Here is a 63,033-nt window from a genome sequence, read left to right as displayed (position 1 = left end):
TAGCTCATGGCAACCTCAAACTCCTGGGCTCAAGCAATCCTCCTACCTCAGCCTCCCAAGCAGCTGGGACTACAGGCTCTTGCTACCATGCCTGGCTATTTTTTTCTATTTTTAGTCACCCAGCAAATTTTTTCTATTTTTAGTGGAGACACGGTCTCACTCTTACTCAGGCTGATCTTGAACTCTTGATCTCAAGCTATCTTTCCGCCTCGGCCTCCCAGAGTGCTAGGATTACAGACGTGAGCTATCGCGCCCCACCCCTGATGGCACCTTGATCTTGAATGTCTAGCCTCCAGAACTGTGAGAAACTAAATTTCTGTTTAAGCCATCCAGTCTGCAGTGTATTTTTTATGGCAGTTCTGGCAAACTAGTAGAGGTTGAGAACTTTCAAGCTTTACCCCTGACCTCTGGAAAAGAGGGAGAATGGAGACTGAGGTCTATGAAAACTCCTTAATGAGATGCAGGGAGTTTCCAAGTTGGTGAACACATAGAGGTGCTGGGAAGGTGGTATGCTAGGAGAGGGCATGGAAGCTCTGCACCTGCCCGCTCCCTGCATACCTTGCCCTGTGCATGTCTTCCATTGGCTGTTCTTGAATTGTCGCCTTTAAAGTAAACAGGTACTAATTTGCAGTCCCACCAACAGTGTATAAGCGGTCCTTTCTCTCTGCATCTGCGCCAGTATCTATTGTTTTTGGACTTTTTAATAAAAGCCATTCTAGGCCGGGCGCGGTGGCTCACGCCTGTAATCCTAGCACTCTGGGAGGCCGAGGTGGGCGGATCATTTGAGCTCAGGAGTTCGAGACCAGCCTGAGCAAGAGCGAGACCCCACCTCTACTAAAAAATAGAAAGAAATTATATGGACAGCTAAAAATATATATAGAAAAAATTAGCCGGGCATGGTGGCGCATGCCTGTAGTCCCAGCTACTCGGGAGGCTGAGACAGGAGGATCGCTTGAGCTCAGGAGTTTGAGGTTGCTGTGAGCTAGGCTGACGCCACGGCACTCACTCTAGCCTGGGCAACAGAGTGAGACTCTGTCTCAAAAAAGAAAAAAAAAAAAAAAAAAAAAAAAGCCATTCTAACAGGAGTAAGGTGATATCTTATTGTGATTTTAATTTGCATTTTCCTGATGATTGGTGATGTTGAGCACTTTTCATGTTTGTTGGCTATTATCTATCTTCTTTTGAAAAATTTCTGTTCATGTGTTTGCCCACTTTTTAATGGGGTTGTTAATATTTTTCTTGCTGATTTGAGTTCTCTGTGGATTTTAGTTGTTAGCATTTTATCGGAAGTGTAGATTGCAAATATTTTCTCCCATTCTGTAGGTGGTTTGCTCTGTTGATTATTTCCTTAGTTGTGCAGAAGCTTTTTAATTTAATCAAATCCCATTTTTAAATTTTTGTTGCTGCTATGATTGCCATTGGGGTCTTAGTCATAAATTCTTTGCCTAGACTGATGTCTAGAGGAGTTTTTCCCTATATTTTCTTCTAGAATTCTTATTGTTTGGTGCCTTACATTGGTACAACCCCTATGGAAAACACTATGGAGATTTCTCAAAGACCTAAAAGTATACCTACCATTCGATCCAGAAATCCCACTACTGGGTATCTACCTAAAGGAAAAGAAGTCATTTCATCAAAATGATACCTGTACTCAAATGTTTATTGAAGCACAATTCACAATTGAAAAGATGTAGAATTAACCCCAGTGCCCACCAATTCATGAATAGATTAACAAAATGTGTTATATGTATACCATGGAGTACTACTCAGCCATTAAAAAGGATGAATTAATGCCTTTTGTGGCAATTTGGAAGGAACTGAAAACATTATCCTAAGTGAAGTATCTCAAGAATGGAAAAAACAAACACTACATGTGCTCTCTAATAAACTGGAACCAACCAATGGGCACACAAGTACACAGAGGAAAGTAAGAGTCATTGCAAATCAAGCAAGGGGGGGAGGGTGGGGCAAAAACCCACCTAATGGGTACAATGAACACTATTAGGGTGATGGGCACACTTATAGCCTTGACTCAAGCCATTTATCAAAAACGTCTATACCCACTTAATATTTTGAAATAATATTTTAAAAAATATTAAAAAATAAATAAACAGGTAAATGTAAATAAAGTATTTTCCTGAATTCTGTAAGCTATTTTAGCAAATAATTGAGCCTGACAATGGGATTATGGGAATACTTGAATTTGTAGCCATATTGGACAAAGTATGGGCAGCTTGGGGACCCAGGACTTTTGACTGGCCTCTGAAGTGAGGGCAGGCTTGTGGGATTGAGCCTAACGCTGGGTAGTGTCAGAACAGACTTGAAATGGAGGACACATAGCTGGTATTAGAGAAATGGATAATCAGAAGTGGTGTCAGAAAATAGCCTATTCAGTATAACAGATTTTAGCAGTATTTGATATTTAGAATTACAAAGAAATATTAAATTCACATATTTTGGTTCTTATATTATTTTGTATTTATATTTTCCAAGCCCTCCTCTAGTAATATAATCTAATTAAAATGGATAGCTAACTTTATGCAATTCAGAATCAAAACATGACTCTTTTTTATCATGGTAAATATTAACACATGAAGTATATACTATTACATGAAGTAATAAAACTTGGAAGAATACAAAAAGATATGGTAACAAACCCTTAAAAATCTTAAGTTCCTTTTCAAAATGCATGCACATGAAATGAGATTGTGTACAATAGACCAAAGTCTACCTAGAGACCAACAGAGTCACATAAAAGTAATTTAAGGCAAATTTATTGATTTATTTTAAATAAGGCAAGTGAAATGTGGGCTCAGAATTAAGTAAGATTTTCAAGAAGCTTCTTGTACTTGTATAATAGGTGAATATGAATATCAAAATTTTGACTGTTCCTGTACAAAACTGAAAGAAGATGCTTTCCAAGTTGCAGTAAAATGAACTCTAATAAAAGAATACCATTGAGTCTACACAGTCACTGATAAGTTGTTTGATGGTATCCAAATCCTACAATATTTTCCCAATGTAAATTTGGAACTTCTGAATACTTTATAAGCCTACTTTTCTGTCATGGGAAAAATAATGGAATTCCAAGGAATTTCTGCTACTTTAACTTTAAGACAAAAATATAAAACAAATGTATTTTTCTAGCTTAATGTAATTCATAATACAGTGGTACTAAGGACAACAAATAACTTTAATAAAACCAAATCTATTTCAGAAAAGGGAAATCATATAGAGTTAAACAAAGTACAAACTACTATTAGAATCAGTTACTTAGATTTAGTATAAGAGTACTCATTTTTATTTTCATTTTTACTGGAAAAATGTTAAAGCCCTTTCTCTTTTCTGGAGCTTACACAGTGGATCATGTTCTAGTTACTCAATGATGAATCATGGTTCTATAGCAATCTCTTTAACTTTTGTACTTGCCGATGTGTTCACGGGCTATAATAAGCCTTTGAATTTGTGAAGTACCTTCATAAATCTGCAAGAAAAATGAAAGTGTAGGTTAAATATCTTCAGTACATAAATATCTTGATTTATTCAATATTCTGGACAGTAGTATAAGCTGCATTGTAATACTAAATTGAATCAAGTCATCTATAGGGTCAGTAGCCTATAGAGATTCTGCAACCTGACTTCGTGAAACTGTGAGACTAGACAGTTCTCTAAAGATCAGTTCAAATTACTATAAAAAGCCATTTACCAAAATTTGGGAGAAGAATCTTCAAAACATCAAAGAAAAGGATATTTACATTTCAGAAAGTTTGGGAAAACTTAAGTTTAATGTTGCCAAAATACTTATGCAACTTTTCTGAACTATTCTTAGCTTTGTCACCTTCAGTCATTTCCTATTTTTACTCTTAAACCTAAGAACAGTTGCTAAAGAAAAAAATGCTGGAAGGATTTTAGTAGTCATCCCTCATTTCCATTCCAAACTTTCCTAGCCATCTTCTCCAATGGCAGAGAAAAGTGAAATCATTGATAATAGTAATAATTAAAATCACAGGTTCTAGGAGAGAGAGTATCACCATATAAACCTGTGACTTTAAATAAGACACAAATTCTAGTCCTCAGTTTCTTCATGTCTAAATAGAGAGGTTGTACTATGTCTAACATTCCTTCTCATGATAGCATTCTGATTCTACTTCAAGATTTCAAATGACTGGTTTTGTCAAATAATTTGCTGGGGTTGGGGGAAGCAAAGGAAGAGATATTGAGGAGCATAGGTTATAATTATTTAAGCCACATGTGGAGAATACACATATTTATATCTTATTTACTAAATTACTCCAAAGTTTTTCTAACCACCAATTTAATTTAGAAGTCATCTGTATCACTGTTTCCACATGCTGGTTTTTGACTTCAAGTAATGGTTTCAATTAATTCAAGAGTTGTCAGGCAAGATTCAAAACAAAATAATTTAATTAATTTTAGATGACATGCATACTTTTGGGAGAGAAAAGTGTGGGTTACAATTAGCTAGAACGTTAAAACTCAAAGCAGACTGATTCAAACATACTGTACATGTCTGTACCATTTACTTTGTTAGCCTATTCTCTCTTAAGACCTATGCTTAATCAAAAATAACATTCTTCTTTCTACTAATTAGTTCCAAAAACCAACTAACAGCCATCTATGATAGTCATTTATTATTGCTAGTAACATAAAAATCCCTAATCAGAAATTTACTCTGTCATTTATGAATATTCTATGCTTTCACAAACCACAAAATTCATTTTTAACCTTACCTGATAGATCTTGGCATCCCTCATTAGTTTTTCTACCGGATATTCTGTATTAAATCCATTGCCTCCAAAAATCTGCACAGCATCAGTAGCTAACTGATTTGCAATATCTCCAGCAAACGCCTTTGCAATAGAAGCATAATAGGTATTTCGGCGACCAGAGTCAACCTCCCAGGCTGCTCTCTGGTAACTCAATCTAGCTAGTTCAACTTTCATTGCCATTTCAGCCAGCAAAAATGATATCCCTTGGTGCTAGAATTAAAAAGAAAAAAATTTAAGGATATCTATTGACAAAACTTAAAAGTTTTTTTCCTAGGGCATTTTGTTCTTTTAACTTTTTATCAACTAACTATAGGCTTACAATGAAGTTATACCCAGCTTCTTCTAATGTTAACATATTATAAAACGACAGTACAATGATCAAGGATAGGACATTAATATCAGTACAATATTATCAACTAAATTATAGACTATACACCTTACTCAAATTTGGCCAAGTTTTCCACCAATGTTCTTTCCCTGTTCCAGGATCACACACTTAATTTACTTATTTCTTCTTAGTCTTGCCCAGGCTGATACAATAATTCCTCAATCTTGCCTTGTCTTTTATAACTTTGCACTTTTAAAGAATTTGATTGGTTATTTTTTGTAAAAATTCCCTCAATTTCAGTTTGATATCATTTTCTCAAGACTGTATGAGGTTATGCATTTTGAGCACGATTACCACAAAAATTTTAAGTGTCCTTGTAAGTGTCTGCTGGGAATTTTTAAAGAAAATTGTTACAGATAGTGAAAAATAATGAGTCATTGCATCAAATACTGACAGAAGAAAGAACACATAAAAGATGCTTCTTATCCTCTAGAGGCTCATAATCAAATAGGAGACACAAAATAAATACTTTCAATAAAGGGTACTAAGTGCTCTATGAATTATATGGCCAAGATAACATTGTAGGATAGAAATATGCTCACCATATATTGTTATGTGAAATTTTCAAATACACAGTATGGCTGCAACTTTGGAAAAAGATGTTCATGGAAAAAAGAATAGAGAACAAGACGTTTACTGTATTATCCCTTAGTCCAGTGTATCCACACTGTATATGCTACCTGCCCATTAGTTACTTTGTAGCCATCTTGGTTATCAGATCAACTGTTGTGGTTATCTCGGTGCTAGTGTTCAGGTAACCCTTATTTTACTTAATGGCTCCAAACACAAGAGTGGTGATGCTGGCATACTGTTACAATTGTTCTATTATTAGTTATTCCTAATCTCTTTCTGTGCTTAATTTATAAATTAAATTTTATCATAGGTATGTATGTATAGGAAAAAACAGTATATATAGGGTTTGATATTATCCATGGTTTCAGGCATCCACTGGGGGTCTTAGAACACGTGCCCTAAGGATAAGGGACTACTGTAACTCCTATGTGGAACAAGGAAAATAATATCCTTCCCTACTTCTACCTGCCTGAATTGGGTCCATTCTTCTAAGCCAATATGTCTTTCAATTTTTTTTTTTATTTTTCACTTTGTTAATAGGTAACACCTCTACCAGTTCAAAGTTCAAAAGGAATAAATGGATATATAGGAAAGAAGTTTTCCTTCTACTTCTATTGTCCCTACCCTTGTCCCCCTCCATTTAGTTCCCCTTCTGGGAGGTAACCAATGTTATCAGTTTGTTTTTTATCCTCCCAGAGTTATTTTATACACACAAGCAAATATATCGATAGTCTCCTCCTTTTTACATATATACTAACTTAGCATGTTGATGGTTCTTCATTTTGCTTTTCTTCCTTATCAGCAAATCTCAGAGAGCTTTCTGTAACAATACATAAAGCACTTCTTTGTATGATTTATAGCTGTATAATATTCCATCCATTCTGTGGATGATCAATATTTTGGTTTTTTCTGTATTGGTTGTTTCTACACAATACTAAAATGAAGGGTAGATATCACATGGAATATAGCCGTAAGATTACCATTGTCTTGTGGGTCCAAAGTTACTTTGATGTCTGTCACCAAATGTGGTTCATAAAAGTTGTACTAATTTATATTCCCATTGACAATATATATAGAAGTGCTATATATATTTACCACAGCCTTGGCAACCTGGTATGTAATAAAAAGTTTTTTTAAGATGCCCATATTCCTCCTGAGAGATTTTGATTAAAAATATGTGGGGTAATGCTCATTTTTAAATGTTTTTAATGAACACTCTCAATGAGATTCATTCAGTTGGCTTTCAGTTACACCTTGAGAAACTCTGTTCTAAACCCAGTTCAGATTCCCTGTAATGCATCCAGCCCATCATAATCTCTCTCTTGGTTTCTGTAACCCTGCCTGTAACTCTTATTTTGGGACTTAAATCATATACTGCTCTGTATTATTTCTGAATATTTGTTTCATGATATGTATGTTATCTTCAAAGTAAGGTTTAAGATTTCTGAGGGTAGAAACTATGTCAAATCTCTTTTCTATACCTGGGAATAGCACATGTAGAGTGTAAAGAAGACAGGCACCTGAGTGACTACTTGGGTTCAAATCTTGGTGTCATCATTATTAGATGGGCCTAATGTTTTTATTAATACATATGATAATTTGAAATAAGAGTACCTACTCCACAGTATCGTGAGGATTAAATGAGTTAATATATGTAAAACACTTAGAATAGTGCATGGAATAGAGGAAGCATCCAATTATTTGTATTTTAATATAGTAAGTGTTCAATCACTATTTGTTGAATGAATGAAATAGAATTTCACAGCAGAAGACTTATCCTAAATGCTAGGAATATAAAAGTTTCTAAAAACAGAAATTTCCTCCTTGTATGGAACTTACATCTTAGAATGTAAGGGGAGACAATAAATAAACACTTATATATTATTGAGCAGTGACAATAGCTTTGAAGAAAAAAATGCAGATTAGTATATAGTGTTGGAGCTGTTATTTTACACAGAGTGAACAGAGGTGGATTCTTTAGTGAAATGAATGAGGAAGTGAGGAAGTGAAGAGCTATTCTTGAGGATATTTGGGGGAAGAGTGACAGTAAAGAGGACAGCAAAAAGGCCAGTGTGGTTGATAGAAGACCACTGTAAGGAGTTAAGACTTAAGTGTGATGAGAAGATACGGGAAGAATTTTGAGCATAAAATGGTTAAGAGAGAAGGACCAGGAATAAGAGTCTAAGATTCCTTTTAGACATCAGGTGGAGATATTGAGGAAGCATTTGAAAATCCAAGAGTGATGCTCAGAGAAGAGGTCAGGGCTGGAGATAAAACTTACAGTCATCAACACTTGTTTTGTCATTAAAGCCGTAGAATAATATGAGATCACATAGAGAACAATCTTTCATAGTTCTCACTTTACAGATGAAGAAACTGAAGCTCAGAGAAGTTAAACGAATTGCTCAAGGTCTCATAGCTAATAATTTATGGAAGTAAGATTCAAATTTCATCCTGACTTTCAGCCTAAGATCTTTCCACTAAGTCACACTGTTTCCCAAAAAGAATACCAGCAGCCCTATGTTTCATTACTTTTCCACTCATCCTAACTGATCTGCCATTGACTAGCACTCATAGAGGAGAATGCAAAATAGAGAAACAAAGAAAGCAAAAGATGTAAATATTTTTCTTACTAAATATATCATATTTGAATCACAAATCTCATCGTGTTTTCCCCCTTATCCATTCTCCTATCAAGAAATGGTCATAATGGGAAAAAGTTATTGCTAATTAGCAATAATCAATACAAATGGGAGTTATTCTTAATGTGATTCTTTCATACCATCCCAGACCATTTCAACTTCATCCAGTGGGCTATGACTAGACAAAGAAGTAGGCAATTTTTGCCATTAAGGGATTTTTACCAGCCAGTAATGTTATCAGTGTTCCCAGTTTTAATCACCAGTAAAATAAAATACCATCTTCTGTTTTTAGCAGCTTTCTTTAGCTGCATCAGGTTAAGCAAGACGAGGATAAGTAGCAGACATAGCTATTCACTTACAGTGAGAAGTAATAACAATAATAAACACTGTAGTGAATGAGAGAGTTCTGATTAGAGTACCATTCTATACTGTCCCTTAAAAAAAAAACAAAAAATAAAAACAACTCTGTTCTCCTCCTTTTGGAGATAATGGACCCAATCTCTATATAAATCAGCTCCTTAGAAAGTAAGAATAAGAGGCAGAGAAATGGCAAAAATAGAATGAGAAATAACTAAGTACAATGCAAAAGCTGGCTATACTGAATTGACAAAAAAAGGTCATGTATACTGCAACACAGTTTCTTTTAGAAAGTAATAAATAAGTCCTAATGTGTTAGCTTAATATTTTAATTTTAAATAAAATAAAGCAGACTACATACACTGTCATGAAGAAGTCTGGAATGATATGGACAGAAAAACAATGTAGATGAGACCAATAAGCTTTATCATAAATAAATGAACACATACTATATACTTACCGTTTTACCTCGACGCTCATATTCATACACACACACACACACACACACACACACAGGACTAACATATTTTACATTTCTTATCTCCAAATTTATATATGAAAACAGAATAGTATGTGGTATATATTATTGTATATTTCCCAATATCAGATATGAAATGGCTCAGTAATTAAGTGTGGATTCCAAGTATAAAGTGACCCTTCTTATTCATAATGCTATATACAGCATACACAGACGCTGGCAATTGGAGTTGCAAAGAGCACACAGATCGGGGTGGGGGACACCTGGCATTACATTATTATACCTATTAATTAAAAATGCAAGCAGTCAGCATTTTGCAGAGTACTTAAGAGGGAAACAAATCTTCAGAAGAAATCAAATGATATAAGACTATATTTTAAGTAATAAGCTAAGACTTTTCTATACCTAATAAGAAAAAAATCTTCAGAATCCATAAGAAAGGGAACATAAAAGAAGATTCCATATTGAGCTGAAGCACAGCCAAAATAAGTTATCATCAGATACTTGGTAAGGAGGACCTGGAAGATGATGGTAGATCTTTATTAAATAGTATTTATAGTTGTTATCTGTTTATAAATAAGCTAAAATAACTTTTAGTAAAATGTACATATTTAGTTCTTGCAACATGAATGAGCTAACAAAGAAATACTTGATTAAAAAAAAAAAAAAAAGAGCTTATAAGACAGAGAAACCTCCAAGTGCCTCCAAAAAGGAATTGAAGTCCTGAGGAGAAGAGATGACATGGAGAAAGAAAAAAATCATACTCAGATTTGGGTCCAATGGGACAAAGAGCTGGAGTTTTTTTTTTTTTTTTTTTTTTTTTTGAGACAGAGTGTCGCTTTGTTGCCCAGGCTAGAGTGAGTGCCGTGGCATCAGCCTAGCTCACAGCAACCTCAAACGCCTGGGCTTAAGCAATCCTACTGCCTCAGCCTCCCGAGTAGCTGGGACTACAAGCATGCGCCACCATGCCCAGCTGATTTTTTTTTTCTATATATATTTTAGTTGGCCAGATAATTTCTTTCTATTTTTAGTAGAGATAAGGTCTTGCTCATTGCTCAGGCTGGTCTTGAACTCCTGACCTTGAGCGATCCACCCGCCTCGGCCTCTCAGAGTGCTAGGATTACAGGCGGGAGCCACCGCGCCCGGCCTTGGGCTGGAGTTTTAACACACACAAGAGGCCAAGTGGCACATGCCCATAGTCCTAGCTTTGTGGGAGGATGAAGCAGGAGGATCATTTGAGCCCAGGAGTTCAAGACCAGCATAGGCAACACAGTGAAACCCCTGTCTCTACAAAAAATAAAAAAATTAACTGGGCATGGTGGTGCACGCCTGTAGTCCCCACTACTCAGGAGGCTGAGGCAGGAGAATCACTTGAGCACAGGAGTTTGAAGATGCAGTAAGCTATGATGATGCCACTGCACTCTACCCTGGGGCAAAAGAATGAAACCTTATCTCAAAAAAAAAAAAAAAAAAAAAAAAAAAAAAACACATGGGCGGTAACATAGATTAGGAGCATTAAATAGAATTCTGGGTCTGTGACTTACAATCTGTGTGACCTTTTATAAATTATTTAATGTCTCTGAACCTCAGTTTCCTGATACTTAACAGAGATGATAACACTAGACAAAAAAAGCGTTACTGAGAGAATTAGAAAACATATTTAGAATGTATAGCACAGTGTCAGGTACCAGTGACCAATAGTTAGCGGCAAAGTCTAAAGAAAAATCTAGTCTTGAAACCCATCTTGTTAAAACCACATTATCTTCTTGCTACCAAAGTAGAAATAGATTAGTTTGTACTTTAAAAATAATTTCTAAATATTTAGATGAAAACAAATGTCTTTACATTGTAACAATGCAAGCACAGTATTAAAATTACCTCTACAAGTGGCTTTCCAAAAGTTTTCCTTTCCAGGGCATACTTGGTAGCTTCATCCAAAGCTCTCTGTGCTAAGCCAACTGCACCGGCTGCTACCTAGTATTTTAACATTATATAAAGTAAAAGTTCATGTTGTCTTTAAAACACACAGTATATGGCTATCTGCCTAAGATTCTAAATTAAGGATTACACAAAGAGAAGATGACCTGTGGGGAGCGTAGCTAACTCCCCCCACAATGACCTATAGCAACAAGTGAATGGGGGTGGGAAGACAGGCACTTAAATTTATATTATTTATGAGTTAAAGGTAATGGAGAGGCATTCATTAGGCAAAGGATCATAGGCTAGAGAAAAGTCATTCCTTCTGTTTAACAAGGAAAACCTCCCTAGGGGAAATATTTTTAATGAGTGAAGAAGAAACAGGAAATGAGTACACATCAACAGGAATGATCTAATTAAGTGTGGACTGCCTCTCTCTAAATCTAGCAGCAATTACAATAACTTTGCATTTGCTAAAATAATTTCTATAATGTGCAAGAAAGTTGAAGAATTCTAAAAAATAAAGTAACAGTTTTCTCTTCCACCCTTAATAAGCACAGCAATTTTAATAGATTTAAAAAACAAAGCACACCAAGCATACAATGTTAAAACTACTTATTTAATGTAATAAATAAAAGGTCCTATAAGGATTATCAACTCATGCTACTTACTGGAGGTCTGGTTTTATCAAAAGCTCCCATTGCAATTTTGAAACCAGCTCCCTCACCAATTAAAACATTTTCTTTAGGCACTTTCACATCTTCAAAGACAATTCCTCTAGTATCTGAACATCGCTGGCCCATGTTTAATTCCTAACAAAAAAATTGGTATATTTTAAGGAACATATTTTGAGCTAGCACCAATTTTTGCTGTTAACTATTATTTTATGACTTTCTGCAATTATTAGTATCTAAAACAGAGTGTCAACAAACTATGGCCTGCAATACCTGTTTTGTAAATGTAGCTTTAATGGAATACAGTCACACCTATTTGTTTACATACCATCTATGGCTACTTTCTTGCTACAATGGCAGAAGTGAGTAGCTGTGACAAAGATCATATGGGCCCAAAGCCTAAAATATTTACAATTTTGGTCTTTACAAAAAAAGTTTGCTAACCCCCAATGTTTCACAAACTTTGAAACCAACACTAGTCTAAACATTTCTACAAGTACATAATATCAAGAAAGTACTTTGCAGTGAGTCTGGGAAACAAGTTAACAGTATCATTATATCTGAGTGGTGGTCTAGGGCAGTGGTCCCCAACCTTTTTGGCACCAGGGACCAGTTTCATGGAAAACAATTTTTCCACAGACTAGGGGGTGGGGGGGATGGTTTCAGGCACATTACATTTATTGGGCAGTCTAACCTCTCTGTTAATGATAATCTGTATTTGCAGCCACTCCCCAGTGCTAAGCACCACAACCTCAGCTCCACCTCAGACCATCAGGCATTACATTCTCATAAGAAGCACGCAACCTGTATCTCTCACGTGCTGTTTACAGTAGGGTTCGAGTTCCTATGAGAATCTAATGCCGCTATTGATCCGATAGAAGGTGGAGTTTATGTGGTGATGCCAGCAATGAGGAGTAGCAGTAAATATAGATGAAGCTTTGCTCACTCGCCCGACGTTCACCTCCTGCTGTGTGGCCTGGTTCCTAATAGGCCACAAACTGGTACCAGTACCGGTCTGTGGCCCCAGGAGTTGAGGACCACACGTCTAAGTTACCAGAGTTTATTAACTTATAAAGACAAAGCAGACCTAACGTGGTGGCTCACCCCTGTAATCTCAGCGCTTTAGGAGGCTGAGGCGGGAGGACTGCTTGAGCCCAGGAGTTCAAGGTTGCAGTGAGCTACGATGACACCACTGTACTCCAGCCTGGGAGACAGAGTAAGAGCCTATCTCTTAAAAAAATAAAAAAAAAAGACAAAGGGATGTTGGCGTTTTTCTGGGTCAAACTCATTATAGTTTGAAAACTATCTTTTTTTACCATGAATGTCAGGAAAAACATTCAGCATATTAATCTCAGTTTTACTAATAGAGCTAATAATCTACTGAATAAAAATTGTTTTTGTTTTCCTCTAACTGTTCCTTAAAATTAGGTTTATTGAGGTATAATTTACATACCAAAAAACTCATCCTTTTTACATATACATTTCTAATAGTTTTGACAAATATATTTACCACCACCATAAACAAGATGCAAAATATATGAGTACCCCCAAAAGTTACCTTTATAGTCAATTCCCTTATCTGCCCCATCCTCTGGCAACCATTGATCTGATTTCTCTCTAAAAAGTTTTTCCCTTTCCAGAATGTCATGTAACTGAAATAAGGTCAGCTTTCTGTGTCTGACTTGTCACTTAGCATAGTGTTGCTGAGATTCATCCATTTTGCTGCATGATCAATAATTCATTTATTTTAGTGCTGACCAGTATTCCACTATATGGATGTACCATTTATATTATCCATTCACTAGCTGATAGATATACCCTGCCACCTCCCTTTTTAGCAATTATTAATAAAGCTATAGGCCTTATCATATATATAATATGTAACATTTATTTTATATATATTATATATATATATATACCCTTTGCCTAGATTCACCAATTGTTAACATTTTGACAAATTTGCTTTATTCATGCTGTGTATGTGTGAATGTATAACTATTAGCATTATGCTGAATCATTTGAGAGAAAGCTGCAGACATTGTGACTCTAAGGAAAAAGCTATAGGCTTTATTAATAATTGCCCACCTATAGTCCCAGCTACTCAGGAGGCCGAGGAGAGAGGATCACTTGAGCCCAGGAGTTCAAGGCTGCAGTGAGCTACGATCATGCCACTACACTCCAGTCTGGGTGACACAGTGAGACACAATCTCTAAAAAAATTGTTTTAAAAATAAGCTGGGCGTGGTGGCTCACGTCTGTAATCCTAGCACTTTGGGAGGTCAAGGAGGGAGGATTGCTTGAGGCCAGGAGTTTAAGACTAGCATGGGCAACACAGTGAGACCCTCTCTACAAAAAAATTTAAAAATTAGCCAGAAGTGGTGGCAGGCACCTGCAGTCCTAGCTACTTGGGAGGCTGAGGCAGGACTATTGCTTGAGCCCAGGAATTAGAAGTTGCAGTGAGCTATGATCATGCCACTGTACTCCAGCCTGGGTAACACAGTGAGACCTTGGCTCTAAAAAAAAGTAAAAAAAAAAAAAAAAAAAACAGAGCTGCTATCAACATTTATGTGTAGGTCTTTGTTTTCATTTCTCTTGGGTAAAATACCTAGGAGTACTGGGTATGTGTAAGTATATGTTTGACTTTATAAGAAATTGCTAAATTAGCTATATTCCCTCAACATTTTGTTCTGAAGATTTTCAAACCAACAGAGGAGTTGTAAGAGAAGTATAATGGATACTTATATACCCTGTGCCTAGATTCACCAATTGTTAACATTTTGACACATTTGCTTTATTTCCTGCTCCGTGTGTGTGTGTGTGTGTGTGTGTGTACGCGCGCGCGCGTGTGTATAACTATTAGCATTGTGCTAAATCATTTGAGAGAAAGCTGCAGACATTGTGACTCTAAGGAAAAAAAATTTTTAAATCTCTATTTTAGTAAGCAAGGGCAATGGAAATATAAAGGTATAAATTAATCTTTTAATTTGCTAGCTTTAATAGTAATAGTCTGCTTCCAAGTTTGAAGAAGTGGTAACAATATTTTGACCCACAGAGAAAGCAACATTTCTTTGTCTTTTTTTTTTTTTTTTTTTTTTTGGAGATAGGGTCTTGCTCTGTTACCTGGACTGGAGTGTGATGGCACCATCATAATAACCTTGAACTCCTGGGCTCAAATGATCGTGATCCTCCCGCCTCAGCCTCCCAAAATGCTGTTATTACAGGCATGAGCCACCACATTAGGCCTATTTTGTCTTCATACGTTAATAAGCCCTAGTACCTTAGACCACCACTCAGACATAATGAGAAAACACTGTGATCCATATAGCAGCACTCCCCAACCTTTTTGGTACAAGGGACTGGTTTCATAGAAGACAGTTTTTCACCGGGGTTCGGGGTGGGAGGTGGTGGTGTACAGGTAGAGATTAGGTGGTGATGCTCAGCCCTGTTTTCCTAACAGGCCATGGACCGGTACCAGACTGCAGCCTGCGGGTTGGGGACTGCAGCCATATAGTATCCCCAATACCTAGAATAGTGCCAAGCATATGATATGCACTCAATAATGAAAAAAAAAAACAAAACCTAACTTAATAAATATTTAAGTAAGAAAATTGTGCAAAAAGAGAATGAGACTAGAAATAGCAAGATAAAATCAGTAGTGGGTTTACTACTGAAAAAGTGTTAAGCGTTCTGTCCTTTAAACTTTCTAGAGATTGGCCATACATTTGGCCCTGAGTTTGCTGCAACAACCATTCCTAAGGAAAATGATCTCTTACACAAATAAAGACCAATTTCTTAAGAGAAGCACAACTATTCTTAGTACTTACATTTTGATATACAATAATACCATTAGTTTTATTTCTAAAGCACAGCCAACCTTTAATATCTATTCTCCAGAGAAAACATAGCACAATATAGCATCAGAAACTGCACTGGGCAAGTGCCTAGGAGACCTTAGTACTGATCTCAACTTGTCTTTAAGTTTGTGACCTTGGGTAAATCATTTTACTTGGATCTCGGTCTCAATGCTCAGTGAATAGACTGAAGTAAATAATATGTAGGATGTCTTCTCCCTTTAAAATTCTGTGACCTAAAAAATAAGTTACCCCTTTTATACTTTAGCAACATGCTTCCATTTTAAAGAGGCTAGTATAAAACAGAGAGATCCTGATGGCTTTAAATAAAACAGGATTTTACAAATACACATGACTGGTTTAGAAATTTGCTTAACTTGATCAATTCAAAGTAGTTTTTCCAGTTCAGGCTATGCCACCCTACTCTAATATTTTGCCAGATTAATATATTCATGTGACTTTCAGTAACTTTTAGTTAACTCTCAAAATTCTTCCTTTGCCCTAGATACAGACACCATTTCATCATTAACAGCTTTTTATTTTAAAAACTCATTTGTCAAAAAAGAGTTTTACAGTGTAAAATTGTATCTGTTCCTATTCTCAGAGTTATAATCTTAAAGCATGCTTTGTTAGGTCTTATTAGGACTACTTTAATGACTTCATTTCTTTCCTCTTTTGATTGTCAAGTTTTAAACTCCTTTCTCTTTAGTCTACTTTAAATGCTACATTATCTCCACATATGCAGATTACAACCCTTTCAAATATGGTAAATTACCTTTTCTTATTTAAATGAAATTGTCTTGCCTTTCCACATTCATGGCTCTCTGACATTCTCTTACATTGTTCTGAGGCATAGACTTTTCTTAGTGTTGTATGACCTTGGGTAATCCATTTATGTCACATTGTTTTAATCCATAAAATGGGCATAATGCCACTTATCCTACCAAAAGGTTGCTGTGAAGATCCAACGGAAAAAAGGGTGAGGAAGTCCTCTGAAATATCTAAAACTCTTATTATCAGGCAGGAAATATAAATGACCATTTAATTTCTAATACATTGTCCCTAACAACTGTCATTAGCATTTTCCATAGGTTGGCACCACAAATGGCCACTGTTTCAAAATGACTTGAAATAACTATTCTTAAATCTTCAGCAATATATAGACTATTTGACCCTATATCATCAAAATACAGCTTTATTTTTATTCCAACTTAATACAAACAAAATGTTTTCATTAAATGAAAGTGAAGTAATTTTGAAATTTGTAGGCAAAATATTAATATTTGAGGCCTTAATCACTGATATACACTTTACCTTTCTTCCAATCTGCACTCCTGGGGTATCTGCTTCCACAATAAATCCAGTAAAGGCTTTACCAGCAGAAGCCTTAGGATCTGGATCAGAACGTGCCAATAAAAAATACCTAATATAGATATACACATGAAGATGGTGATAATGATATCAGCAAAAAATACACGGTGATTGTTATCTCAGTTGATCTTCCCAAAAAACCCAATTACTATCACCCTCATTTTACAAGTGAGTAAAGGAAGAATCAGACAGGTTTAAAAACTTTCACAAGTCACATACCTAGTATATGAAAGAGCTAGTATTTCAACCCAGGTCTACTTCTTAACTAATCCAGTAGTTGCCCCCACCCCTTATCCGTGGGATTTCACTGTTTCAGTTACCCGCAGTACAGTATAATAAGTTATTTTGAGAAAGAGAGAGAGAACATGTTTATGTAACTTTTATTACAGTATACTGTTATTCTATTTATTATTAGTTATTGTTCATCTCTTACTGGGCCTCATTTATAAATTAAACTTTATCATAGGTATATATACATAGGAGAAAATGTAGTATATAAAAAGTTCAGTACTAGCTGAGGTTTCAGGCATCTACTGGGGGTCTTGGAACATATACCCCCGGATAAGGCAGGACTACTGTATGGTATTTAACGTTTTTTAATAATATGGTTTGTAAGTAAAAACTCCTTGTATAAAGATAATGTAATGTAACAAGACAGTATGTGCATGTTGAAATTGGTACTTTTTCTTCCCCCAAACTAATTTTCTTCTTTAAGGGACAAGCTATTTTTAAAAGGAGGGCAAACACGGCTGCCTGTGAAAAGGAATAATAAGGGACAGACTCCTAAGTTCTGAGTCCTATTCCCTTTATGCAGCAAAGTCAGTGTTTTGGTACAGCTGAGTTATTATGAATATTTGCTGGTTTTTCCCTTCAGAAGGATTTTTCTCAGAAAGATTTATAATGAAACATAAGGAAAAAAAATGCAAAATATCCAAACATCATGTTCTATGTACCTTGGTACAGGAAATTTTTTTTAAAGGTATATTCTTCCTTAAACAATAAATTTATTTTCTATGCTTAAAACCATTATCATTCACTCTATAGTTTTATTTAATAATAGTCACAAAATAACAAAAATTGTTTTCTAGTTTCATACATTACCTGATTTGTCTTACCACATGAAGAGTTGTAATCAGTTCTTAAAATTAAGAAAACTTCTAATTGCATTGTCAGATTCCTCTCAACTTATTAAATTTTAATAGTTTCTTCACTTTTTTTATTAATTCCTGATATTATGATGAATTGCTTAAAAGTAATGATATAGTGCTCCATAACACTGAAAATATTTAGGATATTCATAAGGGATTGATAGATATGTTTAAAATAAATCACTTCCTGGTTGGCTTATTCCCAAAAATAATGCTTTACTTGCTAGAAAACTGTACTGTACAGTATACAGATATATTGAATCATAATTTCTGCAGATGAAGAGAGACAGGCTATTTAGTACATTATTCCAATCAACAAAAAGTTCTTCTGGAAAGTCTCTATTTATATACTTGTAGTGATGGGTAAATATATTATTTCCTATGATAACTTAACAGTGGTTGTTGGAAAGCTTGTCCTTATGTTGAACTAAATTCTACATTTTTCTAACTTTCATCCATTAATTCTAAACTGGCTTCCTGAAGTAAACATAAAAGCCTGCTCTTCTTTATGTATAATATTATTTCAGAAATTTCAGGATTCTTCCAAAATAACCAAACCTAATTTCTTCACTTTTCACATGTTTTGTAGGCTCTTCCTAATGCAAGACATATACCTGCTTCTAGATTTATTCCACTTTTTCAATACATGTCTTAAAATGTGTTGCCCAGAACTATCACCATTTTGATGCTATACTTCTATTACTTTAGCGTAAAATTACACTAGTGTTTTAAAGGTGCATACTGTTGATTCCTATTGAGCTTAGAGTTATTTATTAAAACTCTCTTCATGTTTTTCTTCTTTTAAAAATATTTGTATAGAGGTAAAATATACAATTAACCATGTTTACTGTTTTTTTTTTTTTAAATAGATGACCAAGGTGAATATCTTTACCATTTTTCAAGTATACAGATCAGTGGTAATAAATACATTTATATTCTTTTTTCCTCCCTTCCTAGTGTTTTTAACAGTTTATATTTACATAAATGATTTTTTGATCCTTTGTTGAACTTCATATCATTTTTGAACCATATATTTGGACCTTTTAGATTTTATTAAAGTCAAATTCTGTCTTCTCTAATGGATAACCTGAGTTTTAAGACTGCCTCTGCTTATTTCTAAAAATCAGAGAAATGTGCTATACCAGTGATTTTTCCTTTTTCCTCAGAGTTTTAGGGCTTTCAAGGAGGTGCTGGTGTAGGCAACAGGGAATGGAAATAATAAGCCAGGTAGATGGAGTGCTAGCCTTCCTAATCAGATTCAACCAAAACAGGTATTTTGTTTTATTTTACAAATTAAACTTCTGAGAGTTAATTTGAAGAAATAGTTCAGGAGTTTAAAAATAGTTTTTGAAAATCACTTAACTAATCTCTTATGGACCTTCCATAAATGGTCCTTAATTGTAGTGGTTTAAAAATAAAAGGAAGAAGAGAGGGAAGATTCTGATAAAGTAATTAAGAAGAAATATACAGAGATGTTTTAAACAACATACCAGTTAGCTTTTCCTCCATTGGTTATCCACATCTTCTGACCATTAATAATATACTCATCTCCTTTCTTTTCTGCTTTGGTCTTTATACCAGCTACATCAGAGCCTGCTCCAGGTTCTGTTACACAATAGGCCTTGAATATACAGAAACATAAAAAAAATTAAATGTTAATTATTAAATTTTGAATGTTAGGAACCAGGATTGTGTTTTATTTTTTAAACTAGTATTTTAAATATTTAAAAATACCTAAAATTACGATGTTCTTAGAAAATCAAATAAACCACTCAAATGTAAAAACATTTAATATATAAATTAAAATTAGGCATAGGATACCAATAAACTATATCAAAAATTAAAATGTTAGATAACTTCAGCCAGGTTTTGTGGCTCAAGCTTGTAATCCCAGTGCTTTGAGAGGCCAAGGTGGGAGGACTGCTTGAGGCCAGGACTTCAAGACCAGCCTGGGCACCATAATAAGACCTCATCTCTATAATAAATAATTAAAAATAAGATACTAATTTAAAAATGTTAGATATCTTCAAACAAGTTCATTAAATTCAATTTCACATGTCCACAGTCATGCAAACATTTATCAAGAATCTACTATGTACCACACTAGATTGGTAGATGAGGAAGCCAGGATTGAATGACCTTATGTCCTAGAGATTTTAACCATGTACCTGTCGAGATAAATAACTATATTGTAATTATATGTCTATGCATGAAAGTCATACACAAGGGGCATGAGAAAGCAGAGGAGATGATGCTTAAATTAAGTCTCAAAAAGGAAAAGGGATTCTTTAGGAGGAGAGAAAAAGAGGAGAAATGGTGTATTCCCGGCAGAAATAATAGCACATGCAATCATACTGAGATAAGAGGCAGGGTTACCCAATGTTTATAATGCTGAAAGTATCAGAGTTTCATAATATGTGAACTCTGTGCACATAAGGGAATGGTAGGACATCAGTCTGGAAAGAAAGGAAGGAAACAGATGACAAGAATCCTTTGTATCACATGAAGAATTTAAAATTTTATCTGGTCTAAAATATTTATAGGCAATCTTTCAACAAATACATATTGAGCTCCCATTTTGTGTCAGGTACTTGCTGAGCTATTAATCTGAAAATCATTTGGGTTTCGCTTCATGTTAAAACCATTTTTGAAAAATGTATTTTTCCACTCTCCTACCTTAGAATACAACAAGCATCTTGTGGAAAGGCATCATTTTGCAAATCAATTCTGTATCTAGGAATGTTAGCATAAAAGGGCAGGGTAGTGACCTGATGCATACATTTGGTATTGCTTTTTAAAAACACAATTACCATTGTGACTTGACTTTCCTTGTAAAAGTAAGTTCCTTTTTAAAGGTGACTAATTGAGGTTCCTGGATAAGTTTTTCTTTTCTCTGAGATTGTACAGTAATTTGGGAGCAAGGGATTTGCTATAATCACTACAAAGTTTTTCCTCTGAAGGCCCTAAAAAGCATTTTCTTAGTTTTTGTAAATATGAAAGGCCAGCATCAGCAAATGAACTTTCTAACCTTAAAACCAGTTTCACAGAGGGTTAGCCTAGTGTCTAGATTACAAATAAAATTTTAAGTGATAAAAAAAAAAAATAAATAAAATAAAATAAAATTTTATCTGGTAGAAACAGGGGAGCCTCTTAAGGCTCTTAAATAGAGGAGTGACAAGACCTAAGCAGTAATGGTAAAGGGGGTGGTAGGAGGCAAGCATTAGGTAGTTCAAGTTAATTCAAGTTTATTGACTTGCAGGTACTGTGAATACTAATGATGCAAGTTCCTTGCCCTTACAGTATTATATTCCAAAGAAGAAATAAATCTTAGTAACTAATTTTAATTCAGAGGAGTAAGGGTATATAGGGACATTAGAAATGATTACCTAGACCTCTAGGGGGTTGGAGATGATGGGTGGTAAGGGGGTTGGACAGAAAAGTAAGAAGTAAAACTCACTGGAAGAGAGAAGTCTTAAAGGACAAGTAAGAGTGAGGCAAGCAGATCTAAGGGACAGAAGAATGAAATAGCAGTTGTATGGGAGAAACTACCCCTATATAGTACTAGCATGTAAAGAATGAAACTGCAAGGCACAAAATGAGGCTAAAGAGGCAGCCAGAGATGAGGTCATGGAAGCTGAAGTGCATGACATGCTAATGAGGTTATACTTTTAGGCATTCAACAAAAGTTTACTAAAGCTATTGTGCCATAGAATCTTAAGGAACTAAGTAGATGGGTTTCAGGGGAACACAGAACACCTTCATGTGCAAAAGTGAGGGATATATGCATTTTTCTAAGCAAATCAGATTCTAAAATGTGCTCACAAATTTAAAAATGTATTAAGTACTGCTGCCATTGATGACATGGAACCACTCAATGTTTTTGTAAATGTAGGAGAATGACATGTTAGGATATGCATTTTGTTTTCATTATTTGTTTTTGAAGAAGAGATGGGGTCTCCCTGTATTGCCCAAGCTGGAATGCAGTGGCTGTGCACAGGCACAATCATCGCTCACTGCAGACTCAAACTCCTGGCCTTAGGCAATCCTCCCAGCTTAGCCTCTCGAGTAGCTGAAACTACAGGTGTGTGCCACCATGACCTGCTTTATATTAATAATAAGGCAAAGTTTTTATAGCTTATGAAGTATATGGGCCCATTCTTCCTACACAAAATGACTTATATTTGTATAGTTTACAAAGCAATTTTACATTTATTCTGTTTATTTTTTTTTATTTTGACCTTACATTCTAAAGGGGCTTGAGGTAGTTTATATGTTTCAAAAGAATTCAGGGTAAAGAGAAAATAAATATAAAACCAGAAAGAAAAATAATATACAACAAAGTGTATTATTCGGAGTTCTTCAAAGTTGTTCTTGTCTTCTTATTTGATCATTTCTTAGTAATTAAACTTAATTTTACTAACCCTCTTTCAGTAGAAGGCTTTTTTTCATTATAACTTATTCCTTTATCTTATCATACTATATAGTATTATATAGTATTACATACAGTATTGTAGTTGTTCGTGTGTTTCTCTCTTATGCTATTATCAGAGTTTCTTGAGGGTAGGAATGGTACTTATTCCATTAGTATCATTGGTGCCTAATACTAAGTGTTTAATAAAATAGTAAATGTCCCTAACATTGTTATCCTCACTATTCTAACTAGTTTGACTTACAATAGCTAAATGTTGCTATGCAAACTAGAAAGACAAGCAAAATCAGCAACATTGTTTTATGCACATATACTATTTACTTGTTATGCATAATTTTATGTATTACAAGTTAATAGCTTCTCGGTAAGGATCTAAAGGTCCATAAGATTGTTAATTCCTTGTGGGCAGGGGCCCAGTCTTATTCACTATTTTATTCTTGGTCCTCCTGGCAAATTACTCAAATATTTGAATGAGTGTAGCACTCCCTCTTTCTTTATTAGTGATGATACCACCATCTTATATTTGTATAGTTTACAAAGTAATTTTACATTTATTCTCTGTTTTTTATTTTGACCTTAACATTCTAAAAGGGCTTGAGGTAGTTTATGTTTCAAAAGAATTCAGGGTGAGGAGAAAATAAATATAAAACTAGAAAGAAAAATATATAACACAACATGTGTTGAAGTTCAAATAATTACTAATGGAGGACTATAAAACTGGCTCTAGTCTTCCTACTTACCAGAACAAAAATACAATATTAGTTATAAGTGTGAACTGCCCGTAAGCAAAGTCTGGCATATAGCAGTCAACTCAGAAATTGGGTAAATTAACAAATGAATGACTAGCAATGAAAGACAAACAAAGTTTCCCTTGGTCATTAGGTATGAAAGAAATTTCTCTAATTTATTTTTGCAAAAGGGGAACTAAGTGAAGATATTCCTATAAAAACATAAGTTTCTTATTTTATCTTTGCTATAACCCTTTTGGATAACATATTCCTTGTTTTCAGAAGAGACTTTGAGGTTAAGTGACTATACAAGATCACACTGCTATTATAATATATGGCTGAACCAAGACTTGAAGCCAGGTCTTGGAACCCTGAGTTCAATGTTGTTTCAGTAACATTCCAGCTATTTCCTAGCTCCATGGGAAATGCATGGTTTTATGACAAGTGTTTTCATCATTAGGCTTTTTACACAGACTTCTGAGTTCTAAGACTATGTTTGGACAAATGAGTTCTATTGTGTCCTGTCCATAACAAGCTTGTTTGACTAGTCTAATACTTGATTCTAATTTATCTAATACTACATATATTTTAAGTATATACTACTTAAGATTTAACCCAATCTTCAAAAAAGAAATATGTTTTCTTATTCTAATATTTTATATGTATATAAATGTAATAATTTTGATTAAAAATTTTTTTGCACTAAATAATATTTTAAAAATTACAGTATTGCCCTTATTTATCTCTGTACTCTTCCTCAGGAAGAGTATATCGGACCACATGATCAGGTAAGTCTTATGCACATATAATAACAAATATATCTGTACCATAAAGTTAAATCCAAAAACATGTATAAATTTTTTCTGTATCCGTTTTTACCATGACATTATTTTTAAAAGCAAAAACCTAAAGAGTTTAAATATTCAACAGTACAGAATAGTGAAATAATTTATGATACATCCATTAGATAACAAATTATATAGTAATATAGCATTTAAAAAGAAGTAGGGCATAACAAAATGCTCATGATGTTAAAGGAGGATATAAAATTTTATGTGTAGTATGACCCTAATTGTTAAAAATACACTTATATATTAAAAAATCTGATAAGGGTTGGACGCGGTAGCTCACGCCTGTAATCCTTAGCACTCTGGGAGGCTGAGGCGGGAGGATCGCTTGAGCTCAGGAGTTCGAGACCAGCCCAATCAAGAGTGAGACTCCGTCTCTACTAAAAATAGAAAAATTAGCTGGGTGTGTTGGCACGCACCTGTAGTCCCAGCTACTCAGGAGGCTGAGGCAGAAGGATTGGTTGAGCCCAGGAGTTTGAGGTTGCTGTGAGCTAGGGTGACGCCATGGCACTCTAGCCCCGGCAACAGAGTGAGACTCTGTCTCAAAAAAACAATAAATAAATAAAATCTGATAGGGAGTACAATAAGACAGTAATATCAGTTAACTTCATATCTGAGGGATTATAGATGTATTTGTTCTTCTCTATACATTTCTAAATTTTCTATACTATTTTACAATCGGAAAGGCTATAAAATTTTATTTTTTAAAAGTTTAAATAAAATGCAGTATTTTATGCAGTACAATCTAAAAAATATGTATTGGGATTTAATTAACTGAATCTCAGTGTAAGTTAATCAAAATGTTATAATTAATATACCTATTTACAATTTTCATTTTCACCCTTGACCCTATATATTGAGTACTTCTCTTGCTTTTATGCAGAAGGAAAATGTACAGTAAACTTTTGACTCAGAAGTTATAACTTAAAGACTATAGCAAATATACTTTTAAATATACTGAAGCTATTAATAAAAAACAAACTGTCAAATATTTAATACTTGAATTACTTTTAAAGACTCAAATATTTTAGAAATATTTATATATAGCTAATATAATTACAGATATTCTTATCAACACATTAAGGTAGGTTCTCTTAAGCATCTCCATGCTTCTAATTTTTTAGCCTATTTCTTTCTTTTTTTTTTTTTTTTGAGACAGGGTCTTGCTCCGTCACCCAGGCTAGAGTGCAGTGGCTACATCATAGCTCACTGCAACCTCAAATTCCTGGGTTCAAGCAATTCTCCGGCCTCAGGCTCCTCAGTAGCTGGGACTACAGGTGCCTGCCACCACGCCTGGTTAATTTTTCTATTTTTTGTATAGACAGGGTCTCACTCTTGCTCAGGCCAGTCTCAAACTCCTGGCCTCAAGCACTCCTACCCCCTCGGCCTCCCAGAGTGCTAGAATTATAGCCATGAGCCACTGCGCCCATCCCTATTTCTATTATTATATAGTTGGCCTTGTGCATCCACAGGTTTCGCATCTGGGGATTCAACCAATGGCAGACTGAAACCCACTGACAGGAAGAGTTGACTGTACTAGGCCATTTTATATAAGGGACTTGAGTAACTGCAGATTTTGGTATGGGAGTTGGGGATGTCCTGGAACCAATCCCCTGTGGATATAGAGGGACAACTGAGTATATGCTATGGAATAATAATAATCCATATGTTTCACACGGTTCTTACACAATACTGAGAATGTTTAGTTTAAACTCTTATTTTAGACTAAACGTTACAAATTTAGAAAAAAATTACAAATTACCTAGGAAATATGTATAAATGTCTTTATTGGGCAGTTTGCCTAATATTTAGGTATCTGAAATAAATAAAAAACATTTATTTTCAAATATTAGTTTCTGCTCTTTTCAGATGAATTCTCACAATAAGCTCAAAACTAATAATAATCTACTATATTTCAATATCACAGTCACACCACAGACTCAAATCAGTTTGATTAAACAAGCAAGTAAAAATGTTTAGGTAAACAAGTTTTAGAACAGAACCTCAGTGTGTGTATCTATCTAAATAAAAATATCTTTTTTTAAAATCCAATTTAAAAATTTGTTCAGTTGCTTTCTTAGGGATTTAAATAAAATTTATAACTATTCTCCCCAACTCATTCATTCAACAAATAAGTTGATATCTTCAGTCACAAGTTCACATTAGTTTTTTTACTAGTTCCAAACACTGGTAGTTCAAACACAAATTGTCCCCTACTTTCAATCTGAACTTCCTGATGCAGTCACTCAGTTCTGCAGAATGCTCCATTATGTAGTTCTCTCTCACCTGAATATAAATAAGGGGATTTTTATGACAGTTTTTTGGTACCCCAGAAACATCACAAACAGATCTCTCTCCTGGAAATAAATGGTATGATTATGACACTTTCTTGGCATCTCAGAAACATTGTACCTAACTATGTTGCTAACTTTTGTCTCAATGCCATATCGCCCAATATTTACATAGAGATTAAAAAGGAGAAATAGCACCTTTGTTCTCCCTTAAATGTGAAATATAGCAGCAGCTACACATACTCACACACATCAATGGCTCTTCAGTCAATCTCCCCAAGTACTTCTTTTGTTGTTGATCATTTCCAGCAATAATAACAGGCATTTGCTACCAAAGAAAATTGACATTAAAAAAGCAAGTCATTTTTATTAGATATATAATTCAGAGGTACTATAATTCAAAATAATAGAACTATTTTTTTACCCAAGAGCCAAGTACAAAGAACTTTTAAGTTAGAGAGCTAAAACCATAAGGAAATAAATCTGCTAATCTAAGTATTTTCATGAAATTAAGTTATATGTAGGACTTGTTGATAATATAATATGTGAAAATCTACACATAGTACAATGCACAAATAAGGAATTAAATTTAGGATACATGACATAGTATATACGATCAGGCCTCCTAAGAATTGCTCACTAAATTTCAGTACTGCCAGTGGTGGCAGCAGGCTATCCTGTTCCTGCTCCTGAATGCTGGATTTAGGCCTTGCCCTTGCCTAGGAATTGCCACTGAAGCTAAAGCCAAAGCGTACAGTTTGCTCACAAGGACAGTTAGAATTCCAAGTACTGGAGACAACAGGGCCACAGTGACTAAGCCTTGGAATCAGAACTCCAGACTCCACTGCTAAATCTTGTGCTCCCTTTTAAAGAAAACTATTTCGCCAACTAACCTAACCTAGTAGTAACTGTCTCATTAACAGCTCAGTTAGGCAATTTATTTTTTAAGTAACTTACCCCCAAAGAATTTCCTTCAATAGCAGTCTGAACCCCGGTACATCCATAAGCCAATTCTTCAGTAATTAAACAAGCATCAAAAGTTCCAAGTCCAAGACCTCCTACAGCATCAAAATGTTTTAAGAACACATTATAATATGTAGTGCATCTTGATAGAAATAAAGGTAAACTATTTCAATTATTTCCAATATGACCCAATTTGTTTTAAAAGCAAATTTGCAAAAATAACGTGTAAGTTATTAACACTTACACTTAACATGTGTAAGTGTTGTGACTGGCACAGTAACAAATTATACCTCTCTAAAATAGGTTTTAAAAATTTCAAAAAATTCTCTATTTGTTATTTGAGCCTATGTTCCTGTTCCAACTTCTTTTTGTAAAAACTTGATTCAACTCTGCTAAAACTGGCTCTGAGGAAATGAGTGACATTTCACAAAAAGTCTCAATAAAATATAAAATAGAAGGTAGGATTAAAATGCAACAAATTGACTAACTCTAGAGAGAGAAGTTATCAACGTTTAAAATCAAGTTAAGGTTGGAACCAGTAAGAAGGAAAAAATGTCTCTAAGTGCAGAGAATAAGGCTTCTGAAAACAGGGAAATACTGTAGCCTGACCAGGGAGATAAAAGTAGAAAGCCATTTAATGGCAACAAATATTTGAAAAAAATGACCAAGTGGAGTTTCACAATTTTTCTTGTTCATATGCATTCTAGGATTAAAAATGTGAAGAAAGCTTACCACAACTCTCTGGAATGTGTGTATTCATTAAACCAAGTTCCCAAGCTCTTTTAATTAGGGGGACAGGGTACTAAAAGAAAAAGAAAAAACCTAGTTATATTTAAAAGCTAAACAGTTTGATTATATAATCTCTTTTAAAAAAGTAAAAGCCTTTTCTCTCTTTAAAATGTATATACCTACTTCACCAGTTTTATCATATTCTGCAGCAACCGGTATTATTTCTTCTCTGGCAAATTTACGAGCAGTAGCTTGAAATTCTTTCTGCTGTTCAGTGAACTCTAAGGGAAAGTTATTTAGAAAATATTAAAATAGGACAATGAGTTGAAGAAAAAAGTGCTATGCAGTAATATGTGGAAGTTTATATTAATAATGGGGACTTTAACTCTTGATCATCCAGAAAGTCAAAGACTACAATGCATTTTCTGACTAACCAAGGTTTTACTATACAACATAAATAAATCTATGTCAATAGAAATGCTGAAGGAAGTAAGATTTCCAGCTTTTACAAATGAGTAATAGATATAAACTTGTACAGCTCAAGTTTTTCTTTCTCAATTGGTGAGGTAAAAAATATATTTTTTAAACTTATTACTAGTTCTTAAGCTGATTTATCAAATATTTACTAACACTGATGTGAAATTAATATATAAGTCATGTCCCTAATCTCAAGAATCTATCTAAGGCGATGAGACACACTCAGTGACCATAAAGCAATAAAACTTGTTTCGAAGTGTCATATATCATGGTCATAATTTTAACTTTATTCCTTCTTTAAACTCAGATCAGTTTATAAATTAGCACAAAGCAACTGGTAAAAGTGGTTTCTTAAAAGATAATAACAACATAAAACCCTGATGTAATGCTATTAATTGGTGTCCAAACAATTCATTTACATAAAATAAGGGGTGGTTGTTACAAAATTAGTGAAATGAATACGGCGGCTTGCTGAAGACAGGAGCCGATCACTAATTCCATTTTTTCAAATCCATGCTATTCTAGTATTTTAATGTGGTTGCATCCAACGTCAAAGAATATAGGCTGGGCACAGTGGCTCATGTCTGTAATCCCAGCTACTCAGGAGGCTGAGGTGGAAGGACTGCCTGAGCCTAGGAGTTTGAGGCTGCAGTGAGCTATGACCGCACCATTACACTTCAGCCTGGGCGACACAGTGTGATCCCCACCTTAAAAAAAAAAAATAGGTAACATTTAAAAAAGGTATAGGCTATTTCAGGCAAGAAGAATGAGTGCAAAAGCACAGAGATAAGAATGAGCAAGACTATAACAATCATTTGTATGGGGAAATGACAGCCCTGTAGTCTTACAATGAATTAGCAGTAGAAATATACTTACAGTTTCAGTCCAGTGTTTTTCACTTCACAACTTTACTTCTAAGATTGGGGCCAGTCCATATAAACATTGTGGGTGGATAAAGGGAAGACAGGGCTCTATTATGTTATTATTTATTGAGAAACTACTTTGATCTAGTCAGTATGTGCTAGGGACATTACATACACCATATGATTTCATCTTCAAAGAAATCCTGTGTTACAGATATTATCCCCATTTTATAAAGAACTAGATTGCAACTGGTCATAGGTGTAATCCAATCCCTATTCCTTGGAGCTTCACAATCTCCCTCTCAAACACTTATATCTAATCTTATCCTCTGTCACTCAACAAACCACAATTTTTCCTGCTAGTCTCTTACTACTGAGTATGAATTTGCCTGTGACAAGCTAAAACTAGATACCAAATCAATGCTAATATCTGAATAAGTAAGAAGATCCACTGTCCCAAACTGCTATCCTCACACTGCTTGGAATTTTTCATTTAATTCTGGTAAAAACAAAAACAAAACAAAAAAGACACTTAAAAACCAAAAATGATAACTCTAGAGAGTTTTGAGATTGTCATTTGTACTTGGGTGTGAGTTAATTATCTCAGCTGCCTTTTAAATATTTTCTCAGATCAGGTGAACTGAGTAAACAGGTTTTTAACTAGAGGACAGGTAAAAATTTTGAAGCACAAAGCACTTTAGGAGGCAAGAATACCAAAGACAGAGATTATAATTTCCATTTTTTTTCCCCTGGGGTTTTCATTTTATACAGTAAGGGGAAGAAAATCTTACTCCTTTTCCCTCCACCACCACATGGCTCCCTGGTCCCAGGACTGAGAATTTCATCTAACAGTACCAAAATTGGAGGTCAGATATATTATGGATAAAACAAGCTTTAGCTTATTAGCAGGCACCTAGCATTGTGTATCTAGTAAGTGTTTTAAGTAGTGTTTGTTGCATTAAATTTTTTAAGTTGAAGATTATTCATATTTATCAGTAAATTTATCATTTATTTTGGGCTACACACTTAGGAAAAAGGGAAGGAAAATAAATGTATGCATGCTGCTAAGAAAGATGTAAGGTATAGGGTAGCATGCTGAAGAAGAAAACAAGATCAGGAAAATGGGCATGACTAACCATCTGTGGATGGTGACTGGTTCTACTCATTGACAGACATTATTAAGTTTGTTCATAAACATATTCCAAACAAATATATATAGAGAGCTTCATATGTACACCAAAATAAGTTTAAAGTCAAAAGACAGAATTTAACACATACCAAAACTAAATCCCAATCCTGGCTGACCCTGTGGCGTAGCTTTTGTATGTTGTGATCTCCAGCCAAAACAAGAAATACTTCTCAGGACCTGTAAAGAACACTTTTATTAAAATAAATGTGATAAATAGGCCGGGCGCGGTGGCTCCCGCCTGTAATCCTAGCACTCTGGGAGGCCGAGGCGGGTGGATCGCTCGAGGTCAGGAGTTCGAGACCAGACTGAGCAAGAGTGAGACCTCATCTCTACTAAAAATAGAAAGAAATTATCCGGCTAACTAAAAATATATATAGAAAAAATTAGCCGGGCATGGTGGCGCATGCCTGTAGTCCCAGCTACTCAGGAGGCTGAGGCAGTAGGATCGCTTAAGCCCAGGAGTTTGAGGTTGCTGTGAGCTAGGCTGACGCCACCGCACTCACTCTAGCACGGTCAAAAGAGCGAGACTCTGTCTCAAAATAAATAAATGTGATAAATTAAACATCAGTCAAATAAATGGATACTAACAATTATAAGTGAACATGGCAACTTGTTTGACCATATTCAAGAGCATAGTTTTTCAAGTCATCATTATTTAAATGCCTTCAAATATAATTTAACTTAAATAAGCCAATTGCCAGTTATTTAATCACCTATGATAGAAGAGATGTTTTTTAAAAAAGTAATGACATAAAATCAGTGGTATCTGCACTGCTGAAGTAGAGATTTCTAGGACAAACAACAAGGGATACAAGACACTTAGGACCATTATTTTGGAAATCTCTCCTACAAGCTGCTAGGGCATTGATGATTGGAGAGCTGGGGTGGAGATAACAATAGGATGGAATTGTATGTTTTTAAGAGGTGCCTAATCCACCAACTTTGATACCTGTGTGGACCTCCCATATATGCCTCTGGGAACCTTCCCCTTGGAGATCCTATTTTCTAAGATACCTCACTCTATCTAACAAAACAAATTGGCATAAAACCATATTCTACATTTTCTGTGGTTGTCTATAAGCATTTTTACAATGTAAACTATGGCAGCCACTAGTTTTGTAAATAAAATTTTATTGGAACACAGCCACACCATACTGTTTCTGCTTTTACAACAGATCTACATAGTTGCCACAGAGACTATATGGTCCACAAAACCAAAATATTTAGTATTTGTCCCTTTACAAAAAAAGTTTGCCAACCCTGTTCTAAACTACTAAAATATACTTGCTTAATATCTGAAATATACTCACATTTCTTCAAAAGGATATATAAGAAACAGTATAATCAGAAGATACTGTTCTTTTGCAACCCATTTTTATATCCATGACAGTTTAAAGGACACAAAAGTAACCACTTGCATTTACTGACGTTACCAAACTGGAAACCACAATGTTGCTCCCAAGTAAAGTTTGAGGACAGTTAAAAGTACACAATTTAAAGATTTTTTGATGCAACTATCTCAAGGCAATTTTAATAAGCTTAGGTACTAAGAGAAAAGAGAAGCTGAATATACTAAAGCTTCTAGAATCTAACTTATGTTTTTCAAAATCTGTGAAAACACCACTTTGTAGATGACAATTTCAACTTATAGAGATTTACCTACATTTAAAGTGACAACATAGAGTATCAAATATTATAATTTAAATAGCCCTCTCAACATAACTCATACTACAATTTTGAAAAGATAATTACAGAGCATGAAAACTCACATTTTCTTTGCAATTTTCATTAATTTTATTTTAGAAATGAAACATGGTTTCTCTGGTCCTCATGGTCCAATTGTCATAGACCAAACCTATTCTTGCTTACAATCACGTTACACATGTTTATTCACTGAATCCCAGGTCAAACCTAGGATTAAAGCACTATTTTTATTCCTATTTTGCAAATGAAGAAACTGAGGCTCAGAAAGGTCAAGTAAAATTAGCCAAGGTCACTCTGCTCTTAGTGCAACCGGGATTCTAACATTTACTATCACAAGTCCATGCTATCAACCACCTAGCCATATTGCTCTTTTACTTTAGTCTCTTCCGTTTCCACAACAAAGAGAAAGACTCCACAAAAATTAGACCAAAAAAAGTGACTCTATTAAATCTGAACTCACAAAACGGGTAAAATGATCTGCTGAAAGACTTTAAATAGGGAATTATTTCGTGGATTTAAAATAATTCACAAATAGTTTACATATGAATTTTCAGGAAAACATGTTATATAAAACAAAGTACACTGTTCTCTGCAAAGGAACAATGCTATCAACATGTTATTTACGTAGTAATATTAGCCAGTTAGAGAGGAGACTTAGAAATGAATACAGAATTAGCACAGAATTTGGAGTTAGAAATGTTGAATTCAGTGTAGGTTCTGCAACTACTTTTGTGACCTAGGACAGGTTATAAACTTCTTATAGCTACTATTCAAAACTGGAAAATGGGGCTAATCTCACTGGGTATTTGGGGGTGATTAAAATAATGTTTTGAAAACCTAATGTTATATACACATATTGGTGTTATTACTTTGGGTTCTCTGCCCAGAACAATAGAATTCCAAATAGCCAAAAGACAGCAAATTTAATCAAGTATCAGTTCTGCAACAATAGGAGCACTACAATTAAACGCTTTTGCGAATTTCTTAGAAATATAAGAGTCTTAGTTTTATGGTGAAGAACAGGAATTGATAGTAGGAAAATGTGTGCTCTCTTTGATTCTAACTGATGCTATTCGCTTCTGTGACTATGCTTGCTTTTAGTTGTTTAATAAATATAGTTAATCAGAATGAAAAACAGAAATAAGAACAAAGGTAACTCCATGATAGGCTAAGCTTCCTGGATGTGAGAAGCCTAGTTCTGCTTCTGTATATATGGCTTGCTGGCTTGGTGCTTAGCGTATGGCAGGCTTCACTAAAGTAAAGGAAAACAAAGCCCCGGCGAGGTAACCGCAAGTTATTTCCTGATAAAGGGCTGGAGAGTCCAGGTGCCTTCCAACCAATTAAGTAGATAAGAAAAGCAAGACATGATCAGTGCATGAAGGGCTTGTGCAGGGCGTGTGTTCCCAGTATCGCTTGTAACCCAAAACTAAAAGGTATGCAACAACAGACCCCCTCCCCGTCGGAGATCCTCCTCTTCCCCTGGATGACGTTAACTACAACTGGCGCCAGCGCGAAAAGCCCGAAGCTTAGAGTCAACAAACCAGAAGCCAACGCGATCAGCCACTTCTAAAAAAAGAACAAATAAACTGAAGGCGGATAATGTGCAGACTAGTATGTTATGTGCAGACTAGTGTGTCGTGTGCAGACTAGTACGTCGTGTGCAGACTAACGTGTCGTGTGAAAACTAGCACACAGAAAAGTATAAAAGCTTAACCTTTACCCCAGGGCAGGGTCCTAGTTCCTGGATAGGCCACTGCCTCCGTGCTCTGGAATTTGGACCCTGGCCCCGGGCTAGTTAATAAACTCCTTTGCCTTTTTGCAGCCTCAGTGACTCTGCCTCTCTGTTCCTGGGGCCAAGGGGAACCGGATCTAACAATGGGAGTGTAAAAGAAGAGAGAAAGGGATATAAATTTTCTGGATCGGCGTTTTCTAGATCCTTCCTTGGAGAGATTCAGAAAACTGTCTTTTTTCCTGGGGTCACAGTTAAAAGTTTTTTTAATTTCAGCATATTATGGGGGTACAAAAGTTTAGCTTATGTATATTGCCCTTCCCCCACCCCCATCAGAATTAAAATTTTTTAATTGTTAAAATCCCCAATTTTGCCTTCAGCGCCCATTAACAGCAACAGCAAAAAAGGGCAACAATCCACTACAATTATCCTAAATTCTAAAACAGCAGTGTTTTCGTCAAAGACATAACCATAATCCAATTTTAAGTGACTTGTAAATGGCAGTCTTATGTGAACATTCAAGAATATTTAGATACCAAAATGCATGTAGCGACAAACATACTTAGAATCTGTAAGATACAATACTAGAATATATAGACAGGCTTCATGGAAAGTTCTGAAGTAGACTTTTCTTGTACTTTTTAATCGTACGCAAAGAAGCGATCTCCCCATATCACAAAACCTAAGACCTATTAAACATATCAAGTATCCCAAGGAGCAGGTGCTCCGTTTTTTTCCCTTTTTCCCGTGGTTCCGAGACACCTATTCAGAGACAGATTCACTTCGGGAGAGTGGGATTCTTGGAGGAAATATTTGGAGGGTTTCTGGACCAGAGAAAGAAAAAGGATATTCTGAAGGGAGGACGATGGCCATACAGGGGTCCCGTGGCGAGGTGGGCGGTAGGCGTGAAAGCAAGGAGTGTCTGAAGTCCCGGACGGCGTCCAGGAGAGCGGAAAGGCAGGCTCTGACGCCCCGAGGCAGGCTCCTTCCTCAGCACAGCTCCTTCCTCAGCACAGCTCCTTCCTCCCCTCCGGGATGCACCTGTTTTCGGCCCATGCCCACCCTGCCCAAACACCGCAACCTCCGTGCCCCCGCCCCACCGCAGTCCCGGTCTCCTCTCACCCCGCAGCTCCGCCTGAACCCCGCAGCCATGCTGGCTCCCGGCGCGGCCGCTGCTCCTCTACAGCACTGCGGAGCGCCTAGACTGTCTGCCTCCGCCCGTCGGGGGCCGGGGACGGGGTGCACATGGGCGGGGCCGGGAGGAGGGGCAGGGCAGCCGGGGGAGGATGGGGGGGTGGTCTCATCCGGACGCATGCTCCGTGACCTTAGCCTGCGCCGTGCGCGCGACCTTTGGAAAGGTCTAGCCGCCCTCCCGGCCGGCCCCCGAAAAAGCTTGTTTGAGTTCAAACGTCTCCCTCTCTCCGGGAGATGCTGAGGCTGAGAGCGGTGCTGAGAGGCGGAGAAGAAGCCCCGGGGAGCGCATCGCGCGGCGGGCGCTGGGGGGGGGGCGGGGGGCGGGGGTGTGTGTGGAGGGGTTGGCGTGTCGGCGCGGGGCAGGACGGGAATCTGGACCAGAGGGTACAGCTGGGGCTTGGGGGGAGGAACGACCTCTGCAGTCGGCCTTGACCTTTACCCGGGAAATGAGTGAAACCCAAGTCGTTTCTACTTTGAGGATTCGAAGTATACTTTCCTCTCAAACGGTGGCTCTAAAGCGGAACGATGTTTGAGTTTTGTAAAATTCAAACGGAATTTAATAGTTTGGGTAAATTCGACCTTTCGGAATGTTTCCTAGGCGATTTACTGCTGCCACGTGCGCGGATGTGGACAATGTTTTTGGAATTGCGGGCGCAAGATGAGCCTGTCTAAAGCTACTGGCTTAGGGAATGGATGTTGGAAGTGAACGTCTGCCTAACGTTCTACTTGAAGTCTCTTCTGATTAGACCCTGAGATCTGAGATGGTGGCTGGGTAATTATAAAGCTGGGGAGTTTGAAAAGCTGTCCAGAGTTAGGTACCCCGAGGTAAGACCTAATGAAAACCCAAAAGCAGGCATATAAAGGTTTCCCATGTTTCTCAGGACTTTTTCATTGCTGCTATCCTCGTTTAGGTCTTGGTCACCTCACCTGTAAATCTTGTTACTAACTTAACATTTTCTTTTGCCTAATAAAGGCCACCTATAAGCTCATTCTAATTTAGCTGTTTAATTTCTGTATCTTATTATTGTACTCCCCTACTTTCTCCACAGTATTTATAGTGGATTGTTCCAGACTGGGTACAAAGCAGAAAGTTAAGTGCTAAGTTCAAAGTACTAGGGAAATTTTGAAAAGGGAGAAAGCGCTCAGTTTACCCTGAGATAGGCAAGAAAGCCTTCAGAGAGGTAAGTAAATACAAAATGGACTCCTAAAGATGGGTAGGAATTGACTGCACATGTCATCTTTATTCCAATTTCTTATACTGAACGTTTTAAACAGAAAAAAATGAACAAAATGTACTCAGTCACCTGTACACCTATCACCTCGATGTAAACATTTTTTTCTGTGTTTGTTTTATTTACAAATTTGTGTGTGTATGCATATGTTTGTGCGTATTATTTTTGTCAGACTGGTAAGTTGTAGACAAGACACTAACAGGTGAAGGTCTGAAAAAGGGCAAGGAAATGTTTTATAAGTTGTCTTTTTAAAACCCGTAGCCTTTTTGGGAATTAAAACATACATTCCTTCCTGATGCCAGTAATCGAAGGAACAAAAACATGTTCTTTTCTGTTTGTTTTCTAGTATCTTAAACCACATAATTATTCAGACAAAGGTCAGATTGTTTGGACAGGCTGATGAGATCATAATGTCCACCAAAACCTCCAATTATATAATAACACTCCAAAACAACATGTGACCCTGGTCACATAGACCACAGACCAACTGCTGAAACCCCTCCCCTTTTAAAAAGCCCTGTATTTCTGCCTAAAGATAGGATGGCAGTCTTTTGAGACACTAGTCTGCCACCCCCACCTCATTTGCTGGCATTTTAATAAACAGCTCTTTCCTTTTCCTCAAACCACTTGTCTGCATTCTTTGTTCTCACTGATTCGGCCATGGCGACAAGTACTGAACTTTTGGTAGCAACACTTCACCTCTATGAATACTTTAGCTATATATTTTCTGTAAGATCGTTGATCCACATAACCAGAAAAAATTATCACACCTATGAAAATTTAAGTTATTCTCTACTATCATTTAATATTCAGTCAATATGTAGGATTCTCCAGTTGTCTCCAAAATGCCTATTGTATGTAGTTTGTTTTTGAACCAGGATCCTATGAATGATTCCCATTGCAGTTGAGTTTTAACTCTCTTTAATTTAAAAATTTTTAATCTAATCCATTTTCCCCAATAATACAGATTTTTTTTTTTTTTTAAGGGACTAAGGCAGTTGTCCTGAAGAATGACCTAATTCTGGGTTGCCTGATTATTCCAAAAACTGCAAGTTTTACTAGAGGCTTGAGGAGTTCAGACTAAACATACATGGCAAGGATACGTCATAGGTCATACTATATAATTTATATTGTATGGCATTAGGAGGTGTTTAATGTCAGGTTTATTCCAGTATTAGTGATAAGTTTGATCATTTGATTAAGATGATGACAGACTATTTTTTCTATAGTAAAAGTATATTTTTCCCTTTGCAATTAAGAACTAATCTATAGGGTGATATTTGGCATCATGCTGAACAATCTTTTACCTAGATTTTGCCCACCGATAGAAATGGAATCACCTCTAAATAAATACCTTTTTATTAATTGGGCAGTGTTCTACAAAACTTTTACATTTTTAGGGGAAATAATTCCAACATCTCCCCAGTGTTCCTTCTCCCCTAACCCATGGGAATATGATACAAATGTCAGGCCATCTTTAGTTCTTTAGGTTAGTGATTCTTAATCAGGAATCCCTGAATAATCTTCAGGTGGATCTGAGAATCCTTTGGAGTTAAATGCAAAATTTTATATGTATGCATATATCTCTGAGAAGATCCTCACATAGGTAGGAAAGTAAGAGTATAAGTTCAGATACTCATAGTTTGGTAGATGTGATGGAGGGAATAGTTGGAGATTTTCTTCTAATTGTCGCTATTTCTCAATGAAATAGGAAATAAGGTTATTAGCAGGGAGTAAGGAAATGTTGGACGTTTGAGAAAAGAGTGTAAAGTTATTGTGTAAATATAGACTATTTCCTGTTTCCTTACACTTGGGAAGTGAGGGGTAAAGGACAACACAGAGGTGGTAGGTTCAATGCATTGGCATGCCTAGTGAGTTTGAAAAGCTAATAGAACTGGAATACTGGAGAAAATGAGCTGAAAAGATAGAGGGCAGTGGTGAGGTGGAGTAGGTACAGTTATAGTAAAGACAAGGTCAAGGGTATCATCATGGAGTGAGTGTAGTTGAAGTAGAGAACAAGATTGTCATAGGAAAGAAAGTCAGAGAACTGAGAGCCCAGGTTATTGGAAGGATCATCTTTGTGAATATTGAGATTATTAAGAATTATGACCGTAGTTTGAGAGAAAATGACCTTCAGCCAAGTGTAAAACTCTTGGTAGCATCCATATTTTTTATTTCTCTCAGATAAATGGAAAAAATGATGATAGAATTGTAATGATAAATCTAATATGTTTGGTGCAAAACAACAGCATTAACCTTTTTTGGTACCTGGTTTTCTTCTTTTCCAGTCCTTTTTTAAATACTCTTGTTCTGTCTTCTCTTGCAATAGTAATAGAACTGGGCATACTACATTATATTATTATGAAAAATTATTTCATAGGAAAGGAATTTATGATTATATCCCCGCCAAGCCTCTGGTGTTACTTATGCCTTTGTCAGCCTTGCCAATGAATTGCAGTTTCACTTTCAGTGATGCTTCTGTTTGTAGAGCAAAGGTTATATCTAAAAATTGATCCCACTTTAAGCACTAGATTGGACACATCATGCTTAATGAATACTAACTTCACACGCAAAGGTACTTCAGTAGAGTATAATCCAGAGCTAGAATGAGAGAACTATACCTGGTGAGATTTTAAAGGAAACTAAAAATATTTCAGACTAAGCAGCAATACTAATGAAATTATTATGTAGGCCAAAAGTCAGAGTAACCTCATCATATAAGAGGCCCACACACTGTATGTAGTCACCTGACTCATGCCCCAATTTCATCATGAAGTTAGTCTACTGGATATGTCAAGCATTGGTTGCTGTCTTCATATCTGCTTATATGGGAATTTGCCCTGCCTAGAGTTTGTGCTCCCAAAGCAGCTTTGTGTCCTCAAGTATGTATGAACTTGCTGCCTCTTTTGCTGAGTAGTATTTTATTGGATATACCATGATTTGTTGATGGATATTTGAATTGTTTCCAGTTTGAGACTATTACAAATAAAGCTGCAGCAAGTATTTGTGTATATGAACAAAATATTCATGTAGTATTAGGTTATTAAATATGAAATGTCTAATTTCAAATCAAAAGTTTATTATATCTCAAACAAGAAGCAGTACAATTAAAGTGTGTGCTTAAACTATTGACAGAGTTTTGCCATCTTAATGGTAGTTTGTTTATGCCAGCAGCAAAGAAGCCTGGAGAACAAGTTGTAATGAAATCATGAAAGGCGTTTTCCACAGCATGGTGGGAATTCAATATTTTTCCTTGCAAGAAGTGGTCCAAAGCCTGGAAGAAGTGGTAGTCAGTTAGTGCAAAGTCTAGTGAATATGGTGGATGACAGAGTGTTTCCAAGTCCACCTTCTGTAGTTTGAGCAACATTTTTTGTGTGACATGTGGTCCAGCATCGTCTTGCAAGAGGATTGACCTGTTTCTATTGACCAATCTTGGCTGCTTAATCACAAGCATCCTCATCATTTTGTTCAATTGGTTGCAACAGACATCCTCTGTAATCAATTGACCAGGTTTCATGAAGCTGTAGTGGATAATACCAATGCTGGACCACCAAACAAACAACATTTGCTTTTTTTGATGAATATTCAGTTTTGAACTGTGTTTTGGCACTTCATCTTTATCCAACCATTGTGTTGAATGCTTGTGATTGTCAAAGAGAATCCAGTTTTCATCCCATGTCACAATATGGTGTACACATTGTTTGCCTTTGTGTTGTGACAGCAAAGAAAGGCAATCTTCATGACAATTCCTCTGCTGACGCTCATTTAATTCATAAGAACCCATCTATCCAGCTTCTTTACCTTGCCAATTGTTTCAAATGGTCCAATATTGTTGGAATAGTAACATCAAACCTTGCTGCTAACTCATGCATAGGCTGAGATGGATTCACTTCAGCTCATCATTATCTACCTTGGTCTCAGGTTGCACAAGTGGCTCATTTTCAAAATTAAAATCACCGGAACAGAACTTATCAAACCAACAATGTACTATGCATTCATTAGCCACAGCCTTCCCAAACACTTCATTGATATTTTGAGCTGTCTGTGCTGCATTGGTTCCACAGTGGAACTCATAGTCGAAAATAACATGCATTTTTGACTTATCCATGGTTTCACAAAAATTACTCTAAAAAAAATTGAAAGATAATCACAAGCCAAACCATGTGTTTGAAAGACTGAGGATATACCTTCACAATAAAAATAAAACAAGAAGTGTCAAAGTGAAATTTCAGAGATAGCAACTGTCTAACTTAAGGAAATCAGACATTTCATACTTAATAACCTAATAGAAAGCAAGCAATGGAATCAACAAAATCAGAAGCTGATTTTTGAAAAAAAACTAATAATAAAATAGACATGTCTCTAACAAGACTGATAAAGAGAATGTTTAAAGAGTTTTAGCACTTCTAAGAGGAATAACTGCAGATTTAGTGGAGATTTTAAGAAAAATCACAGAAGAATGCTATGAAAAGTTTTATCCCATAAATTTAGAAACAGATAAAACATACTTTTTAAGAACTGTATAGAAGTCACCAAAATTACATCAAGAAGAAAGAAAAATCCTGAATAAACTATTAACTATCCTTCCAGTATCCCACTTCAAAGACTCAAGCTCCAGATGGTTTAATAATTCTTAGCCATAGGAATATTTTGAAGCAGGATCTGTCTGAAATAAGATTTCAGTGTACCTCACATGGGTCTAGTTATTGTGTTTTCCTAAATGTATTATATGTTTTTCAATATATAATGTTTTTCAATATTATGTATTTTCCAATTAATCATTAAAATAGATTTCTTGATATTTGAAATCTCAGCATTTGGTGTTTATCTGATGTTATATCCATTATGAGGATCTGGGATCCAAAGGGATACAAGCAGCCTGCTGGGAAGGCAATCCGGGCAAGGCCCGCTGGTTGCAGGTGGAATATTGCCTTTAGTTTGGAATATAAGGCCTATAGAGCCCACAGCTTAGCTGGGTTATTACAGAAGGCTAACTCTTGTTAAGGGATTACTTAGTGAATTTGATGCAACTGTTAGGGCAATTCTAAAAGAAGTTAGAGTCTTGAACTGGGAGAATCAGTTTATTCTTACGAGAGAGCTGTGTATATTTGCTTGCAGGTTGAAGACAGTCATGGACTGGAAGCAGGAAAGTCTCATTCAAACTAAAACTCTGAGATTCAGGTCATAAGTGCTTGAGTTATTCGTATGGCAAAATCATAGTGCAGCAATAACCCATTAGGATCTAAGATTAACAAAGGCAACTTTAGCATAGGCAAGATATCTAAGAACGAAGAAGAGGGTGGGACAGGCACTATGGCAAATTGCTTCAATAGGTTTGAACTGACCTATTTTCAAAATTAGATCAATTCATCTGATTATAAGTACCTGCTAATTAGTAATATTTAAAAATGTAACAGATAAAGTTGAGTGTAAAGAAGAAAATAAGAAATAATGCATGTTAATATTTTGGTATATGGCTTTTATACTTTGCACATACAACATGGACATATTCGTAATCTTATTTTTATAAACTTGGGTTTATTACATGTATAATTTTACACATAATTGTATCTGCCTTTTGAAAATGTAATATGAACATTTTTGCATGTAAATACTAATTGCCATTATTTTTTCATAATCTTTATACTAAATATCACAAATTAGTTTTCCAATTTCAAATTATTGGACATATAAATTACTGTTTTTACTTTTTTAAGCAGTGATGTAAATAACTGTCATTGAACTTGCATCCCTATGAACTTGTCCAGTTATTTCCTTGGTACATATTCCTGAAATTTATGTACCGCCTGGGTTAAAGGAAATAAACATTTTTAAAGATTTTAATAGAATCTCTGGAAATGTTTTACCAGTTAACAATCCCACTAGCCTTATCAAATAATAAAAATAATCATATTGAAAGTAATAATAGATTTAATAATATCTATTAAATAGTTACTATGTGCCAACCACGTGTCAAATACTTTACAAATTACCAAATTTAATCAATAGCAATTTCTTCTCAACTTTGCTTATTTTTTGGTCTTTGACAGATTAAGTAAAAAAATCATAACTTGTAATTTGCATGTTTGACTAATGGTCATGTTAGACTTTGTATATATTAATTAATCTTTCCAGCTATCATTTTTCCATTGGAGTACTGTCTTTCTTTTGATATTTGTTTTGTTCTTCAGGTCATATGTTCAGAAACCCTTTACATGGAATACTTTTCATGTTTCAAAACAATGGCAAGAGGATAGAGTTTTCATAGTAAAATTATAGCACATAGATTATCAAGTTAAAACAGAGGACCTTTTTTAAATTTGTTGCTAACTAGGTTTTAAATAGTTCCATTATTATATATGTTATTCTTTCCATATACATATTAAACATGTGGTCTATTTTCTGTTACCACATTATGTGAAAAAGACTGGACAGATTCTCATCAAAATTTGAGAGTATATCTGGAATGGTCTGCCTGAACCTACAGAGTAGATAGCAAACGTGAAATTTATTTCAGCGGTCTTAGAGGCACCTTAAAGACATAAGCAGTCATCCTCCAGAAAAGCTGGAACAGAGGTACAGTGAGAGGCTTACATGATTGCCAATCATGAGAAACATCTCACATTTGTTAGATGCTGTGGACACTAAACTAGCTCTTGGTGAGAAAAGAAAACAGGAACTTTTATCAATCTGTTATGAAAGAAGAGAGGAAAAAGGGAAAAAAAGAAAAATGTATGATAAATAGAACATGCAGGATAACATGACAGAAATCAGACAAATATATCACTTGTCATGAAATCATCTTCTGAATAATCAGATATGTTGCTTACAAGACACTTAAGGTAAAATCATTCAGAAAGATTGAAAATAAAAAGATGGAAAATATTTGTATTTAATAACAGAGCCAGGGCCCTGTTATTAAGTACAAATATTAAAAATACATATCTTGAACAACATTATTGAAAAACTGACAAATTTATAATCACACTAGGAAATTTTTTAACATACCACCATCAGAAATTAGTACCTCAATAAGAAAATCATTAATAATATAGATTAACAACAAAATTAGCAAGGGTGATAATACACACATCTGTGCAGCACAAATAGGGAAAATAATTTTTTAAAGCATAATAGAATATTTTCAAAAATTATATTTAAGATCAAAAGACAAACTTATCCAATTGCTTTGAACTGCTATCATATGTGCTATGTTCTCTGATAACAAGTTTACATGCATTTGGAAACTTAAAAATGGACTCAAATGATTCATAAACAGGAAATCAAGACAGATAAAATATTTTAAACTCTTTAATAAAGGACCACATATTAAAATCTGTGAATTTATGTTGGGGAAATTTACTACCTAATACATATTTTTTTCAAAGACCCAAAATGATTGAATTATCCAGCTGAAAAGCTAAAACAAAACAAAACAAAAAGTAACTGTAAATCTGAATACAGTAGAAGGAAGTAACTACAGATAAGAGCAAAAATTAATGTGGTAGAAAACAAGTAATGGAATCAACAAAATCAAAAGCTGATTCATTAATAAAATAGACATACCTCTAGTGAGCCTGAGGAAAAGATGAGAAAATGTATGGAAAGTATTAAAAATAATAAAAGAGATAACTATAGATTCTGTGACGATTTTAAAAAACCAGACAATGCATGAAATGTTTTACGTTTAGGAACAGACAAAACATACTTTTCTAGAAACACATAAATACATAAATCACAAACATTATTTATTTATTTATTTATTTATTTATTTTTGAGACACAGTCTCACTCTGTTGCCCTGAGTAGAGTGCTGTGGTGTCAGCCTAGCTCACAGCAACTTCAAATTCCTGGGCTTAAGTGATCCTCCTGCCTGAGCCTCCCGAATAGCTGGGACTACAGGTGCGTGCCAACACACCCTGTTGCGGCCCAATTACAGAACGGGGGATGAACACAGAAAGAAACACACAGACACACAAAGAGGGTATAAGACTGCAGTGCTTTCTTTTGGTCATTTTATTTTTATACTTTCTGCCCCGCAACTACTTCCTGGTACGTGACTTTCTTTGATGCCTTGAGGTAACCTGTATCATTCGTTCTGGGCGATTGCTCAAGGGAGGTGAATGTTTGCATCTCAACCTCTTGATCTCATCACTGCGTGCAGGACAATGAGACGCCTTGGCTTCCATACAAGACCCCAGGCCCTTGGCTATCCGTCATAGGGAATGGTTTGTTTGTTCAACAGGCCGTGTCTGGACCTATTGATCTGTGGCCTCAAGAAGCACGTCCAGCTTCGCTGACTCTGGGCAAAAACCAATTTCCTGCCCAGGGGCGGCCCCTACATCTCCCCCTTTTCTTTTAAGTTTTGAGATTGAATATGTTCAAAGACCATCATGATATTTTGATTACATTGATTGATTTTTATTTTTCGATAGTGCCAGCATCTGTAGACTAAAAACAGGCAAAGAATAAGAACAATTAAAATTCCGACATTAGTTCCTATGCTATTAAGGAAAGATTTAAGAGGAGTTAAAGGATTAGCTTGTGATAGGCCATTTGCCAAACCTTGAAAGAAATCTTGTTCATTAAATTCTGGCAAATTCTCTTGGAATGTACTGGTTATTTCTTGTTCTAAGCTTTGTAAATCAGCCATCAGGTTACGCCCTCCAGTCAGCAGTTGGAGCAGAACTCGCCAATGTTTGCTACTATTAAAAGGAATAGGTATAACATAAAACCTGGAAGAATTCCAATCCCACAACACAAAAATGACTGAGTGGTGAGGGCTTGAATTTGATCTCCCAGCCATTGGACAGTACTTTGTAAGTGCAAAATTTCTCCTTCTAAATGGCTATCAATTTCCTGTTGGTGTTGCCACAGTCGGTGGGAATCTTCATGCCACTTATGGATGAAGTCAGCGGTCTAAACAGACAGTTGTAACGCTACTCCTGCTGTAGCGGCTATGGCAGCTATAGATATTAATCCTGCCACAAAGGCAATTATGAGACCGATAGCCCTCTTAACTCGGTGGCTCAAAGAAGTTATTTTGTTTAAAAAAGTGGTAATTAAGGCAGATTAACTCCAAGGCCAGGATAAATTAACTGGAATCCAAAGCTCTATCCTAGCCCTTAAAACATATAAACTTTGTGAACTAGCATTGAAGTCAGCCCATGAAGAGTGGTTAAGGCAAGTATATAAAGAGCAGTTACTAAGACAGGAGATATTTCCTGTGGACTCATTCCACCGAACAGAATGTAGCAGTAGCAAATAAAGATAGGACACACAAGCCAATAAAGGCCGAGAGACATAAGCATAGCCCTGACCCCATTGTAGAACCTCTCCCTCCTTCTGTTCTCCATTCAGTGTGGACACATACACAGGATCACAAACATTAGGTGGGAGAGAGGACGAGGTCGAGAAATGATGTTCTGCTGCAGAGAAATTCAAAGTCTGCCAATGATTTAAAAAATTAGGGGTAAAGAGTGCTCTTAATAGATGACGATGAGGAGACTCAGGGACTCCCCCTTTTTGTTTTTGTAATTGAAGCTTTAGGGTGCAATTGGCCTACTCGATGATTGCTTGACCCTGACTATTAAAGGGAATGCCTGTGATATGGCATATGGAATATAGCTGAAGGAAGAAGCAAGTTTATTAGAAGTATAAGCAGGGACATTGTCTGTTTTAAGTATAGCCAGAAGGCCCATTACTGCAAAACATGAATCTAGATGAGTGATAACAGCATCAGCCTTTTCAGAACTTTGAGCAGTGCCCACTGAAAGTGAGAATGAGTATCAATAGTATGCTGAACATAACGAAGACGGCCAAAAAATGTAACATAAGTAACATCCATCTGCCAAATATGATTACCCCTCAAGCCTTGTGGATTACAACCTGGTGGTAAAGAAGGAAGAGTTCAGGGCACACAAGAAGCACAGGAACGCACCATAGCACCAGCTTGTTTACATGTAAGAGAGAAACGGTGTTGAAGTCCCTTTGTGTTAGTGTTTTAGAAGCTTTGAGTAAAGAGTCAATGTTTTCGTTGTCCTTGGATAATGGCCCAGGGAGTCCAGAATGTGATGGAATGTGAACAATGAAAACAGGATGATGATGCATATGAAGGAGTGCCTGTAAGTGGGAAAACAAAGGTTGTAACATAGTTTGGGGATTAAGGCAGTGAAGGGGTAGGAAGGTGAGAGGTAACATAAACAGCATACTGTGAGTCACTAACAATGTTAAAGGGTTCAGCGGAAAAATCTTGCAAAACAAGGCAGATAGCATAAAGCTTACTCTGCTGCACTGATGGAAAAGGAGAGAGAACAACCTTTTGGCCCACTGTGCTCCAATAACCAGCTTTACCAGAACTCCAAGCATCAGTGAAAAAGTGGTTCCTTGTAGGGGGCTAGAAGCAATGGGAGAAACAAGAAGAACTGAAGTGAGTTTGCAGAAAGGAATACAATTTATGTGGGGGGTAATGATTGTCGAAAGTCCAAACGTAATCTGCACAGGCCACCTGCCAAGCAGTGGAAAACTCAAAGTTAGTTTGGACATCTTTAGAACTTAAATTAGTAACAATTCGGCAGGGGTCCATTCCTGAGCGTTGACGACAGCACCGATGTCCTCGAGTGATTAATTGTGCTAATTTGTCCACATAGAGCAAAAGCCTTTTGTTTTGTTGGTTAGGGAGAAATACCCACTCCAGAGTTCCATGTGACTGTCCTAAACAACCTGAAGGGGAGTGAGTTGTATGGAAAAGAAAAAGAGTTATGGGAAGAGAAGGGTTAAGAAATGCAAGGAAACCGCTCCACAAACTGCTACTCAGCTTCAGCCTGAGGGCTGAGACAATGAGGGCTTTCGAGAGCAGACTCGCCCTCTAAAATAGCAAACAAATGTTGTAAAGCATAAGTGGGTATATCAAGTGAGGGCTGAAGCCAATTAATATCTCCTAACAGTTTTTGAAATTCATTTAGCATTTTAAAATTATCCCTCTGTATTTGTAACTTTTGTGGCCGTATTTGGGATTGTGAAAGACAATACTCTAAGTAGTTGAAAGGTGGAATATCCTGAACCTTCTCAGGGGCAATTTATCAGGAGGATCCTCATCTGGTAGCTCCTCCCCATCCCCAAACTCTTTGGGGTAAGGAGCCCGGGATGGCAAGGGCTCCTTTTCAGGTTCTTCACCCACATAAGCTTTTTCTGATTTGGTCTGCAACAAATGTAATGCCTGAGTAATTGCACTGCAGACGGTCCAAATTTTTAAATCAATAGTTTCACCTTGCTGATGGGCGACACGAAAGGCCTTAACTACTTGCTGCCAACTATGAAGATTTAATTGCACTTCTGACTGACATTGAAACCAATAACAATGTTGCTGTACCAGAGCAAATAATTGTTTCAAAGTATTTTTCTTTACTTCCACTCCTACAGAGTGCAAAAGTCCCTGAATTAGTTTTGTATATTTACGCTCTGGTGCTGAGGGGGAATTCCCCATCTTATCCGAAAGTCCCCTGTTGGATGCCGCTTACCTATGGCCAAAGGGGTGCCTCTTCGGTCCCTCTGTCCTGAACGACACAGACCCTGCTTGCTGTGCCACTTGTTGGAGCCCGATTACAGAACGGGGGATGAACACAGAAAGAAACACACAGATACACAAAGATGGTACAAAACTGCAGTGCTGAAAGCACCAGTCGTTTTATTTTTATACTTTCTGCCCCACAGCTACTTCCTGGTGCGTGACTTTCTTTGATGCCTTGAGGTAACCTGTTTCATTCATTCTGGGCGATTGCTCAAGCGAGGTGAATGTTTGCATCTCAACCTCTTGACACCCAGCTAATTTTCTATTTTTAGTAGAAATGGGGTCTCGCTCTTGCTCAGGCTGGTCTCAAGCTCCAGAGCTTAAGCCATCTTCCCACCTTGGCCTCCCAGAATGCTAGGATTACAGGAGTGAGCCACCGCACCCAGTCTTAAAATTATTTCAAGAAGAAAGAGTAGACCTGAATAAACTATTAACCACCTTCTCAATCACACTGTCTCAAGACACCAGCTTGGATGGTTTTATGGACACTTTCTTTCAAGTCTTCAGACTAATGATAGGACTTGCCATTTCAGATAATGGAAAAAAAGAGATAGCCAATCAACTCATTTTTATTAAGTTAATAAATCTTGATACTAAAACTAGAAAGGATAGTATAAGAAAAGGATATTATGTATTGATTACCATTATGAACAGGCAAACTAAATTCAGCACATAAAAACATCAAGACTAAGCAGGATTCATCTCAATAATGTAAAGATCCAAAAATCTATGAACATTATGCTATGATATCTAATTAAAGGGGGAAGAACTATATGATCTTTTCAATTGACTCAGAAAAATCACATGATTAATGTTCATTCATGATACATGATACGAGAATCTTAGCAAACCAGGAAAACAAGTGAATTTACCTGTTAAAGAGAAACAAAACCTATAGCAAGTACCAAACAATGCTGAAATGCAGAAGCATTTCCATTTAAATAAGAAACAAGATACCATTAATACTGTCGTTCAGTACTGGAGATCTCGGATGGTGTAAAGTAACAAGAAAAAGGAATAAGAAATCTCCAGGCTGGCCATGGTGGCTCACGCCTGTAATCCTAGCACTTTAGGGGAGGCCAAAGTGGGAGAACTGCTTTGGGCCAGGAGTTTGAGACCAGCCTGAGCAAGAGTGAGAACCTGTCTCCACAAAAAAATTAGAAAAACTAGCTGGGTGTGGTGTCACGTGCCTGTAGTCCCAGCTACTTGGGTGGCTCAGGCAGGAGGATGGCCTGAGCCCAGCAATTTGAGGTTGCAGTGAGCTATGATGATGCCACTGCACTCCTCTCAAAAAAAAAAAAGAGAGAAAGAAAAGAAAAAGAAATAAATTTGGGAATTGGAAAGAAAAAGATAACGCTATCGTTATTTGTAGATGATGTCCTTGTGTATGCAAGAGTAATAAATATTAAGCAATTATTGATCACTTACTACATGCAAGGCACTACGCTATACTTCAAGATCAACATATAAAACTCGATACTTTTTATACATACCAATAATAACCAATTACAAAACATAATAGAAAATATATTTACAATAGCACCAAAACTATAAATAAGAAGAAATATAACAAATTAAGTGCAAGTCTTTTAGGGAAAAAATTGCAGAATTTATTGTTTTGAATAAAGAAACCCAAACTAACCAGAGCCTAAGAATCTTTTTGTTTGTTTTGGGGTTTTTTTGTTGTTGATGTTTGTTTGTTTGTTTTTTGAGAGTAGGTCTCACTATGTTGCTCAGGCTGGATTCCTGGGTTCCAGAGATGCTCCCACCACAGCTTCCCAAGTAGCTGGGACTACAGGCACACACCACCACCCCTAGCCTAAAAATCTTATTTATAGAAAACCTACCTTAGAAAATAAAAAATTTGGATGTGAAATACGGAGCTCTATTTTCTTGTTGTTAAAGAAAACTTATGTTGAATCATCACCCATAATGTATTTTTAAATGAATTCCCAGAAAGGTATGATTCCATAGGATTTGTTCCTGCCCAGAAAGAGTTTTCAGGACTGGATTTTGTTTGTTTGTTTCTTGTTTTCTTAGTGTTTCTGATTCTTAGTTTTTGCTTGTTTGTTTGTTTCTTGAGACATGGTCTCACTCTGTCGCCTGAGTTAGAGTGCAGTGGCATCATCATAGCTCACTGCAACTTCAGGCTGCACCTGGGCTCAAGGGATCCCCCTTGCCTCAGCCTTCTGAGTAGCTGGGACCACAGGCGTGTGCCACCGTGCCCGGCTAATTTTTCTAATTGTTTTGTAGAGATAGGTCCCGCTGTTGCTCAGGCTGATCTCGAACTCTTAGCTTCCAGTGATCTTCCCACCTCAGCCTCCCAAACTGCTAGGATTACAGGTGTGAGCTACTGCATCAGGTCTGTTCATGTATTGGTTGTATTTTAAATTGGTTGTTTCCCAATGACATATGATAGAGGTGTTGAACTTCTTGATGCAATTTAAAGATTCTAATTTCTATTAATTACACATTTACATAGATTTTATTGAGTTGTTTCTATTAGTGAAGATTTCTAAAATTTTTTTATGTAACATCTAACTTATTTTAATGTCAAAGTGACATTGTCTTACCTTATGAAGTAAGGTACCTACATCCCTCATCTCACCTAATGGGGACATAGCAGTGAAAAAATCAGAGTATTCTGGCTCAAGAGTTATCATTCCAATAGGATTACAGGTAACAACAAGGAAAAATTGGCACAATTATTTCCAGTAGTGCTAAGTGCTGGGAGTAAAACAGGTTCTTGGTAAAAAATGGAAATTAATACATACCCATGGCCTCTTCCTCAAGTATATAACCCAGGAGATGCTAGAGAAAAGAGAAAATTGAAACAATCAAAACAGAACTTTTGAAAACTCTCATTACCATCTCTTTCAACCCACTAGCATCTATACCTTTGTACTCTGCCTTCCTATTTTGTTATTTGTATGCCATTTTTCTGGCATAAGGCCAAACCCTCCATTTGTATGTATGATAGAAGCCATTCCTTCTTGCCTACTCAAAGGTAACACTTTCACAATTCTTATTTTCCTCTTAGTTTCCTCTTAACTTTTGCCTTCTCTACTTGGTCATTTCCATAAAGCATACAAAATCCCTCTCATCTTTAAAAAAAATCTCAACTCCATTCTCCCTCCCAGCTATTTTTCCATTTCATTGCTCTTCACACCAAAACTTAAAAGAAGTATATTATATATAGTTAATGTCTCCAGTTCTCATCCTCCCATCCTCTCTTAAAGCCTCTCTATTCAGGCTTTTGCTCCACCACTCCATCAAAATTGCTGTTAAGATGTGGTTCCTATTTTGCTAAATCAACAGTTAGTTCTTGGTCTTCATCTTACTTGACCTAGCAGCAAAATTTTACATAGCTGATCACTTCCTCCTCTGGAGTCACATTCTTTGCTTAGTTTACAGGACACCCACTTCCTTAGTTTTTTTTTCTACCTCACTGGTCTCTGTGTCTTTCCTTTGGTAGTTTCTCCTCACCTCCTGAACCTGTGAACATTGGAGGGCTCCAGTGCCCAGTTCTCAGAACTCTTTTGTTTTTTAAAAATTATTCTTTCTCTTCTCCATCTGTACCAGGCTCCTGACTTAAAATATGATACTACCTTGGGATAAGAAACACTTCAGGAACTCAAATCTGGATATTACCTCATTGACTGTTGTCTCTGGTGTTTTACTCAATACCGATTTTCAAATATATGTGAGCAATCTTCTTTGCGGTAGAGGATGGGGAGGAGAAAGTAAGGCCAAGTGAACAGACAGCATATAACCCTTTGGGAAAAACTGGGAGGCAGAGGGTGTGTGCCTCCCATCCTAATCCAAATCTCAGATGGGGCTGCTGAAATGGGTGCCAACTAACTAGGAGGTTCCTAGGATTACTTCTGCTTTCTAAAAGCCCAAGCAAGCCAGAAGCCAGAATATAACCCAATATTTAAGCCAAAACTGAGAACTGCTACCTGGTGGCACCAAACTTACCCAGACCTGGATGAATTGGCACAACCAGACATCTAGAATTCCTGGCTAACTGTCCAGCTGCGGTTTGGTCATTTCATTGTAACTGTTTTTCCAGCTCAATCTCAACAATTCTTTGAGACCACTTGTACCTTCAATCCATTGCCCTGCTGTCTTTGCTCTGTTGCCCCTTTATGTCCTCACTTCCTTTGCTTGCGTGATTTAGATTACATGTTTAATCACTGTAATTGTTCCTTTGCATATGCCTTCAACACCCTTGCTTCTCTCTTCTTTTGTTACAGTCACTTGGCAAAATTCCAACACACTTAAATCCAACTTATTGACTACTCTGCAGCTGTTACTAGGCTGCCGAATGTGGCTAAAGACTGAATGATCTCATTTTAAATTGATCAACCCTCCTGAGTGGGTGTTCTAGAAATCCTGCTGCATTTACCTACTTCATAAACATTCTTAGATAAATATTCCATACCTTTTCTCTCTTTCCACCTACATGTTTTCCTCTCCTTTCTGGTTCTTTCCTTCTCTCTCCTTTTTAGATAATGATGTTCTTCTTAGGCCAATGAGTAAACAGAAGCAATAAGAAGGGAACTATCATCTGCTCTTATAACCACATCAAATAATTTGCCAGCATATGTATAGATACACTTTGCCTCCTTTCCTATTACAAGGGATAAACCACTGATGCTCCTATTTAAGGTCAGCTCTTCTACTCGTGTACAGCATCCCATCCTTTCTCATCTACCTACATAAACTCTATACTTCTAAATTATTTTCTCTCTTTACCTTTAGTTTTTCCAGTCTCCTGGATCATTCCCATTAGCAGGATCAACTTCATTGACATAGAACCACTGTAGTTGTGCAGGGCCTGTGCCCAGAAGGGGCCCTTATACTTGGGGCTCAGTACTCTCTGGTCACTGTCTTAAGATGCATAATAATTTTATTTCTGAGTATGTGTTTCATAAGTGAAGTCCAGTAGGGCAATAAAGCATTCTATGGACTGATGTGTCCCCCCTAAATTAATACACTGAAACTCTAACCCCTAAAGTGATGGTATTTGGAGGTGGGGCCTTTGGGAGATAATTAGGTTTAGAAGAGATCATGAGAGTGAGGTCCCCATGATGATATTAGTGTCATTATAAGAAGAGGAAGAAAAACCAAAGGTCTCTCTGCCATGTGACAGCACAGCAAGAATGCCATTCAAAAAGCAAGCCAGAAAGAGGACCCTCACCAGGAACCAAATTGGCACCTTGATCTTGGATTTCCCAGCCTTCAGAACTGTGAGGAATAAATGTCTGTTGTTTAAGCCAAGTCTATAGTATTTTGTTACAGTAGCCTGAGCCGACTAATACAGAGCATGTGCTTGGCTCACATGTGATCTTATCTCCCACTGTCTCCCTAGGATGGATTCTTGGCTTTCCAAGTCCCCTGCCAAGCAAGTGTTGCTGCCTTCTACCACTGGAGGGGATCTCAATATGGGCTTGTGAAAGGTCGGGGTGGTGTATGCACCATGTACACTGAGTCATGGGGCAGATAGTGTACTTAAGAGTGTGACTGTACAAGTTTTCTATTGCTGCTATAACAAGTTATTACAAATTTAGCAGTCTAAACAATAAAAAATTATTATTGTAGAGTTCTGTAGGGGAGAAGGCCAATATAGGTTTCATGAAATGAAAATCAAGATGTCAACAAAATCAAGGTGACTCTTGTCCTCTTCTTTTTACTGCACAGCCATCAATGTTGCATCTCTTTACTATGCTTCTGTAGTCCTATCTCCCTCTCCGGAGGATTAGGACATGGACACCTTTGGAGAACCATTATTCTGTTTACCAAGTGAGTCTTCAGGCCTCCAAAGATACTCACACTCTAATCCTTGGAGTCTGTGACTATGTTACTTGCATGGCAAAAGGGACGTTGCAGATGTGACTAACATTAAGGACCTAGAGATGGGGAGATTATCTTGAATTATAATGGCGAGGGAGGGCTCAATCTAATCACATGAGTCATTAAAAGCAGAAGGGGCAAAAGAGAGAGTCAGAGAGATGCAGTGTGAAAAGCGCTTTACCCTAATTGTTGGCTTTGAAGAGGGGGGTAGAGGGCCATGAGCCAAGGAGTGTAGGCAGCTTCTAGCATCTGGGAAAAGACAAGGAAATGGATTCTCCCCTAGAGCCTCCAAAAAGGTGTGCAGCCCTGCCAACACCTTGTTCGTAAACTAGTGAGACCTGTATTGGATTTCTACAAAACTGGAAGAAAAATTTTGTCTTGATGTTTTAAGCCATGAAGTTTGCAGTAATTTGTTATAGCAGCAATAGAAAGCTAATGCAGTAACATTAAATAGCAAATAAAAAAATCATGACATGTAGAGAGAGAGAGAGAGACCATAGAAGAAAGGGAAAAGCTTTCTATTCTTTGAACAAGGGGTCCTGCATTTTTGTTTTGCATTGAGTCCCACAAATTGTTTAGCTAGCCTTGTCCATTAGCATACAATTTTGCCATATCAGCTTCTATGTTAAAAATCTTTTTTGAATTCACATCCCTTTACAGCTAATGTTCTATTTTTTTTTTTTTTTGCTCTTTTTTACAGTGAAATATGCTTTCTATCTTCATATTCTCTCCTGTCACTCTCTTAAATCCATTCCAGTAAGCCTTTTCCTTACCACTATTGCACTGGACCTGTTCTCCTGAGGCCAACAGTAACTTCCATATTGCCAAATTCAATGCTTAGTTCTCATTACTCTTCTTCTAAAACTTCTCAGCAACTGTTTTTATAAATGTAAAGTTTGATTAAATGTAGCATACATGAAGAAACAGTACACCTATGATAGATAGGTATTCAGTTTGATGAAATTTTACAAAGTGAGCACATCCATATGATCTGACTTCAGATCAAGAAACAGAATATTTCTAAAACTCTGCTAGTTTCCTCATGTCACCTTTTATTTGCTAGCCCAACCCAAGGGTAAATACTACCTTGACTTTTAACACCACCGATTAGTTTTGCCTGTTTTTGAGCTATATTATATTTATTTATTTATTTATTTATTTTGAGAGGGTCTCACTCTGTCACACAGGCTAGAGTGCAGTGGCACCATCATAGATCAACCCAACCCCAAACTTCTGGGTTCAAGCGATCCTGCAGCCTCAGCCTACAATGTCTTTGAGCTGTATATAAATGTAATATAGCATATACTCACCTGTGTTTGTGCTTTCATTCAGCAGTGTTTGTGATATTCATGAATGTTGCTACGTATAGTTGTAGTTCATTTGTTCTCATTACTGTATAGAATTCCATTCCATAAATACACTGCAGTCTATCACTTGTACCGTTAACGGGCTATTTCCAATTTTTAGCTATTAAGCATTGTTCTGCTGTGCACATGTCTTTTGGCTGGTATATAGTGGTGGTGTCTTTTCAGCTGCATTTCCCTGAGGACTAATGAAGTTAAACTCTTTATATGTTTATTGGCCATTTGACTATCCTCTTTTGTGAAGGGTCTTTACAAATCTTTTGTCACTTCACCTGAATTGCCTGTCATTTGCTTATTGATTTGCAGGAATTCTTTATGTACCTTTGAGACTTTTTCTCTTATCAGATATATGTAATGAAAATAACTTCTCCCACTCTGTGGCTTACCTTTTTGTTGTCTTAATGGTGTCATTTGGTGAACAGAAGTTCTTAATTTCAACATAGTTCAACTTACCAATTTTTTTCTTTATATTAAGGAGTTCGAATTCTGTTAAGGTTATCTTAGCCCCCAAAAGCATGAAAATATTCTCCTATCTTTTAAAAAAAATATATATTAATGTTGCATCCAGCCAGGTTCATTTGCCTGCTGCCCAAGAGGAAGCCAATGCACTGAGACAGCAGGGTTTGCAGCAGAGAAAGATTCCGCATGGCACTAAGTGGGGAGATGGGAGGAATTTCTCAAATCCACTTCCCAGAAAATTTGGGAGACAGGGTTTTTAAGAATAGTTTAGTGGGTGAAGGATTAGGTAATTAGATTTGCTAATTGGCTGGGTTTGGGGTGGAACCATAGGGCTGTAGAAATTGTCTTCTTTTTTGACCAGGTTTTTGGGTGGGGGGTCATAAGACCAGTTGAGTCAGTTCCTTGGTATGGGATGCTGCCCTGGGTTGGGTAGCCAATCTCCTGGAATGCACGACCTGAAAGATATCTGAAAAACTACCTCTAGGTTTTTAAAAAGTGATGTTATCTGTGGAGAAAGCTAAGAATCTTTATGACTACCAGCCTTGTGACTCCAGAGTAGCAGACGGGGGACAGTGGCTAATTATTATCATTATTTTTAGCTAGGCCTGTGCCTTATTTTTAGCTAGGCCCTTACCACAGTTCTGGCCTTGTACCCCATTATTAATTTGTAAAGGCAGTTTCTTTAATAGTTTTACCTTTCATGTTTAAATGCATAAACCATCTAGAAATGATTTTGTGTTTGTAGTATGAGTCATGATTAATTTTTTTCCTATCTGCACATCCAGTTGGCCCAGCATCATTTATCGAAAAGACCGTAATTCTACTAGAGCACTGTAATTTTGTTTTTTCATAAATCAGTTACTCTGTGTGTGTGTGGGTCTGTTTCTGTATTCAATATTCTGTTCGTTGGTCAATTTGCTATCTGTGGGTCAATACTGCACTCTCTTAATTACTATAGGTTTAGAATAGACCATGTTACCCGGTTGTATAAATCCTTCTTCAAAATGTCCTTGGCTATTTTTGGTCCTTTGCTGTTATATATCCATTTTAGAATCAGTGTGTTAATTTATACACACACACACACACACACACACACACACATGCACAGATACCCCATTGAATTCGTAGATCAATTTGGGGAAAATTAAAATCTTTACAAAATTAAGTTTTCAGACTATGAGTGTGGTAGAGCCTTTCATTTATTTAGGTCTTCATTAATTTCATTCAATAATCTTTTATAGTGTGCAATGTAAAAGACTTTCACATTTTTAATTAGATTTATGTCTAGATTGGTGTATTATTAGCAACTTTTCCTCAAAATATTATGTTTTTTTCAAATAGCTTCTGGGGCATTACTCTCTCTTCTTCCTACTGCCTTTACCTTTGCTGATTTTTCCTCATCATCCAGTTTTCTAAATTTTGTTACTGCAGGGCTTGGTCCTTGGTCCTGGACAATGCTGATGCTCTAACCAGCTCTCTTTTGCCAGATGGTTTACTTATCAAACAGCTACCATAAGTAGCCCAGTGAAAGGCTTATATTGGTGACCTCTGGAGAATTGTTCTTGTCTAATAGGAGCCCCCTCCTGGGTGATGCCTGAAAGTGTATTCTCTATTCTTTTCCCCTGCAACCAATCCCTGATTCAAGAGCAGGAAAGCCCAGCCTTCTTGCTTCAAGGTGGGTCAGCTTAGCTTTCAGAGGCTCTAAGGCACCCATGCCCCAACCAAGGATTAGGAGAAGGCTATAATTTTACCTGAGACCATCTTCATACTCAGATCCTTCCCTTCTTTATTTTGTTTCCCTCATGGCTTTATAGGTTTTTCTTGAGGAGAGAGAGAGCCCTCTCAAAAAATCAAGTGCTTTCAATCATTGTCTCAAACTTTACTTCTAGCGAAACTGACCTAGTTCTGTAGCTTTTTTTTCCTTTAACTCCATTCTTTAGGTGATTTTATCTAGTCCAGTGGTATTAAATATCTTTTCTTGTACTAACAACTCCAGAATTTATATTGCCAGCCTTGACCTCTCCTGTGAACTTTAGACTGAAAAATTTATCTCATTGCTATTATGCCCATTTAGATGTTTAAAAGGCCCATCAGATTTAACAAGTACAAAACTTAACCATTGACTTTCTCCATCTCAGTGAAAGGCATCTGTATTGACCAAGTTACTCAGGCTAAACAACCTTACCATCATTCTTGCCTCTTCCCTTTTTCTCATAACTGAATCCATACATCAGCAAATCCATTTTATTCTATTTTCCAAACACATCACTCCCAGCAAATCCTGTTGACTCTACTATCCAAATATATCCTGAGTCTGTCCACATGTTAGCTGTCCATGGCAACCCCTTCTCCAAACAACCATTATCTCTCACCTTGTAGAGATACATTCTAATAGTCTCCTAACTTCCCACTTTCCTGCAACGCCAGAGTTTTCCTTTTTAAATGGAAATCATACATGTACCTCCTCTGCTGAAAACTCTGTAATGACTTGCCATGCACTGAAAACAAAAGCTGAAGTCCCTTCAGTAATCTCTGTGATCCTATAAGATCTGACTCCTTCCTACCTTCTGGCCGCATTTCTTACCAATATTCTCCTCATTTCTGGCCTCCATGCTGTGTCTCAAAAGTCCATACACACTCCTGCTTTAGGCCTCCTGTACTTACTGACCTTTGCCAGAAGGCTCTATGCCCAGATGCTGAAATGATTGACTCTCTTGCTTCATCCAGGTTTTTGTTAAGATCTCATCTTATCAGAGGGGCTTTCTATGACCATCTTTTTTAGCATTTCCCCCTTTCTCCCCAATCTCTATCTTCTCAACTTGTTTTATCTATTTCTTGAGTTTTTGGTAGGATTTCTTACCCTCTGAAATATTACACACATACACACGCACACACACCACACACACACACACACACACTAGCCTAGCAAAGGCATTATTTTGTTCATCTCTGTAAAATTGCCTTTCCCCCCATAGTATCTTGTACTATATTACAAGAGAATAAAATCATATGTCCATTTGCCGATGAAAATAGTTACACAAGTCCTAAGAGAAATGTTTAAAAGTAGCATGTTCTGGGAGAGGAAGGCATGGATCTTGGCCTGCCACAACGCTAGAGGATCACTCCCCTGCAAGAATGGTAGTGTGAATTCACGGAGAATCAACATGGGACACAGAGAGCAAGAAAAGTCTGAGGTGAACGGGAGATAGGATCGTGAAATTCTGGAGAGTGCGGGACGGACAATAGACAGTGGAGTGCAGGACGGCTGCACCCGCCTCACCATCCAGTGGGGCGGGTTCAGCCTCATAGGAAAGCGGCTTGTTCTCCCCACTGACCTCCACACCCACTTAATTAGAGACCTGCCTGATGTCGGTGCAGAATCACCGAGGCAGACGTGGGGCTCTGTGGACAGGAGACATCAACGGGAAACAGCTTAGATTCTGGGGGATCTCTGCCGAGACCGCGCTTAGCAGGGAGGGATGGAGCTGCACTAAGGCAAAAAGCAGCAAAGGGTCGCCGAACCACAGATTTTTTTTGTATTTTTTTCTTTTTTTTGGCAATCCCCTAGCCAGGGAGCCCCTGTGGGCCTCTATGCTCACCAGGCCCCCGACTCTGGTGCTTGCCAGACCCTGAACATTCACCCCCAGTGCTGGCGATCTACAGGCACGCGGTCGCCATCTTGGGGTCCACAGCATAGCGGCTGCGGAGCCATAGGATGCCGGGCGGCTCCTTGGGCAGCTCACTCCCCTAGTCCGTGAACCCATGCCAAGAGCTCAGGCTTTGCATGTACACTGTGGACAGGGGACATCAACGGGATACAGCTTAGACTCTAGGGGATCTCCACCAAGAAGGCGATTAGTGGGGGGAGGGGGCGGAGCTGCGCTAAGGCGAAAAGCAGCGAAGGGTCGCCGAATTACAGAATTTTTTCTTTAATTTTTATTTTATTTTATTTTATTTTATTTTTTATTATTTTTTCTTTTCTTTCTTTTTTTTTTTTTTCTTTTTGGTGGCCGTCTAGCTGGGGAGCTACTGTGGGCTTCTGAGCTCACCAGGCCCCGAGCTCTGGTGCCTGCCGGACCCTGAACATTCACCCCCAGCACCAGTGATCTGTGGGCGCATGGTCGCCATCTTGGGGTCCACAGCCTAGCCGCTGCAGAGCCACAGGGTGCCGGGCGGCTCCCTGGATGGCTCCCTCCCCTAGTCCGTGGACCCTCTATAGGAGCCCCGCCCTTGTGTGAACACTGAGTACTTCTCCAGACGTGAGAGTGTGAAACCTGGTCCTTGGGGACATTGGGCCAGGGCAGACTTTTGCCCATGGGAGCTGTAGCAGCTGGGGTGCTGAGGGAACGAGGGCACTGCCGACTCCCTGTAGCCAGTGTCTTTCCTGCAGAAACAGACAGAAACCACCCCTATAGAGGAAGAACCAAAGAAACAAACAAACAAACAAACAAAAACAAAGAGACTTTCTGCCTGCAACTAGCGTGGATCCTGCCTGCTAACTGAAAGGCCACAACACAGTGACTTAACTCGCCAAAATGGTCTTAGGTCATTCCAATCCTCTGGGGCTGGACCCACCAGAAGCAGCCCCCCAACTGAGGTAGCAAAAACTCTAAACAATTCACAACAGTCTCCACCTCTTGACAAAGGAAGCAACATACCTAGATTGCTTCACAGCCTAAGAACAGAGTACAAAGTGTGCTGCTAACCAGACTAAAACTGTAAGCAAAGATCTAATGATACATCCAGATGGGAAGGGCTCAGCGGAAAAAACACATGGAGCACACAGAATCAAATGGAAATCTCACCCCGAAAGAGAAATAACAACTCTAAACCAATTGACACAAACCAGATTCAAAATACCAACATGTTACAGGAAGAATTTCAATTATGGATTATAAACAAGCTGAATAATATACAAGAAAAAATGGATAACCAACACAAAGAAACCACAAAAAAAATCCAGGATTTGGAAGAAAAATTCACTAAAGAAATTGAAATATTGAAGAAAAACCAAACCAAACTCCTAGAAATGAAGAATTTTTTCAGAGAGCTACAAAACACAGTGGAAAGTCTCAAGAGCAGGGTAGATCAAACAGAGGAAAGAATCTCAGAGATTAAAGATAACTCTTTCCAATTAAACAAGTCAGTCACAGAGACAGAACACAGAAATAAGAGAAATGATCAGAGTCTACAAGAAATGTGGGATTATGTGAAGAAGCCTAACGTCAGAGTTATCAGCATTCCTGAGGGTGAAGAAGATAACAAGCAAGGTTTTGATAAGCTATTTGAAGACATAATTGAGGAAAATTTTCCAGGCCTTGCTAAAACTCTAGACATACAGGTTCAAGAAGCTCAAAGAACCCCTGGGAGATTCATAGCAAATAGGGAAACACCATGCCACGTAGTCATCAGACTGACCAAAATATCCACTAAAGAGTCCCTTCTTCAAGCTGTAAGGAGAAAGAAATAAGTAACATACAAAGGAAAGCCTGTCCAAATTATGCCAGATTTCTCAACTGAAACCTTACAAGCAATAAGAGGTTGGGGCCCCATTCTCACTCTTCTGAAACAGAATAATGCCCAGCCTAGAATCTTGTACCCAGCTAAGCTAAGTTTTATATATGAAGGAGAAATTAAGACATTCTCAGATAAACAAGGACTGAGGGAATTCACCAAGACAAGATCAGCCCTCCTAAAAAGAGAGTTGCACACGGACCAGCACAAGAAAGACCCAAAAATGTAAAACTACTCAAGAGCTAAAGATGAAATTCCAGCTACCACAATGGCTCAAGAGAGAAAACATAACAATGAAGTTCTACCCAACAAGCTCAACAGAAATCTGTCCCACTTATCAGTTCTTTCAATAAATGTGAATGGCTTGAATTCCCCACTCAAGAGACATAGACTGATCCAATGGATAAAAAAACACAAACCAAGTATCTGCTGTCTTCGGGAAACACCTAACCTGCAAAGATGCATTTAGACTGAAAATAAAAGCATGGAAATCGATATTTGCAGCAAACAGTAGCCAAAAGAAAGCCAGTGTGGCTGTCTTAATTTCCAATAACTTAGTTTTTAAACCAACAAAAGTAATGAAAGACAAAGATGGTTACTATATACTGGTGAAGGGTCCAATTCAATAAGAAGACATAACTATACTTAATATATATGCACCCAACTTAGGTGCACCCAGATTCATAAAGCAAACCCTACTTGATCTGAACCAAATGATAGATAACAATACTGTAATAGTCGGAGATTTTAACACCCCACTGACAGTACAGGACAGATCCTCCAAACAGAAAATAAACAAAGAAATAATGAACTTAAATAGAATGCTAGAACAAATGGGCCTGACTGACATCTACAGGACATTCTACCCAAAGCCCACAGATTATACATTCTTCTCATCAGCTCATGGGACATTCTCTAAGACTGACCATATCCTAGGTCATAAAGCATGTCTTAAAAAATTTAAAAAGATAGAAATTATACCATTGATCTTCTCAGATCACAGTGGAATAAAAGTAATAATGAACCCCAACAGAAACTCTCATTCCTACTCAAAGTCATGGAAGCTAAACAACCTTCTCCTGAATGACTATTCTATAAAGGAAGAAATCAAGACAAAAATCAAAAGATTCTTTGAATTAAATGACAATGGAGACACAACTTATCAAAATCTATGGGACACAGCTAAAGCAGTCCTGAGAGGAAAATTCATGTCCATAAATGCCTATATCAAAAAGATAGAAAACTTACAAATAGACAACCTAATGAATAGACTGAAAGAGCTGGAGAAAGAACAGACTGACCCCAAACCCAGCAGAAGGAGAGAAATTACTAAGCTCAAATCAGAATTAAATGAAAAGGATAACAAAAAAACCATAAGGGAGATTAATAAAACAAAAAGTTATTTCTTTGAAAAGATAAACAAAATAGACATACCTCTGGCTAGACTAACCAAGAGGAGAAAAGAAAAATCTCTAATAACCTCCGTCATGAACATGAAAGGAGAAATCACAACCGATGCCACAGAGATACACGATATCATCCATGAATTCTACAAGAATCTTTATGCACACAAACTGGAAAATGTGGAGGAAATGGACAAATTTTTAGAAACATATAGCCTTCCCAGGCTCAACCAGGAAGAAATAGAATTCCTGAATAGACCAATATCAACAACTGAAATGGAAACAGCAATAAAAAACCTTCCCAA

The 63,033-nt window shown here is 36.9% G+C and overlaps 1 protein-coding gene across 4 annotated transcripts; it reads right to left on the bottom strand.

The window, feature by feature from the left end:
• Positions 1–2,454: 2,454 nt before the first annotated feature.
• On the bottom strand, positions 2,455–35,350 carry ACADM (acyl-CoA dehydrogenase medium chain). 4 transcript variants are annotated; one of them, XM_069478089.1, is made up of 12 exons: positions 35,261–35,350; positions 30,795–30,894; positions 28,360–28,457; positions 28,180–28,249; positions 27,442–27,542; positions 26,732–26,812; positions 19,679–19,809; positions 16,984–17,092; positions 11,817–11,957; positions 11,107–11,202; positions 4,752–5,000; positions 2,455–3,484 (listed from the first exon to the last, which is right to left on the bottom strand). In XM_069478089.1, the coding sequence occupies exons 1-12, from the start codon at positions 35,288–35,290 to the stop codon at positions 3,413–3,415; spliced, it is 1,278 nt and encodes a 425-aa protein (XP_069334190.1). In that variant the 5' UTR covers positions 35,291–35,350; the 3' UTR covers positions 2,455–3,412. The 4 variants fall into 4 exon arrangements, with proteins under 4 accessions (XP_069334190.1, XP_069334191.1, XP_069334192.1 ...); XM_069478090.1 differs by having other exon boundaries at positions 30,795–30,882; XM_069478091.1 differs by lacking the exon at positions 30,795–30,894 and having other exon boundaries at positions 35,261–35,312.
• Between the last annotated feature and the right edge of the window lie 27,683 nt (positions 35,351–63,033).

Source organism: Eulemur rufifrons, chromosome 8, assembly GCF_041146395.1.
Source record: "Eulemur rufifrons isolate Redbay chromosome 8, OSU_ERuf_1, whole genome shotgun sequence".
NCBI classification, from domain to species: domain Eukaryota; kingdom Metazoa; phylum Chordata; class Mammalia; order Primates; family Lemuridae; genus Eulemur; species Eulemur rufifrons.
Note: the sequence above shows the minus strand (reverse complement) of the source record. Positions and strands in the feature narration are given on the sequence as shown.

What these genes read in the sequence shown, in the direction of transcription:
- ACADM (XM_069478089.1), bottom strand. Translation starts at nt 35,290, where the DNA reads ATGGCTGCGGGGTTCAGGCGGAGCTGCGGG. An exon ending in AGGATTGGGATTTAGTTTTG is followed by an intron (nt 28,458 to 30,794) that starts GTATGTGTTAAA and finishes ACTTTCCCTTAG; the next exon opens with AGTTCACTGAACAGCAGAAA. An exon ending in TTGGAAAGCCACTTGTAGAG is followed by an intron (nt 5,001 to 11,106) that starts GTAATTTTAATA and finishes TTTTAATTCTAG; the next exon opens with CACCAAGGGATATCATTTTT.